Source organism: Lethenteron reissneri, chromosome 37 (genome assembly GCF_015708825.2).
Source record: "Lethenteron reissneri isolate LAM-NWPU_2019-01 chromosome 37, ASM1570882v1, whole genome shotgun sequence".
NCBI lineage: Eukaryota > Metazoa > Chordata > Hyperoartia > Petromyzontiformes > Petromyzontidae > Lethenteron > Lethenteron reissneri.
Genome location: NC_083815.1, coordinates 41,801 through 113,020, shown reverse-complemented (window position 1 = coordinate 113,020; position 71,220 = coordinate 41,801). Strand labels below are relative to the sequence as shown.

The 71,220-nt window shown below is 52.0% G+C and overlaps 4 protein-coding genes across 6 annotated transcripts; all 4 read right to left on the bottom strand.

Moving 5' to 3' along the window:
• Positions 1-22,910: 22,910 nt before the first annotated feature.
• On the bottom strand, positions 22,911-37,038 carry LOC133351344 (CCR4-NOT transcription complex subunit 4-like). Of its 2 annotated transcripts, XM_061566464.1 has the most exons (14): positions 36,846-37,038; positions 35,676-35,909; positions 34,672-34,869; positions 32,810-32,896; positions 31,818-31,919; positions 30,743-30,868; positions 29,954-30,117; positions 29,338-29,484; positions 29,168-29,231; positions 27,617-27,917; positions 26,376-26,894; positions 25,871-26,038; positions 25,534-25,599; positions 22,911-25,130 (listed from the first exon to the last, which is right to left on the bottom strand). In XM_061566464.1, exons 2-14 carry the CDS (start codon positions 35,847-35,849, stop codon positions 24,778-24,780), a joined length of 2,469 nt encoding a protein of 822 aa, XP_061422448.1. In that variant the 5' UTR covers positions 35,850-35,909; positions 36,846-37,038; the 3' UTR covers positions 22,911-24,777. The 2 variants fall into 2 exon arrangements, with proteins under 2 accessions (XP_061422448.1, XP_061422449.1); XM_061566465.1 differs by lacking the exon at positions 25,871-26,038.
• A 4,324-nt stretch (positions 37,039-41,362) lies between these two features.
• LOC133351395 (26S proteasome regulatory subunit 6A-B) lies at positions 41,363-50,370 on the bottom strand. Of its 2 annotated transcripts, none has more exons than XM_061566558.1 (13): positions 50,230-50,370; positions 49,006-49,092; positions 46,829-46,909; positions 46,206-46,331; positions 45,410-45,514; positions 45,122-45,184; positions 44,841-44,978; positions 43,915-44,058; positions 43,631-43,779; positions 43,395-43,491; positions 43,132-43,277; positions 42,480-42,561; positions 41,363-42,207 (listed from the first exon to the last, which is right to left on the bottom strand). In XM_061566558.1, the coding sequence occupies exons 1-13, from the start codon at positions 50,353-50,355 to the stop codon at positions 42,097-42,099; spliced, it is 1,455 nt and encodes a 484-aa protein (XP_061422542.1). In that variant the 5' UTR covers positions 50,356-50,370; the 3' UTR covers positions 41,363-42,096. The 2 variants fall into 2 exon arrangements, with proteins under 2 accessions (XP_061422542.1, XP_061422543.1); XM_061566559.1 differs by lacking the exon at positions 50,230-50,370 and adding an exon at positions 49,794-49,832.
• Positions 50,371-52,599: 2,229 nt separating this feature from the next.
• Positions 52,600-58,671, bottom strand: LOC133351455 (transmembrane protein 178B-like). The gene is made up of 4 exons (XM_061566681.1): positions 58,036-58,671; positions 57,223-57,336; positions 56,726-56,863; positions 52,600-56,491 (listed from the first exon to the last, which is right to left on the bottom strand). The coding sequence occupies exons 1-4, from the start codon at positions 58,409-58,411 to the stop codon at positions 56,247-56,249; spliced, it is 873 nt and encodes a 290-aa protein (XP_061422665.1). The 5' UTR covers positions 58,412-58,671; the 3' UTR covers positions 52,600-56,246.
• A 318-nt stretch (positions 58,672-58,989) lies between these two features.
• LOC133351370 (uroplakin-2-like) lies at positions 58,990-62,846 on the bottom strand. Its single transcript, XM_061566514.1, has 4 exons — positions 62,662-62,846; positions 61,675-61,818; positions 60,817-60,976; positions 58,990-59,655 (listed from the first exon to the last, which is right to left on the bottom strand). Exons 1-4 carry the CDS (start codon positions 62,723-62,725, stop codon positions 59,448-59,450), a joined length of 576 nt encoding a protein of 191 aa, XP_061422498.1. The 5' UTR covers positions 62,726-62,846; the 3' UTR covers positions 58,990-59,447.
• Positions 62,847-71,220: the final 8,374 nt, after the last annotated feature.

Sequence of the window (71,220 nt, the reverse complement as noted above, 5' to 3'; positions counted from 1 at the left end):
AAACACTCCACTATCAACAACACCAACAACCTCAATCACTCCACAAACACCATCAACCACGTCGATCACACCATCAACAACTGCAACCACCACACCCAGCACAACTCCATCAACCACTTCCAGCACAACCCCATCAACCACTCCACCATCAACCACTGCACCATCAACACCACCAACAACTTCAAGCACTCCATCAACACCACCAAGCAAAACTCCACCAACTTCAAGCACAACCCCATCAAACACTCCACCTTCAACACCACCAACCACCATACCCAGCACAACTTCATCAACAACTTCCAGCACAACACCACCAACAACTTCAATCACTCCATCAACACCACCAACATCCCCAATCATCACACCTAGCAACACTCCATCAACAACTTTAAGCACAACGCCATCAACCATTCCAACGTCAACCACTCCACCATCAACACCTCCAACAACTTCAAGCACTTCACCATCAACCACTGCACCATCAACACCACCAACAACTTCAAGCACTTCATCAACACCACCAACCACCACACCCAGCACAACTCCATCAACAACTTCCAGCTCAACCCCATCAACCCATCCACCCTCAACCACTCCACCATCAACACCACCACCAACAACTTCAATCACTTCACCAACACCACCAACATCCCCAACCACCACAACTCCATCAACCACTTCCAGCACAACCCAATCAACCACTTCACCAACAACTTCAAGCACGGCACCAACACCACCAACCACCACACCCAACAAAACTCCACCAACTTCAAGGACAACCCCATCAAACACTCCACTATCAACAACACCAACAACCTCAATCACTCCATCAACATCCCCAATCACCACACCCAGCAAAACTCCATCAACAACTTTCAGCACAACGCCATCAACCATTCCAACGTCAACCACTCCACCATCAACACCTCCAGCAACTTCAATCACTCCACCATCAACCACTGCACCATCACCATCAACACTACCGACAACTTCAAGCGCTTCATCAACACCACCAACCACCACACCCAGCAAAACTCCACCAACTTCAAGGACAACCCCATCAAACACTCCACTATCAACAACACCAACAACCTCAATCACTCCACAAACAACATCAACAACTGAAACCACCACACCCAGCACATCTCCATCAACAACTTCCAGCACAACCCCATCAACCCATCCACCCTCAACCACTCCACCATCAACACCACCACAAACAACTTCAATCACTTCACCAACACCACCAACATCCCCAACCACTACAACTCCATCAACCACTTCCAGCACAACCCAATCAACCACTTTACCATCAACCACTGCACCATCAACACCACCAACAACTTCAAGCACTTCATCAACACCACCAACCACCACACCCAGCAAAACGCCACCAACTTCAAGGACAACCCCATCAAACACTCTACTATCAACAACACCAACAACCTCAATCACTCCACAAACAACATCAACAACTGAAACCACCACACCCAGCACAACTCCATCAACAACTTCCAGCACAACCCCATTAACCACCTCACCATCAACCACTCCACCATCAACACCACCAACAACTTCAAGCACTTCACCAACACCACCAACATCCCCAACCACCACAACTCCATCAACCACTTCCAGCACAACCCCATCAACCACTCCACCATCAACCACTGCACCATCAACACCACCAACAACTTCAAGCACTTCATCAACACCACCAAGCAAAACTCCACCAACTTCAAGCACAACCCCATCAAACACTCCACCTTCAACACCACCAACCACCATACCCAGCACAACTTCATCAACAACTTCCAGCACAACACCACCAACAACTTCAATAACTCCATCAACACCACCAACATCCCCAATCACCACACCCAGCAACACTCCATCAACAACTTTAAGCACAACGCCATCAACCATTCCAACGTCAACCACTCCACCATCAACACCTCCAGCAACTTCAAGCACTTCACCATCAACCACTGCACCATCAACACCACCAACAACTTCAAGCACTTCATCAACACCACCAACCACCACACCCAGCACAACTCCATCAACAACTTCCAGCTCAACCCCATCAACCCATCCACGCTCAACCACTCCACCATCAACACCACCACCAACAACTTCAATCACTTCACCAACACCACCAACATCCCCAACCACCACAACTCCATCAACCACTTCCAGCACAACCCAATCAACCACTTCACCATCAACCACTCTACCGTCAACACCACCAACAACTTCAAGCACGGCACCAACACCACCAACCACCACACCCAACATAACTCCACCAACTTCAAGGACAACCCCATCAAACACTCCACTATCAACAACACCAACAACCTCAATCACTCCACAAACAACATCAACAACTGAAACCACCACACCCAGCACATCTCCATCAACAACTTCCAGCACAACCCCATCAACCCATCCACCCTCAACCACTCCACCATCAACACCACCACAAACAACTTCAATCACTTCACCAACACCACCAACATCCCCAACCACCACAACTCCATCAACCACTTCCAGCACAACCCAATCAACCACTTCACCATCAACCACTGCACCATCAACACCACCAACAACTTCAAGCACTTCATCAACACCACCAACCACCACACCCAGCAAAACGCCACCAACTTCAAGGACAACCCCATCAAACACTCTACTATCAACAACACCAACAACCTCAATCACTCCACAAACAACATCAACAACTGAAACCACCACACCCAGCACAACTCCATCAACAACTTCCAGCACAACCCCATCAACCACCTCACCATCAACCACTCCACCATCAACACCACCACAAACAACTTCAATCACTTCACCAACACCACCAACATCCCCAACCACCACAACTCCATCAACCACTTCCAGCACAACCCCATCAACCACTCCACCATCAACCACTGCACCATCAACACCACCAACAACTTCAAGCACTTCATCAACACCACCAAGCAAAACTCCACCAACTTCAAGCACAACCCCATCAAACACTCCACCTTCAACACCACCAACCACCATACCCAGCACAACTTCATCAACAACTTCCAGCACAACACCACCAACAACTTCAATCACTCCATCAACACCACCAACATCCCCAATCACCACACCCAGCAACACTCCATCAACAACTTTCAGCACAACGCCATCAACCATTCCAACGTCAACCACTCCACCATCAACACCTCCAGCAACTTCAAGCACTTCACCATCAACCACTGCACCATCAACACCACCAACAACTTCAAGCACTTCATCAACACCACCAACCACCACACCCAGCACAACTCCATCAACAACTTCCAGCTCAACCCCATCAACCCATCCACGCTCAACCACTCCACCATCAACACCACCACCAACAACTTCAATCACTTCACCAACACCACCAACATCCCCAACCACCACAACTCCATCAACCACTTCCAGCACAACCCAATCAACCACTTCACCATCAACCACTCTACCGTCAACACCACCAACAACTTCAAGCACGGCACCAACACCACCAACCACCACACCCAACATAACTCCACCAACTTCAAGGACAACCCCATCAAACACTCCACTATCAACAACACCAACAACCTCAATCACTCCACAAACAACATCAACAACTGAAACCACCACACCCAGCACATCTCCATCAACAACTTCCAGCACAACCCCATCAACCCATCCACCCTCAACCACTCCACCATCAACACCACCACAAACAACTTCAATCACTTCACCAACACCACCAACATCCCCAACCACCACAACTCCATCAACCACTTCCAGCACAACCCAATCAACCACTTCACCATCAACCACTGCACCATCAACACCACCAACAACTTCAAGCACTTCATCAACACCACCAACCACCACACCCAGCAAAACGCCACCAACTTCAAGGACAACCCCATCAAACACTCTACTATCAACAACACCAACAACCTCAATCACTCCACAAACAACATCAACAACTGAAACCACCACACCCAGCACAACTCCATCAACAACTTCCAGCACAACCCCATCAACCACCTCACCATCAACCACTCCACCATCAACACCACCACAAACAACTTCAATCACTTCACCAACACCACCAACATCCCCAACCACCACAACTCCATCAACCACTTCCAGCACAACCCCATCAACCACTCCACCATCAACCACTGCACCATCAACACCACCAACAACTTCAAGCACTTCATCAACACCACCAAGCAAAACTCCACCAACTTCAAGCACAACCCCATCAAACACTCCACCTTCAACACCACCAACCACCATACCCAGCACAACTTCATCAACAACTTCCAGCACAACACCACCAACAACTTCAATCACTCCATCAACACCACCAACATCCCCAATCACCACACCCAGCAACACTCCATCAACAACTTTCAGCACAACGCCATCAACCATTCCAACGTCAACCACTCCACCATCAACACCTCCAGCAACTTCAAGCACTTCACCATCAACCACTGCACCATCAACACCACCAACGACTTCAAGCACTTCATCAACACCACCAACCACCACACCCAGCACAACTCCATCAACAACTTCCAGCTCAACCCCATCAACCCATCCACCCTCAACCACTCCACCATCAACACCACCACCAACAACTTCAATCACTTCACCAACACCACCAACATCCCCAACCACCACAACTCCATCAACCACTTCCAGCACAACCCAATCAACCACTTCACCATCAACCACTCTACCGTCAACACCACCAACAACTTCAATCACGGCACCAACACCACCAACCACCACACCCAACATAACTCCACCAACTTCAAGGACAACCCCATCAAACACTCCACTATCAACAACACCAACAACCTCAATCACTCCACAAACATCATCAACCACGTCGATCACTCCATCAACATCCCCAATCACCACACCCAGCAAAACTCCATCAACAACTTCCAGCACAACCCCATCAACCACTCCACCATCAACCACTGCACCATCAACACCACCAACAACTTCAAGCACTTCATCAACACCACCAAGCAAAACTCCACCAACTTCAAGCACAACCCCATCAAACACTCCACCTTCAACACCACCAACCACCATACCCAGCACAACTTCATCAACAACTTCCAGCACAACACCACCAACAACTTCAATCACTCCATCAACACCACCAACATCCCCAATCATCACACCCAGCAACACTCCATCAACAACTTTCAGCACAACGCCATCAACCATTCCAACGTCAATCACTCCACCATCAACACCTCCATCAACTTCAAGCACTTCACCATCAACCACTGCACCATCAACACCACCAACAACTTCAAGCACTTCATCAACACCACCAACCACCACACCCAGCAAAACTCCACCAACAACTTCAAGCACTCCACCATCAACACCACCAATAACCTCAATCACTCCACCAACATCCCCAACCACCACACCCAGCAACACTCCATCAACAACTTTCAGCACAACGCCATCAAGCATTCCACCATCAACCACTCCACCATCAACACCTCCATCAACTTCAAGCACTTCACCATCAACACCACCAACAACTTCAAGCACTTCATCAACACCACCAACCACCACACCCAGCAAAACTCCACCAACTTCAAGCACAACCCCATCAAACACTCCACCTTCAACACCACCAACAACCTCACTCACTCCACCAACACCACCAACCACCACACCCAGCAAAACTCCACCAACTTCAAGCACAACCCCATCAAACACTCCACCTTCAACACCACCAACAACCTCACTCACTCCACCAACACCACCAACCACCACACCCAGCAAAACTCCACCAACTTCAAGCACAACCCCATCAAACACTCCACCTTCAACACCACCAACAACCTCACTCACTCCACCAACACCACCAACCACCACACCCAGCAAAACTCCACCAACTTCAAGCACAACCCCATCAAACACTCCACCTTCAACACCACCAACAACCTCACTCACTCCACCAACACCACCAACCACCACACGCAGCAAAACTCCACCAACTTCAAGCACAACCCCATCAAACACTCCACCTTCAACACCACCAACCACCACACCCAGCAAAACTCCACCAACCACTCCAGTATCAACACCAGCGACAACAAATGCAGCTACAACAACCGAAATGATAGAGACACCAAATACAACACCACCTACCACACATAGCACGCCTCTATCTTCCACCTGCTCGCCCCATTGCGAGTGGTCAAGATGGATCTCATCTGATAACCCAAGGGTTGATGTTGTTGGAGACAATGAGACGTTTGCTCATATCCGGGAAGTAGAAGGAGAAAATATCATCTGCTTTGAGCCCAGTGACATCGAGTGCCGAATTATTGGTTCAGAGAACAGAGAGCTTCAGCCGGGCATTATCTGTGACAAGGATGAGGGCTTGCTTTGTCTCAACAATGACCTTCACTTATGTGAAGACTACGAGATCAAGGTTCTCTGCTGTGTGATTTGTGATCGACCTGAAACAACCACCCCATACATTTCAACACCAATGACTGCAGGTATAGGGATGCCCACAACTACCCCCAGCACAACCCCATCAACCAGTCCACCATCAACACCACCACCAACAGCTTCAAGCACTCCATCAATACCACCAACACCCTCGGCCACCACACCCAGCACAACTCCGTCAACTTCAATGATTCCACCATCAACCACTCCACCAACACCCGCAACTACCACATCCAGTACAACACCATCAACAACTTCCAGCACAACCCCATCAACCGCCCCACCATCAACACCATCTACAACTTCAAGCACTCCACCAACACTACCAACAACTTCGATCACTCCACAAACAACCTCGAGCACTCCATCAACACCATCGACAGTTTCAAGCACTCCACCATCAACACCCTCAACCACCACAACTCCATCAGTAACTTCGAGCACAACACTATCAACCACTCCACCATCAACAACGTCAATCACTCCACGAACAACCTCGAGCACTCCATCAACACCATCGACAGTTTCAAGTACTCCACCATCAACAACGTCAACCAACACCACCACATCAACCATTCCACCACCAACAACACCGACAACCTCAATCACTCCACCAACAACCACTGAACCATCAACACCAACAACAATCTCAACCACTCCACCAACAACTTCAACACCTCCACCGTCAACGCCACCGAGAACGACTTCACCCCCCACCACCGCGTCGCCCACGTGGAGCTCGAGCCCTGGACCCACCACGCCGTGCGTCTGCCCCACTCCCTACGGCCACGCCGTTCCTCCAGGTGAGCGCTCTGGCATTGCTCCACTCGTACCGCTCGAGCCTCCCCTGTCGATTTCCCAACACGGCATTGAGAAAAAGAAGACATTTGCCTGTAAAACGACTGACTGTGTCTGAGCGTGCCAACCGCGAGGACACCGATAACCCCAACTTGCCCATATAGTTTCCTGCGAGTTAATTGAGCACGTGTTTCATATTAGGTCTGGGCATGCATACTCGGGAGTGTAATTTCACGATCAGAATGCTGTACACGCATCGAATGATGGTGCTCATAATTCTGTACAATTCATGCAAATACTCTGTATATATATATCATTAATCCGTTGGCTGTGTGCCGCTTTGAACAAACCTTATACGAATCCACATTGAAAGCTACATGTACAGATCTGGTATCGATCGAAAGCCCGTTGTCTGTAGGTGTGTAGTGAAAGTGCACGTCTTCCTCTACGACTTTCCCTTGCTGTTATGGATACAAAACAAACACAAATGTCCTTATTTGAACGACATTTCAAAACCCTAGAAGACTAACATGTTTATGTGCACTATACAATCAAATGTTTCCCTTCTGGCTGTGAGAACCATCAGCCTACCAACAGGCATCCCTCGCAACATCGGTGCCTGCAGGTAGACAGGGGAGAGCTGGTACTCTTCATGAAGTGTTCAGGTAGCCAGGGGAGAGCTGGTACTCTTCATGAAGTGTTCATGTAGACAGGGGAGAGCTGATACTCTTCATGAAGTGTTCAGGTAGACAGGGGAGAGCTGGTACTCTTCATGAAGTGTTCAGGTAGACAGGGGAGTTGGTACTCTTCATGAAGTGTTCAGGTAGACAGGGGAGAGTTGGTACTCATGAAGTGTTCAGGTAGACAAGGGAGAGCTGGTACTCTTCATGAAGTGTTCAGGTAGACAGGGGAGAGCTGATACTCTTCATGAAGTGTTCAGGTAGACAGGGGAGTTGGTACTCTTCATGAAGTGTTCAGGTAGACAGGGGAGAGCTGGTATCCTTCATGAAGTGTTCAGGTAGACAGGAGAGAGCTGGTACTCTTCATGACGTGTTCAGGTAGACAGGGGAGTTGGTACTCTTCATGAAGTGTTCAGGAAGAGGGGGAGTTGGTACTCTTCATGAAGTGTTCAGGTAGACAGGGGAGTTGGTACTCTTCATGAAGTGTTCAGGGAACTTGGTCGGAAATGCTGGACAGAATGAGAGATTTGAGGAATGAGAGCATTTTCCTCAAAAACTTCACAAAACAATTTCACAATTCTGCTTATGTGTCCTGTGAGAACACCTATTATCGAATGCACTCATGTGCAAGGCGAAATGAAGCGTCACTGATGAAGGGCATGGAATGGTGGAGTGGAGTAGTTTATGGTAGTTCACAGGTATAATGTTACGTGGCGTAGCAGTGTCGGGTACAGCAGTGGTGTTGTATGTACGATCGTGGTGTAGCGTGCACATGCAGCGGTGTGCTGCAGGCGTGTGGGAGTGTCGTAGTGTTGTGTACTTGTGTGTGTGGACGATGTGGCTGCTGACTGTCCAGCAAGTGAGGAGGTGTCAGGCGAAGGTCGCGCCAGATGAGCAGTGCAGGCCCCCGTGCTCAATCAAAGCCGTGGATGAGGGGCGGTGTGAGTGTCTCTGTGTGTGCTGTGTGTGTGTGAGTGCTGTGTGTGTGTGAGTGCTGTGTGTGTGTGTCCTGTGTGTGTGCTGTGTGAGTGTGCTGTGTGAGTGTGCTGTGTGAGTGGTGTGTGTGCTGTGTGTGGGGGTGCTGTGTGTGTGTGCTGTGTGTGTGTGTGCTGTGTGTGTGTGTGCTGTGTGTGTGTGTGCTGTGTGAGTGGTGTGTGTGCTTGTGTGGGGGTGCTGTGTGTGTGTGCTGTGTGTGTGCTGTGTGAGTGGTGTGTGTGCTGTGTGTGGGGGTGCTGTGTGTATGTGTGTGCTGTGTGTGGGGGTGCTGTGTGTGTGTGCTGTGTGTGTGTGTGCTGTGTGAGTGGTGTGTGTGCTGTGTGAGTGGCGTGTGTGCTGTGTGTGTGGGTGAGTTCGTGTACAACAGCACCACGGTGGTGTAGCGGTTAGCGCGCTGCGCTACGAACCTGGCGACCCGAGTTCGATTCCCGCTCTCGGCCAACATCAGTGACGTTTATCTGAACCGGTCCTGGGCCTCCCCTAGGTCGACTCGGCCTCAAATGAGTAACCGATGCGGTGTAAACATCGCCACTAGAGAGACAATGGCGATCGGGCGTGGTGCTGGCCACCCACCCCTTTGTGTAACATTCCGGCCTTCATAGGTGCTCGCTAACAGCACTTGCCCCAACAGTCTGTCAAGGTTATATGGGAGATCTTTGTCTTTGCTGCGCGATGCAGGTGAGGTCATGTACAACGGCACCATGGACGGCAACATGTGCTTCATCGCCATCTGCTTGCCCAACTGCACCGTGCAGAACCTCTTTGTGCCGTGCACCACCACGACCACCATCCTCCCCCCCACCACGCCCATCACCATCGGTGAAACAACAGCAACCAGCCCCATCACCACCAGAACATCAACAACGAGCCCCACCACCAGCGGATCAACAACCAGCCCCACCACCACCACCAGCAGCGGATCAACAACCAACCCCACGACCACCACCAGCGAATCAACAACCAGCCCCACCACCACCAGCGGATCAACAACCAGCCCCATCACCACCAGCGGATCAACAACCAGCCCCACCACCACCAGCGGATCAACAACCAGCCCCATCACCACCAGCGGATCAACAACCAGCCCCACCACCACCAGCGGATCAACAACCAGCCCCATCACCACCAGCGGCCCCACATTCATCCCCACCACCACCATGATCCCAACGACCACCCACCGGATGGGCTGCCCTGACGTGGTCCCTCCGAGGGAGGTAATCCGCGTGGCATTCACAGTTCTGATTCAACTCGCTGCATTCCTTATTCACTTGGCGTCGGAATGTCGCTGCGCATCCGTACGCTCGTGGCCTGTGTGGCCGTGGGGGTTGAACGCCCAACCCGGCGCTCGGCGACGCCGGCTTCTAACGCACGCGCCGTGCCCCACACCCCCCCACCCCAGGATAACGAGACGTGGACGGAGGGCTGCGTGGTGAAGGTGTGCGTGGGCTACAACACCGTCTACATGCGCCCCGTGGTGTGCCCGCCCAACACGGGCCCCGCCTCGTGCCCCCACAACAAGCAACCCCGCAACGTCTCCACTCACGACGGATGCTGCCATCACACCGTGTGCGACTGTAAGTGTGTGCATCCTGGGTTGCTCCTTGTTTGATTGTGTGAGGAGCTCACAGAGGCCCATCCGTGAGCTCTTACAGCAAGCGAGGACACATTGGCTTGGCCACAGAACCCACATGGCCCAAGCAGCAGTGAGCTCGAGAAGAAATGGGGTGGATGCGGCACAGAAGGACCAGGAGCTGAATGGACATGCCGATGACTAGTATTAGTGGTGTTAAAATCATCCTCTGGGGAAAAGGCTCATGAAATGTAATTAACTGAGCAGCTGCCATCAGCTGCCCTTCAGCAATATCAGAAAGCAGAGGAAAGATGCAACAACTGAGTGCAGAGGAGCTAAAGCTGGCACTGCGATTAAGGAGATTGCTGCTCGTGCCAGTGGGACAGGGCATTGAACACCAAGCCTGCGTCTATCCTACAACCTTCTGCCGGTGAGCCATTGCCGCTTAATATGGCCTGACATTCGACCTGGCGTGGCACAAGGACTATGCCACTTTGTGGTGAATATCAACCATTGGTGTTGGGGGCTGGGAGCTGCTTGCTTTCACACGTTGCTTGTGTCTCGAAGGGTGAGGGTGGGCGAGTTCGGGTGGGCGAGTTCGGGTGGGCGAGTTCGGGTGGGCGAGTTCGGGTGGGCGAGTTCGGGTGGGCGAGTTCGGGTGGGCGAGTTCGGGTGGGCGAGTTCGGGTGGGCGAGTTCGGGTGGGCGGTTGGATAACACGGAGGTGGACTCTTGAGTAATTATACGACACGTGACTTCTGCAGGTGACTGCAGCGGCATGGGTGACCCCCACCTCATGACCTTCGACGAGGTCTTCTACAGCTTCATGGGCAACTGCACGTACGTCCTGGTGGAGGAGAAGTTCACGCGGCACGACTTCTCCGTGCACCTCACCAACTACGACTGCAACGACGCCGTGACGTGCACGCGCGCCGTCATCGTGCGCTACAAGAGCGTGACCGTCAACGTCACGGCGCCCGACGACGCCAACAGAGCCTTCAAAGTGGTACGTGGTGCACGCACACACATCTCACGCACGCACAGACAGAGCTGCAAATGGCGCAAGTATGAATGCATGATCTATAATACAGGTTTCTTGGGTTCGATCGCATAAATATAAACGTGTCGCTAAACCCGCCACAACCCGGCAGAGCCAATTACTAAGGTTTGTCACGTAAACAGAAGGTGCCAATTCGTTACTCGTATAGTGTTCTTCACGGAGGCACACACTTGAACTTGGAGGTAACACGTTTATTACACGGCCCCAACAGGGCTACTACATGAACGTACACAACTGGTTAACTACACCCTAACGGGGTAACTACATCAACGTACACAACTGGTTAACTACACCCTAACGGGGTAACTACATAACCGGGTCCGTTAGTAACACTCTGACTGACCCACGGTGCGGAGCGAAGACCGAAGATCGAGGAGGCGTAGCACGCCGGGTTTATTCCAGAAGACAGACGACAAGTGCTCTCGGGACTTCCCTTTCAAGCTCCCGAGAGGCCTCGCTCCGCCTTGGGCCACGCCCCCTTCTGGATCTCACCAGAAGGTTCTCGACCGGACATCACGTGCCCCTCAAGCCCTCCCGCTACCCTGCCTGGTCTCGTGCCCTCTCGGGTTCACCCAGACTGTCACGTCCTCACCTGCCCTCCCTCTGACCGTCGCCAGAACTATGCCCCCGAGGGCCCGCTTCCATGGCAAACCCACTCCTGGGCTGAACGCCACAGTGACTCCATTTACGTCACTACACTAGTACAGCGCTCTTCTCGTGTGTGGGCTGAGAGTTGCCATGCCAAACATCTGGACAACAACTTCAACTGGAACACCGTCGTGGGGATTGTTAGCAGCACACTTGTGCGGCAGGGTGGCGGTGCAGCGGTGAAACTCGTACCCCAGATTCAGAAGGACCTGGGTTCGATTCCTGACTCGGTCGCCTTTCTGTGTGGCGTGTGTACGTTTGCTCGCTGCTCTGCATGGGCTTCCTCTGGGTTCTCTGGTTTCCTCCCAATAGCTCAAAGGTTGTTGGAGGCCTGCAGCTAATGTCCCGGTTAAGCAGGGACGGTGCCGATCCCGATCCCTGTGGTAGACAATGATGGAGTGTTTGTGCTCTACAAGCGTCACAGCAATAATAATAGAACTCAAGTAAACTCCTTCACCCTGGCCATCTATGTTATCAAACATCCCACAGCCACATCCCAGCCGATCCGTCCACGAAGTTTTACCAAATCGACTGAACCGCCACCTGAATCCTGCAAGTCATTCGAGGACACGGCCAGAGCCTCTCTACGATTGCAGTTCCTCTTCTTCTCCTAAGCAAAATAGAAACTTTCTCTCTCGTCAGTCCAATGATGCATGCGCCATCTACTCGCTCTCTGGCGCAGGTTCTGGTGAACGATGTGAGGGTGGAGCTGCCTCACTCGGAGCAGGGGGTGGACGTGCGGCGCAAAAACTCCATCTACGTGCAGATCATGGTGCCCGAGATCGGGGCGCACGTGGAGTTCAGCGGAGACCGCTTCTCCATCCACCTGCAGCACGAGTTCTTCTACAACAACACGCAGGGCCAGTGCGGTGAGCCGCCTCCGCGCGCAGCTTCCGCTCGCCGCCCCCTTCCGAGAGGAAGGAGCGGCCACGGCGTTCGCGACGGCTTTTGCTTTGTGCGTGCGGCGGAGTTGACGTCGCTCGTGCCTCCCCCCGCTCCGCCCCCACCTCTACCCCCCGCTCCCAGGCACGTGCGACGGTGACGGCGCTAACGACTGCGTGCTGCGTAACGGCACCGTGCTGGCGCCCGACCGCTGCGTGGACAGCGGCTGGGACTGGGTCACCAACTCCACGCCGTGCCACCCGCCCGACCACGGACCGACTCCGTCTCCGGGCCCACCCTGCCCACCCCCGGGCCGCCCCTGCGACCTCCTCCTAGACCCGTACGTCCGAGACTCTATCCGCACGCATTCACGCGCACGTGAATGCACGCTGCAGTGATTACGGACATCGCGCACACACTCGTGTTTGTGCGCACTCCAAACCCGGTGACCTTAATTTGATTCCCGGCCACAGCTCTATATGTATGTGTGTTGAACTTATTCTTTCGCACCATAAGTAGCCAACCGTGCTAATTGGAGGTGCAGAGGAAGGACAACAAACTTAACACAAAAAGCAGTTCCAACTAAATTAGTTTTCAATCGAGATTTAAAAGTGCATAGCTCCAGTGGATTCCTCATATCGGAAGGAAGAGCGTTCCAGGTGGCCGCAGAAGCACTTCAGAAAGAGCGCGATGAAGTGAACACCGTCTTTGTTCGATAGCTAGTTCGCCAAAAGCCACTGCGAGGATGACCGGAGTTTGCGTGATAGTTTATGCTCGTTAACGAACAGCAGTGGCGAATATCTGCACCGACTCTCCCTGAAATGAGCATCTGGTGCGGTGTGTAAAACATCGGCACTTGTGTGATAAAGGCAGCCAATATTGGATGAACTGGTCATGGGGAGAGCACGCGCACGCACACCTTCATTACCACGAGGCTCACGTTGCTGCCGTTGCTGCTGCCGCTGGCGCCATGCAGGCTGTTTAAGGAATGCTGGCCACTGGTGAACGTGGACCCGTACCTGTACGCGTGCAACTACGACGCCTGCCACTCGTCGGGCTCCATGGCCTGCAGCTCCGTGGCGTTCTACGCCGAGCTGTGCACCCAGCACGGCGTCTGCGTCGACTGGCGCCCTCTCGCCGACGGCCTGTGCAGTGAGTCCTGGCCCATCGGCACAGCTGCTGCACCGGCGAGGAGCAGTAGCGTAGTGGTTAGCACGCCGCGTTACAAACCTCGTGACCCGAGTTCCATTCCCCGCTCACGACCAACATCGGTGCGAATGAGCTGGCACAAGCGTGATGGCAATGTCACGGGCACCTCGAAGTATGTGTGATTGTGAGTGTATTTGTGTATGTGTGATTGTGAGTGTATTTGTGTATGTGTGATTGTGAGTGTATTTATGTATGTGATTGTGAGTGTATTTGTGTATGTGTGATTGTGAGTGTATTTATGTATGTGATTGTGAGTGTATTTGTGTATGTGTGATTGTGAGTGTATTTATGTACGTGTGATTGTGAGTGTATTTATGTACGTGTGATTGTGAGTGTATTTATGTATGTGTGATTGTGAGTGTATTTATGTATGTGTGATTGTATTATGTACGTGTGATTGTGAGTGTATTTATGTATGTGTGATTGTGAGTGTATTTATGTATGTGTGATTGTGAGTGTATTTATGTATGTGTGATTGTGAGTGTATTTATGTATGTGTGATTGTGAGTGTATTTATGTATGTGTGATTGTGAGTGTATTTATGTATGTGTGATTGTGAGTGTATTTATGTATGTGTGATTGTGAGTGTATTTATGTATGTGTGATTGTGAGTGTATTTATGTACGTGTGATTGTGAGTGTATTTATGTACGTGTGATTGTGAGTGTATTTATGTACGTGTGATTGTGAGTGTATTTATGTACGTGTGATTGTGAGTGTATTTATGTACGTGTGATTGTGAGTGTATTTATGTACGTGTGATTGTGAGTGTATTTATGTACGTGTGATTGTGAGTGTATTTATGTACGTGTGATTGTGAGTGTATTTATGTACGTGTGATTGTGAGTGTATTTATGTACGTGTGATTGTGAGTGTATTTATGTACGTGTGATTGTGAGTGTATTTATGTACGTGTGATTGTGAGTGTATTATGTACGTGATTGTGAGTGTATTTAAGTATGTGTGATTGTGAGTGTATTTATGTATGTGTGATTGTGAGTGTATTTATGTATGTGTGATTGTGAGTGTATTTATGTATGTGTGATTGTGAGTGTATTTATGTATGGGTGATTGTGAGTGTATTTATGTTTGTGTGATTGTGAGTGTATTTATGTATGTGTGATTGTGAGTGTATTTATGTATGTGTGATTGTGGGTGTATTTATGTATGTGTGATTGTGAGTATTTATGTATGTGTGATTGTGAGTGTATTTATGTATGTGATTGTGAGTGTATTTATGTATGTGTGATTGTGAGTGTATTTATGTATGTGTGATTGTGAGTGTATTTATGTATGTGTGATTGTGAGTGTATTTATGTATGTGTGATTGTGAGTGTATTTATGTATGTGTGATTGTGAGTGTATTTATGTATGTGATTGTGAGTGTATTTATGTATGTGTGATTGTGAGTGTATTTAAGTATGTGTGATTGTGAGTGTATTTAAGTATGTGTGATTGTGAGTGTATTTATGTATGTGTGATTGTGAGTGTATTTATGTACGTGTGATTGTGAGTGTATTTATGTACGTGTGATTGTGAGTGTATTTATGTACGTGTGATTGTGAGTGTATTTATGTACGTGTGATTGTGAGTGTATTTATGTACGTGTGATTGTGAGTGTATTTATGTATGTGTGATTGTGAGTGCATTTATGTTTGTGTGATTGTGAGTGTATTTATGTACGTGTGATTGTGAGTGTATTTATGTACGTGTGATTGTGAGTGTATTTATGTACGTGTGATTGTGAGTGTATTTATGTACGTGTGATTGTGAGTGTATTTAAGTATGTGTGATTGTGAGTGTATTTATGTATGTGTGATTGTGAGTGTATTTATGTATGTGTGATTGTGAGTGTATTTATGTATGTGTGATTGTGAGTGTATTCATGTATGTGTGATTGTGAGTGTATTTATGTATGTGTGATTGTGAGTGTATTTATGTATGTGATTGTGAGTGTATTTATGTATGTGTGATTGTGAGTGTAGTTATGTATGTGTGATTATGAGTATTTATGTATGTGTGATTGTGAGTGTATTTATGCATGTGATTGTGAGTGTATTTATGTATGTGTGATTGTGAGTGTATTTATGTATGTGTGATTGTGAGTGTATTTATGTATGTGTGATTGTGAGTGTATTTATGTATGTGTGATTGTGAGTGTATTTATGTATGTGTGATTGTGAGTGTATTTATGTATGTGTGATTGTGAGTGTATTTATGTATGTGTGATTGTAAGTGTATTTATGTATGTGTGATTGTGAGTGTATTTATGTATGTGTGATTGTGAGTGTATTTATGTACGTGTGATTGTGAGTGTATTTATGTACGTGTGATTGTGAGTGTATTTATGTACGTGTGATTGTGAGTGTATTTATGTACGTGTGATTGTGAGTGTATTTATGTACGTGTGATTGTGAGTGTATTTATGTATGTGTGATTGTGAGTGTATTTATGTATGTGTGATTGTGAGTGTATTTATGTATGTGTGATTGTGAGTGTATTTATGTATGTGTGATTGTGAGTGTATTTATGTATGTGTGATTGTGAGTGTATTTATATACGTGTGATTGTGAGTGTATTTATGTATGTGTGATTGTGAGTGTATTTATGTACGTGTGATTGTGAGTGTATTTATGTATGTGTGATTGTGAGTGTATTTATGTATGTGTGATTGTGAGTGTATTTATGTATGTGTGATTGTGAGTGTATTTATGTATGTGTGATTGTGAGTGTATTTATGTACGTGTGATTGTGAGTGTATTTATGTACGTGTGATTGTGAGTGTATTTATGTACGTGTGATTGTGAGTGTATTTATGTACGTGTGATTGTGAGTGTATTTATGTACGTGTGATTGTGAGTGTATTTATGTACGTGTGATTGTGAGTGTATTTATGTACGTGTGATTGTGAGTGTAGTTATGTACGTGTGATTGTGAGTGTATTTATGTACGTGTGATTGTGAGTGTATTTATGTATGTGTGATTGTGAGTGTATTTATGTACGTGTGATTGTGAGTGTATTTATGTACGTGTGATTGTGAGTGTATTTATGTATGTGTGATTGTGAGTGTATTTATGTACGTTTGATTGTGAGTGTATTTATGTACGTGTGATTGTGAGTGTATTTATGTATGTGTGATTGTGAGTTCAGAGGTGTACACGTCTATCTGTATCCACACGGGCAGTATATGTTTGAATATCTATCTGTGTACATTCATAGATACGTGTATATCTTTCTCTGCGTGTCCTGTGTATCTGCAAAATATCAGATTAAATTAAAGCAGCAGCAGACTTGTTTAATGCTGCTGCTGAGAGAAAAGGAAGGTGGTGCAAATTGGCCAAATGGCCATAATTTATATCTAAAACGAGAGGTTCCGATTGATGTCCAGGTGGATGATGGCGACGTGTGTGTGTGTCCGTGTGTACAGACTACACGTGCGAGCCTCCGCTCGAGTACCACGCGTGCAGCAACCAAACCTACTGCTTCCCGTCCAGGTGAGCGGCACCTCGCGGCACCTCGCGGGCACACTCGCGGGCACACTCGCGGGCACGCCCGGCTGCTCGCTCACCCCTTCAGAGAGCTCCCAGTGACTTCCTGCTGCTGCTGCTCGAGTGAGCATCGAGGCATCGGTGCTCATCTTTTGTTTACAGCCCTGCAGAGCCAGTGGTGGAAATTCTGCATTCGTATGGTGGGGACGAGTTTATCCATACCGTAACCGATGTTGACCTCCCACAAAGTGGTGCTATTTTATCGACCCCAGAGGAATGATGGGCCAGGTCAACCCCCAAATGGGATTTGAACTGTTGACCTTCCGATTGTGAGCCGCTCGCTCTGCCGCTGAGTCACGGGGCCGGTGAAGAAATGGCCTCGCGGCAGCGGTTGCCGTGTGACACGCTCGTCACTGCTGCCGCGGTTTAACGGGCGAGAGCTGCACATACAGAACTTGCGGCCACGACTCCCACGTTGCTATGGGTCCACCTCCAAGGTCGACCTCCTCCCTGTCTCTCCTTCCACTGCTGTCTGTGGAAGGCACCACTTCAGCCCCATCATCGCTCTCACTCTCCTATTCCTGTATGTTGTATGTTGAACCTCTTTCGCACCGTACGTAGCCAACTGTGCTCGTCGGAGATGCTGATGACATTCCCCTCCTCGCTGCACACCACGTGGTCGCCCCACCTCCGTCTCGTTTCACTTTTATTTTGGTGATCGTTCTTTGATTACGGTGATTGTTATTTGAATATGGTGATTGTTATTTCATGCATATTTTGTCGCCAGCAAGCAACACATTTATACTAGATAGGAAGATATCTGGACCTAACATTGCACGACACATTGTAGCCAATGCTATATGTAACTCCCGTGTTGACGTTTCCGCAGAATCGCCAAACTTGATGCGCCGTACCTCACTCCCCATGGCGCTGAGGGCTGCTACTGCCCCCAGGGCACCCATCAGCAGAGCCCCGTCACTGTCAAGTGCATCAAGGACTGCCTGTGTACGTGAGCACACGCGCCGTGCTGCCCAACGCTGCACAGCTCTGATAGAGAAACACCTCTGGGTTTGGTCTGTGGGAAAGTGGCACCCCGCGTCTCTGAGCGGTATTGCAGCTCTGTTCTGTATTTGTGTGTCCCATGTCAACTTTGCGTGTTCCTGTTGCTTGACGCTCGCGCCCTTCGTGTGCCATGCAGTCTGCAAGACCTGGAACGGCACGTTGATTCCGGTGAGACTTGATGAGGGCTCCTCAACGCACCGACGTACATGATGTGATCCCGTTGATGATAACAACAATTCTCAGTCATCTTGGCTGTATAAATACACAGCACTACTAAAGTATTGCTACCTTAGGTGGTACCGACTTATGCTCTCTCGTGCAATGCCTCTGCTCCAGACGGGCACGTCGTGGAAAGAAAACTGCACGTCGTACAGCTGTGAGGAGTTGAATGGGGATGCCCTGCTGGTGGTGACCAAAGTGTTTTGTCCAGAATTCAGTAAGGAAGACTGTGCGCTGGAGGTAAGTGTGTGCACCCTTTCAAATGCATTGACGCACGCAGACTGCCGAACACGCGCACACGCGCGCTGACGCGGGGGTGACTAACCGCACCCGCGGACTAATGTGTAGTAAGACCGGCAGTGTGCTGTGAACAACTGCGGCCTCTGTGGGCCACTTCCCATCGCCTTGTGGACCACAGGTTGGGAACCGCCACCGCCGCGGTGGTAATGCATGCACACCGACATCTCGCTTCGGTAACCCCCCGTGCCTAATTCTCTTTCCTGGCCAGTGGCGTAGCTACCGAGTAGTGTGCAGGCGGTGCCACTACACTGGGCCCCACGGCCCAGAGGGGCCCAGGCACTGGGCAACAAAGAGGGGTGAGGGAAATTAGAGGGGAAGGCCCCATTTCACCCCCTGTGCCAGGGCCCCGTGCCAACCACGATACGCCACTAGTCTGGACACCAGCGCCGAGCACTGCCAACTCCCGCTTGAGAAGGCGAGCGTTTCATGGCTTCTCTTTGTTCTGCCCCAAACAGAATGGCACCGTCGTGGTGAAGGATTGCTGCGAACAATGTGAGTTTTGGGCATCAGTACGCGCCGGCTCTGTAGCCCACGTGCTCGCAGAGCACACCGAGCACACTTTACACACGAACGAACATTCACCCGCGAACATTCACCCACGAACATTCACCCATGCTTCGTGGGACATCATAAAACACAAAGCACCCATGAGCTGTGACTGCACTTCCCAAAGCACCGCCAGCCCCGTGTCGATGCGTGCCAAGCCGCATGTCAACTACCGTGTCTGAATTCTCTGTGTGCGTGGGTTCCACATCACCCACACAGGTAAACTGCCACAAGACAATTCAAGCCAGGGACCCTGCAAGATGTTTTCCGAAGAGCAGACCCTGATGGTGGATGGATGCCAGTCAATCTACCCAGTCAACGTGACGCACTGTGAAGGATTGTGTACATCGCTCAGCTGGTAAGGGCCTGCTCCCCACGCTCCCTGACCTGCCACTTACTGGCCAACACAACAGCACCCTGGGCGCGGCTGTACCTGCCTGTCACTGCAACAATTAAATAACTTTCCCCATCTGCTGCTGCCCTTCCCCAACTTGAATAACGGAATTGTTGGATAGCGAGCCCTTCCCAGCAGTGTCCATTCATGCCAAGACCAGATCACCTTTGCGCTCGGCCTCAAAGCCTCTGATTGGACACCGGCAGTCTCCATCAGGCTCAAGACTCGCTAATTTGTACCACCACCACCACGCACGCACGCAGGTACACGTCCGAGGGCATCTCCAGCCACAACTGCTCGTGCTGCCGCGAGGTTCGCTTCGAGAAGCAGGCGGTGCCCCTGCGCTGCGCCGACGGCTTCAAGGAGTACGACTACCACCGCGCCCTCGAGTGCCACTGCGAGCCCAGCGCCTGCACGCCCGCGGCAAGCATGGCCGCGCTGGCGACGCACGGCCGCAGCGCCCGCCACTCGCCCGCCAGGGACCGCGGACGTCGCTAGCGCTCCCGACGACAACGACAAACGACGACGACGGCTGGGAAGCACGCGCACGTGTGCGTGCTCGTATGTGTGTAAAGTGCGGCGGATGTTGCGAGTGGTTTTGTGCGTGCGTGTGTGTGTGTCAATGTCCTTGTACAGCGTTGCCAGCTGCACTGCCTTCACGTCGAGCCACTGTGGGCAAAGCTGCCACAGTCGATCACATTTCTCTGGCTACGTCCCGTCGTTTGCCTTCCCCACCCTGGGAAAGCGGCGGGTTGCTGTGACGACACCAGGGCAGGCCGTGCACCCTGCAAGGCGACGAGTCCGGCCGCAAGGCCTCGGCACAAAGCAAACGTCACAGAGCATTGGAAGGGCACCGAGGCTGTGCCTTCCCCACGTGGCACCTCTTCTCATTTGAGACATGGAAAAAAGTTAAACATTTTTTTAAGTTTGGAAACAAGAAAATGAGAACTGTTCGTGTGACAGTCGAGGTGTTCATTCAATTGAGATGTAGTGGCTGGGCGGCTGTGTCGCTCGTGAGCGATTGTGCCGAGTGTGAGACGACAGCAGAGTAGGTTCGAGTTGTTGATTCTGCTACTTTGCTTTGCATGGATTATGTTCCTGCTGTTGCTTGTGATTTCAGGAACCCCAAGTCACGCCACTTCATGTATGACTTCGCGTGGTCCGTGTTTACCATTCGCACCTCCAACATGCACCTCGGAAGATTTCGGATTGAAATAGCACTCTCGGGTCATTGTACATCGTGATGTCAAAGCAGGATTCTTTAAGTTTTAATAAAATTTGTATTGCATATGACATTGTTGTCTGGCTGTTATCATTGTGTGCCATTTAGAGGGGGATGAATTGGGCATGGCATGGGTTAGAGAAGATCAGACTTGTCGGGAGCTGGTCCCAACAGTATCAAGATTGACCTACGTGGAGGCTCATCACGGATGTTATTGGGCAGTGACAGGCTAGGTGCACTTTGAGGCTCCAGGGTGGTTGAAGGCAATCGCCCTCCAAAAGCGGAGGTCAGAGGAGTGACGCTCATAATGAGCGGAGCGCTGGGCAGCTAAAACACAGCAAGTTGGCACAGTGGGGCGCACAAGTGAGGCATGCCAGTCATCTCAGTCAATCCATCTCCTGTCGGAGCCTCCGACACTTCGTGGCCTCAAGGTGCACCTAACCTGGCACAAGCACCATATCACTGCCACTTGGTAGTGGATGACAGTTATTGTGTATGGCGAGAGGTGGCACAGTGATTAGCGTAGTGCAACAAACCCCACATGACCACAAAGTGGCGTGTACATGAACCAGTCCTGGGCCTCACTTTAAATCAGTACCTGGTTGTGTGTGTAATTAGCATTTGGGAGGCTAAGGCGGCCGTGTGGGACTTCAGGCGGCTCGTGCAATGTCTGGGTGCATTGGGAGTTGTGGGTTGGCCAGGACCTTGTATTCTGGAAGTTTATTGTCATCTCACGTCACGTCTGATGGAAGGACGTGTGGAGAGAACCTGCATCTGCTGTCGTGACGTGAAGATGTGCCGCCAGTTCGTTCTCACTGCAGTGTCGATTTGTCCATCAACGAGATTTGCGCGAACCAGGTGAGGAGCATTCTTGTCAAGGCCCAGCGCTTGTATTGGACAGTCCCTGGGAGCGTCTCTACGATGTTTCACCTAGGACTGTCTTATTGCTGGTGGTTGCAACATGTTGGTGGTCGCAGAGCAGCTGATCTGACTTCAAAGACAATTTGGTATGAAGTTACGTAGACGAGGAACAATGCAGAATCTCGTAGAGATTGTGGCGTCAATTGCCGAGATGGAATGCAGAGCATCGTCTTGGCTCTATTGGAATGTGCCAATTCCTGATGTATCTTTCCAACATTCGGGCATCTCAGTCGAGCAACCGCTTTGCCACTAAAGGACGATTGGGTTGTAAGCACAACATAATCTAGAGAATGCGCTCGGAAAAAAAGGTATTGATGTCGCTGCTGCAATTGGTTCTCATTTACAGAACGTGCTGGATTCGAATAAAAAGAGATCGCACACACTCTCAAGTCAATGCAGTGTTTTATTGCATGAACATAAATTATAAGAATGAGATGTAAGGGGGGGGGGGCGTCAAGTTGGCGTTGAGGAGGCAGACCAAGTGTACCGAGCAGCGCGTGGTAACAGACCGAGGGGGTCCCTGGTCACACAGCACTCCCCCAGCTACTGCTCTAACGATTTTGTAGCAACGAGGCCAGCGTGGAGCTTGGCACGAGCGGCCAGCTGCGGGGGCACCCCCTGTAGGGGGCACAAGCGAGGCTCTAGGAAGGCGAGGCGTAGCAAGGGGGTTCTAGGAGCAGAAGCAAAGAGACCACACGAGGACGCGGTGGGAAGTCTCATCCATGATCGTGCAAAGGGCGACTCCAGCAGCCAGAGCCCACCGACGTCCTCGGCGCCTTCGACGCAGCTCCGACCGCTCGCACGCGACTCCAGGGAGCGGGAGGGAGGGGGCGGGCAGCAAGGGAAGCTCGTGGACAAGGGAGCCAGAATGGTGAGGAGGGAAGTGTCTTAATGCAATGCCAAAGGCCACCTCGGAAACCTGTCTTCCAAAAACTCATTATGCACGAAAATTATATCACAAAAATGGGCTGCGCACGATGCCAACCTGCACGTGTTCCCCCTTACCCAGCGTCACTCATTTATTCCAACTTTAAAAAGGAATCCTACTCTGGCATTCAGCTCAGGTTCCAACTGCTCCTCTTGCCACAAGCCTCCACACCTCACAGAAACAACCACCCTACGTTAACTAAACTTCCACTTAAGAAACACCACCTCGACATACCCAAGAACACTTTTTTCCATAAAAGGCACCAGCTGTTTAAGCACAATCATGTGCACACCTCGCCAACGACTGCCCCTTTCCCTTGCCGCTTCCCAACGCTACTCCCTCTCGCTCCTACTCGAGATACTAATCCAATGGTTGTCATAATTTTCAAATGCAAAAATGTAGGTGGCACAAATAAAATCTGGACATCTCATCGCTGCCACCTCGAGTCAGATACCAAGTTAAGAGCCCTTGACTAAAGTAATCTGGCAGTTCACAAGCATTGTTAAGCAAGCCTTACTCTGCCGATGCGACAGTGAATGTTGAAACCAGTCCAGAACCTGCATGTATTAAATGCTGTTGATAAATCACTCCTAGAACCCGTGTGCCTGATGGGATGTGTAAAACACTTTGGGAAGGCGAATCATCTGCTAATTCATTTTGGTACAAGTAGTCCACAGGCCAGAGCAGAAATTACTGCAGTTGCTCATCGTAAACGTGTCACCTGTGACAGCTGCCAGCAAAAGTTGTCCAAGCTCATCATAGACTTTTGCACCCTGGCATTGCTCTGACGTTGGCATACAATACATCTACTACAAACAATGATTGTGCGTGGCCAGGTTCTTTGAGCACTCCCTGGGATTGCATTAAAACGGAGCCAAGCGGGACGGCGAGAAGCGGGGTGAGCGAGACTGGGGAAAGGAGGGAGGGAGGGAGGGAAGGTGGGCCCCGTGCTGAAACCACAAACCAGGTGAGTTTGTCGCACCCATTCAGTGCCGGTTGCAGGCACCGCGCAAGCCTCCTCGTCGCATGCGACGCCACCGCCCCCACTTGTGGACTTTGATCTTAGGGGTTTTTCCTTTGGGAAATTCTTCATGTTAAGCATCTCCTGCTGCATTTCCCCTCCCCCATTATACATCTTGTTGCAATGATCCGAGAGACAGGGGAGGGGCGGGGGGTGAATGAGAGACAGATATCGATCCAACAACTTCAAGGATGGAGACAAAGGGCTCGAGAGTGACAAAACGAGTGAAGAGGTTGGCGAGAATAGGGGAGGGTACGGGAGGCCAGAGACGCACACCGGGATGGGCGGTGGAGAGGGGCGGTGCTAATGCTGGTTGGTTGCCAGGCTCTGTAGGAAGTCTGCAGGAGGTTTGTTTGTGGGGCCGAGTGCCGGCTGGAAGCCGGGCGGTGGCGTGCGTCTGCTGAGAGGGCCCAGCCCTGCGAAGGGGGCCATGTTGGCATGGGGATGCACGGCCCCCCAGCCGGGCCGCAGCATTCCGGCGTGCGCCGCGGGGTTTGTGTGCGTCAGATAGTGGGGCGGAGGGGCGCCGGTGGTGCGCGGAGCCGGCGGTGGGGACAGGGGGCAGTCCTGCTCGGTGAGCGCCTGCAGGGACTTGAGCCAGTGTGGGGGGCTCTCGTCCAGGCACTCCGGCACCAGCCCCCCGCACGCAGGGATGCCTGCATGGCACACGCGCCCAACAAACTGCATTGCTACCATTGCCAACATGGCCATAACCACCATCACCACAATAACCAACATTACCATGACCATTACCATCACTAGTAAAGCCACCACCAACAACTACCACTCCCATAGCCACCACAACCACCGTTATCATAGCAACGACCACCATTATCACATGAAGGGGCAGAAATTATGTGGGCCATGTGAATTTAAGTCACAGGCCAGGCAGCCATAGGAGCTGCAACCCTGCTGTGATGCATTCTCACTTGCTACAGTCCCACGTAGACTTCCCGACAAGAGGCCCTGAGAAATGCAGGCTCCATCACAACCCTCTTTCCCCCCCCCGCCACACCATAGTGCCGAGGGGAGGCTGTGGTCATCATGCCAGTGCGGTACCTGTGATGATGGCAGGGTCCATCCAGCCGTTGTCCCCTGGCCACATGGGCTCCACCTTGGCTGCACCTGCCCCAACACACCGTGGGAAGAGCCTCTCGGTCAGCCGAGCTCGCCCACACCGGCAGCGGTGCATTAAAGGAAAAGGCGGTCTACCTAATACATGCTTGGGCTATCATAGCAAATACGCTGTTGAAAAGGACCATTGCCAAAAAGGTCACCTATTATGCTATCCTCTCAGGGGCAATGTTAGCGACGCATGCATGGAGTTGTATTATTTGTGCTCATGCACCTCCACTATCAACGCAGAATCACAAAACACTTGTGAGCAGCGTCTCACCGGGTCCGCTCGCTGTGCCGGCAGTGTGGGGGCCGGGGGGCTGGGGTAGGTTGGAGCCATGGGGTAAACCGGGGGGCAGCCCCCCAAAACTGATGTTGACGTTGGGGAGCAGTGCACGGAGGCTGTCCTGCCACTCCTTGTGAGAGTCGCTCGAGGCGCCGTCAGTGTCTGCACGCGCGCACGGACGGCGGTCAGTGCAGAGGCGGAGCTCACCGAGCGGGATCCGTGCAAGCGTGGCCACACACACACACGACGCTCGCACACGGGCACAGTTCGCCCCTTGCATTCGCCAAAGCTGCGAATCCAACTCAGGTTGTTGGCTTGGTAGCGCAGGGCACCAACCACTACGCTATCGCTCATTAACACACAACCGCCATTGGCCACGAAGTGGCGGAGACGTCACCACGGTGCTCGTGCAAGGCTACATTTCTAAATCTCCACACCCCCCCAATGCCACGGCCATACCCCGCCTCCAAGTCGCTCCGACGTCGTTCCGGCCACCCACCTGTGCCAGGGCCGTGCCGTGCGGCGAGCGAGGGTTCCACGCCGTATGCGGGCGCAGAGGCTGCGGGCGAGGTCGGCGGTTGCGACGACGCGGTTGGCGACGGTGGCTGCCTTCCGGGCGCGCCGTGCGGGTGATGAGCTAACCGCGCCGGGTGCCATAGCGGGAAGCCGAGGGGCAGCGCCGCGCTGGGCCGCGCCGCGTAGCCCCGCGCCGGCACGAACGCCACGCCGTTAGCCGCCGGGAGGAGGCCGTTGGCGTGACCGCCCAGCAGGCCGTTGGCGTGAGCGTAGGCGTGGCGGTTGTGGAGGTGGTGGTTGTGGAACCCCGGGGGCCCGTGCGCGGTTACACTCGACACCGTGAGCGGAGGGCAGGACAAAGAGAGCTCCTTCTCCATGAGGTCGGCGAGCGCCTTGCTGGTGACGTCAAACGGGTCGAAGCCCAGATCGTCGTCCTGCGTCTTCGAGGAGCCAAACCCAAAAGCAGCTTGCCAGTCCGTCGCAGAGGACACAGGGATGGTTTCTACACAGGAACGGAATAGCCAAGCATCGCATGGTTAGCCTCACTGGGAGGGTGCACTGGCAAAGGCTGCTCGTGAGGAACTTAAGGGGCGGCACAATGAATAGGGGGCACGGATAGCACCACACTCAGGCACTTATGTCTCAAATTCAGTCCCGACGTTTACGACCGGCAACCGAGAGGAGGTCCAGCAGAGATTTAGATAAAACTCCTGCCAATGATGATGCTCAAGGCCTAGACCCAAGCACAGGTCGCTGGGAACATAGGGCAGTGTGTGACCCACTGCACCACACACACACACACACTGGGCAATAAACTCCCCAAACATATGCAAATACATGCATGTAAACATCCACAACTGCCATTCTCCACTAAGTGAAGATCACATCATCATGGTGCTTGTGCTAGGCTCGGTGCATTTTGAGGCCATGTGCACATTGAGGCAACGTGATGCAATGAGTTCTCACTGGCAGATCATGGGACAGACCCAGGTACTGTATTGTGGGTCAACTGAAATGACTGACAGTTGCACAGCCTGCACTCACCACTCTATCAACCTGCTGTGTTTAGCTGCCCGGCACCCTGCTCATTGTTGCAAGCGTCGCTACTCCACCCACCATCGCTGGAGGGCGACTGCAGCCCAGTAGCAACTTATTACAAATCTACATACAACCAACAGCCATTCCTCAAAATCCGCTTGGCTCCCCGACATCGCCACTTCTCACCGGATGTGAAAGGCGCCTCCGGCATTGGCTCGGACAGGCTGGGCGCTCCGAGCCAGTCTGGCGTGTGCGGCACCAGGTCTGGCAAGGGAAGCCCCATGCCCACGAGCCGGTGCCGGAATGGGTTGGAGCTGGACGAGAAGAGGGACTGCGAGCTCTCGGGGCCACCCAGCCCCAGGCCGATGCCAGCGCTTACCCCGCCCGGCACGGGGTCAAATGCAGGCCGAGGGCTCGGGAGGCCGGGAGGTGGTGATGGGGTCAGGCTGATTCCCCCGTCCAGGTCAGCACTGTTCCCACTGCCGCTCTGTGACACCACAAAGACAAATATTTCCTATATGGTCATCCTTTAAACACGTTGTTGGGGCAAGTGCTATTAGAGAGCACCTATTAAGAGCAGCACAAGGGAGTGGTGTTGGACAAAACCATGCCTGGCCGCCTTTACCCCCCCAATTTACATATTGCACAAGGTACTCGTTTAAAGCAGCGTAAACCTTGGGTAGGCCTAGGACTGGGTCAGATATTCTTCACCAATGTTGGCTGTGAGCGGGATTCCAAGTCAAGTCACCAGGTTAATAGTGCAGTGCACTAAACACTACACTACCGCTGATCACTGGGACACCACACATACAGACGGGTGACGAACGGACTCTTAAGAACCTGCCCGCAGACGGGTTGGCTCGGGGGTTACAGCGCTAAACCAGCACCACTGAGATCCTGAAACCCAATCAGAGTCAGCCGGCTCTATGATTGAACCGGGTTCTCAAGTGTGGCAAGTTCATGGTCTCATGTCATCAATAACTGCAGAAAACCACTTATTTTTCAACGGTTTAATTTAACTTCACGTGTGTCTGTCGTAGTCAAATCTTGTAATCAAAAGTTAGTCTACTTCCTGTTGTCCAATCAATTCCAAACTTTGCACACGTACTCAGATCCGGTGACAATGCATGGCTGTATGAAAATCGGCATCAATTCATCAATTAATTGCCTCCTTTCAACCAATTACAATGTTTGTATGGACGGCTGATTAATGATATATTTGTGTGGAGGTCAAAAACGCCACCGTCCCTAAACTGTGGAATCGGCTCGCACAGAAAGCAGGCGCCGCGTGTCTCAGGCGCCATTGACGGACTTCTCGACTGTGAGTTAAACAAAGTTGTTAACAAAACCGTTTTTTCTTGTTTTAAGGAGTTTATTACCAGATAAGGCCCACTCAGCTATATAGCTCTTTTTCAAAAGTGACCTGGCCACAAATGATAGGTCAAACGAAGTGGCTTATTACATGGAAATTTAAATCTAAAAATAACATTACGTTTGGCAAGATTTCAGCTCAGAATTAAAACATTTGAAGCTCATGCAACAGACCTCAATTAAATATAGTGGGTGGGAAAGTGCTGCCCTCTCCTGTGCGACCTGCAAACGACTCAATTGGGATTACAAAACATCAAACACTACTGCATAAACGTAAGAGGACCTTCCTCAGCGAGGCTCTCAGGTAAATAATCATAATACTAGAGGAACACAATTGTGAACAAGCCAAGCAAAGGCATATCTCACCTGTGTGGGGCTGCTACTGGACTGGTGATTACTCTGTGCATCTGTAGTGCGATTGTCTGGAGGTCTGAAACAAAACACAACAGACTTAGGCAGGAGATCAGGGTTGGCCAACACACGCAACATGGCCATGTGTGTCTCCGTATACACGTGTACGTGTGCACAAAACTCACCTGTGTTCTGTAGTTGTGTGCATCTCTGGGCTGAGGTCTGGACTGGGTGTTGAGCTCGGGCTGCCTTCACCCCCTATTCCATTCTCCGACGCCAAACTTCCCGGGTTTGCTAACGACGGCCAGTTCTCCTTATTGCTGCTGCCCGGCCTTCGTGCACATACACACACACACGAGGGGAGACCGCATTGAAAGAAGACGTGTTATTAACACTGGCACAAGGTGTTAAGACACACGAGGCTTTCAAGTGTGGTATTGACGTGTGCAATGCGTGGTGTACTACCACCATGGTGTGTTACGATGGCACAGCGTGGTGTGGTACAGCCATGATGTGGTTGTAGCGTGGTGTGGTAAAGCCATTGTTCATGGTGTGGCAGGACATATTGTAGCACTGTTGTAATGTACGGTGTGCCACTGGCACGGTGTGGTAGAGTGAGGGGCGGTATGCTTATTGTGGTGTGGCACAGAATGGTAAAGCATGGGTGAGGTGTATCCCAGCACGGTGCGTAACGTTAGAGAAAATCATGCCACCGGTTGGAGTGCTCATTGTGAACATGTGGTACTGCCTAACAAGGGGAGCGGTGTGAAACAGGCCAGTGTGGCACACGCCAGTGGTCACCTGAAGGTGCCCGTTTGTCGGCCCCGCCCATTCTTGTCACAACTGGGAGGGGGGGCAGCGTTGGGAGGCAGAAGGCTCGAGTTGGTGGTGGCCGGGGGTGCAGCTGGACCGGATTTTGCGAGGTCTGACAAGAGCTTCTGTTCATAGTCCTGGTGTTTGCCAGCCTGAAAGCACCCACAGCGGAGAGCCAGAACATGACGTTGTTCACCACTTTAAGTAAAGATCAACCTCTGTAACCAATCATGTACTGCACAAGACCAAGGTCAATATAAATCAGAGAGGTGGCAATAAAAGGATACATCACATATACATTATACTTGTTTCCCATGAAAGCCTCACAGAGTCTCAATACTTTTTTTCACAAAGGTCGTGCTAAGTTGCAATGTCATTTGTGGTATACTCTTTCAAATTGGGAAAACTTGGACCATGATACGAGACACAATGGGCTATTCTTCTCCGAATTAAGTCATCGGGATATTTAACATCCACTGTGAAGCTGGTGGCGTAGATTACTTGATGGTCAACACACACCGCAGTATAAACCAGGGCAGCCGCTGTGATGATGCAGTGGGTGATGATGACCGTGATGGCAACACCTGCAGTAACCGTAGGAGATCTGCCCAATTTGAACATCGAACCTCTGCAACGAGCGGCACTACCGCTGGGCCACATCCTTTCAAGACGATTGTAAAAAAAACAGCCAGGTCCATGGGCAGATTCTGCTCAGATTCAAGTTTACGGAGAGACCGCCCCCCCTTCAACAATGCCTGTGGCTGGGTCCCAAGGCACCTGCATGTCCTCCTTGGTGAAGCTGGCAGCCTCGTCGCCCAGTTCGTGTAGGTACATGCAGTCCGGCTTGGGACACTGAGCGCTCTTCAGGAAGTAGCTGCAGTACTTGGTGGTTCCCAGCGATGCCTGCATGATTGTGTGCGCATGTGAGCATATGTGTGTGCACGCGTATTCGCATGTACATTTAACAAAAATCTAATTTTGACTGGTGGAATTATGAAAATTATTTTATCAACCCCAAAATTCACGCATTTTTCGCGAATGATTGTCGTAGCACGGCGTTTTGGGGAGTGGCTCTTCTTCAGAACAGCTTGGGTGTCTCTCCGAAACACAAGCCGATTACAAATATTTATATATTTAAGGAAGAGTTCATGATGACGGAGAAGTTTGTTTTTTGTGAGCGTTTATACATGCTTGTACTTAAACTTCGACAAGCGCACGTGGCTTTATATTTCACACATGGTAGAACAACAACCTTGGCACACCTTTTCAGGTAATAAGCGAACACCACGTCGCACTGCACAAGCTGCAGGCTAGGACTACACAAGACTACACCTAAATGGTGCGTGTGTAAGTGACTGAGTGTATATGATGTGCCAATCTAAACAAGTAAAGGCGTATTCAGGGTGTGCTACCCGACATGACATGTTCATGAACGAAACAGTTTGAACTACAAAAGAAAGCATGGAGATATCCTTGCTTGGAATTACACAGAGATATAAAGAGGAACACATGGATTAGAGAACATACATCGGTTAATCACATCGTACAAACTATTTAGAAAAGTGGGCTTGGGCAGGCAACGTTCTGGCTTGAAGGGATAGACAATGGTCCAGATTAATGACAGCATCGCAGCCAAGGAATGGGAGGCACCCCAGAGGTTGCCCCACCTCGGAAATGGAGCAATTCAACCAGTATGCGTGCAGGTGCTTGATGGATCGTTGCAACGCAGGATCATGAGAGATGGTGGCAGCATTGGGAAGAGGCCTTCATCCAGCAGTGGATTGACCGTGGCCGATGTGTATTGTGGTGGTAAGAGATGGGGTATTGATCTGCAGGGGGGCCAGGTGTTCACCTTGAGCGTGCGCCCATCGGCCTGCACGTTGTTGACGGCCTGGATGGCACGCAGGGCGTCCTCCCACCGCACGTACGTGATGTACGCACTCGCGCTCGGGCCCTGCAAGCACAAAAACACTCGGTGAGTACCCATGCGAGCACCACACTTTTTCAGTATATTTCGCCAATGTTATCTCGATTGTGCTATCAGTGTTATATCATGAGATCAAGTATCCACTCTGAACTCTGAGCTGTGCAACCCTTTGTTATAGAATGGCCCCCAGAAACAGATACCAGAGCAACCTCCGAAATCCCTTCGAATGGCCTGTTCAACACAAATGGGGGTAGCACTTTTCCACTTGCTGCCAATGAGAGTAATGTTCGTCACCTGAAAGTCAAACCGATATTTTCATTCACAGAAGTGTAATTTGGCCAAAGCAGAAGTAAATTTGATGTTAGGGTTTTTTGTGGAACAGTCATTTGTGACTTAGCCGATACCATAATCACCCTACACTTGAGAATCCAATTGGAATCCCAGAGAGCTAAAAAAGCGACTCGAAACCAAGATTTGATCAGGGCTGGCTCAGCGCTCTGACAGCTGAGCCACCAGGCCACTCACATCGAGGCAGCAGCCTACCACTGTTGCTCTGCAAGTGACTAACCATGTGAATGCATCCAGCATAATCACACACATGGCAACACTCAAACGCTCATATATTATAACATGCTTAGATGTGGCTGCCGTGACTAAAACGAGAAAGTTGGAACTGGCGGCGCCAACAATGTTAGGCACTGGACATTGAGTATTTAGAGAAACACTGGGTGTGATCAGCAGAAACTCAATCCTGTTCACTCCTCCCATGAGCCAGGATTAAAGCCACCGCTTACATATAATCAGAGGCGCATTCTCCCCACCACTGCCACAGCCAGAATCCAACAAACACTCCCTGCTGTGTCATCAGCAGTGCACCATAGCTCCACCTTCTTGGAACACCCACAAAAGGCTGATACCTGGGAGCCGGCGTAGGACGTGCTGTTGTTGACGACCACCTTGTGGATTTTTCCAAACTTCCCAAAGTATTCGGGCCGCTTCAACACCTGAGCATGACACGACACAACGCCGCCATGCACAATGACATCCAGCAATCAGAGACGACAACCCAACGTAACAACAGTAAAGCACGCCCAACAACCCAACAACGGTCCACCACTGCAACATCTGCTCATGTCACCGCATCCACTTCTGCTGGCAAAATGGGAGCTGTCTCTGCCCAGACTATGGAATGAATAATGTCTCAAAGAAATCATGAAATGGGTTTCTTAAAAACATAGCCAAAGCTTAAAATAAAACCAATCAGACATGGGGCCACTAAATAATAAAAGCACAACATGTTGAAATCCATATCCTGGAAAATGTGTCCAAAACTTACAATTAACGCTCAATTGGTCCGTAGTTGGTATAATCTAGGTTGCATAGCTGGGTTGTAGCTTGCAGAAAAATAAACATGTTTACATGTGTGCACTGCTTTAATTATTAGCTAAATTACATGGCGATACTGCTACCGTTGGCAGTATTGCACAAGCACAAATTACAATAACTCCGTCAATAGCACTGCCTTCAAAGGAAACAAGATGGGCAATGGCCCTTCTTCATCGCAAAGAGAGGCCATTGGGAGTGCTTAAGAGCTGGAGTGTGCACTGTACTCAATAGGGCATGAGAAATGTTTTAAATGTCTGATTAAATCTTTAATTGGCATATGCACGAAATGGTTTAATTATTTGCTAACTTTTTATAAATATCAAGTAGCAGACAAACCCCTCAATCAAAAAAGTATTGCTCCATACTCATTTGTATCTAACTTAATTAATGTTGTTGGCACAATGCATTATGGGTAACCATGTTAGTGTGGTCTCTTAGTATCCACCTAAAAAATGATCAACACCGTTATCCACATCGCGACTCATTCTTGGGCTCAATTATTCGATATATTAATATGTAACAGCTCACATGTTGTATAGTGCAGTCTCCATCTCTCTGGCTCCTCTATTTATGTGCAGTTAAGAGCCATTGCCCGAAACATCAGCTATTTCCTTTGAAGGCCAGTGTTGTTGATGACGGAGTTGAGTTTGTAACATTAGCCGTTACTCTCCAATCTAGGAACAGTCACTTATTGCTCACATGACCGCAACCACGCAAGTCAACAAAGCACTTTAAGAAGCAATAAAACCGAATGACTAAGTCTATATCTCCTCCACCAGTCTACATGGGTAGACAATAAATGTGTTCTCTATAACCTCATTCAAATATGTTGTGCAATATCCTTGTTTTGTATTATCTGCGGTTACCCCTCCTATCCGTTTCCCTAGTAGTTAATAAAGAGTTGACTCCTGTGAAATGAAACAGCACTTAAGCTTCATATTGTAACTTGGTGACAAGTGTTACTTTTTATACAAGAACTGGTTGCCTGGTGAGTGGCAACACCAGGGTATTTTCTGGTGTGCATATGCACGCCCATGTTTTCATGGGTGTGCATGTATGGGCACATTTGTGTACATGTGTGTGCAAGCCAGTGTGGATGTGCACACGTAGTGGCCGAGTGGTAGTGCAGTGGTTATTTCAACTGCGCAACAAACCCGCCACCACGAGTTCAATTCCCACTAACGGCCAACATCATCGATTCATATCTGAACCTTTCCTGGGCTTCCCCTAGGTGCGGTGTGTACACATTGGCAGGGAGGAAACAGAATGTGGCCAGTCAGTTCTGTCCTGGCCTTCAAATGTCCTCACTAACAGCACCTGGCCCAACACTGTGTGTGGCTATACAGGGGGAATTTGTCTGTGTGCCTGTGTGGCACGTGCATGTGTGTGTGACCTCATGGTCAGCCAGCCTCTGCGACAGTCCGACAACAAAGACGAGGTTCCTCTGCACCACACGCACGCTGCCCAGGTGTTTACGGTTCTCGGACAGCTTGTGTTTGCGCTCATTCTGCTTCTGCTTCTTCTCGCTCTTTATTCTCTGCAGCTCCTCCGTCGACAGCGGTTTGTACACAGCCGGATTCTCTGAATAGGGCTGCGGACATACACGAGTGCACATTAACGCACACACACACGTGTACATATACAGAGGCCATCAGTCAAACTATTGCAGGGTTTTGGGAATTATTTGACCGTGCCAATTAGTGTGGATTGGTTATGGAGGAGAGCAAAGGTGTGGGAGCATAAAAGCACAGCACAGCAATGGAGTTTGGTGCACTGCCCTCTATTTCCCACGACATAGCACAGCCCCACAGATGTCTCTAAGACCTGCTTGTGCATGAAGGCAGCCCATCAAAGCACTTTCCAGGATTGAACCAGCTTAGCTTCAGAGATCAAAAGAGATCCGGAACATTCTGGGTGATTTGTTCATGGGTATAAACGCATAAGCACGTACATATTAAAATATGTGCCTGTCTATCTATGTGAGTGTGCCTATGATGGCTTTGAGGTGCAGTGTGTTTTTTCATGGTGGAGGGTGGGTGCAGATTTTGGATGAAGTCTCGAGGTTGCTGATAGATTCTGCGCTGTTGGGTGAAGTGTATGCAGTAGATGGAGGTACATGTGTGGAGTGAGATTCAGTCTTTCAGGTGAGGCTGGGAAGAGGGCGGAGGTGTAGGTATGTAGTGAAGATACAGATATAGGCTGGGGTTTTACTCAAACCTCAGTGTGTGGGCTGTAGAGTTTGGTTAGAGGCTGGAGTGTGGGTATTCGATGCTGTGTGAGTAGATACTGTTTAGTGTAGAGTGTGGGTAGATACTTAATTGTGGGTTGTGAGACTACAGCGTGGATGTCTTAGAAGCGTGCCTGTGATGTGTGTGTATAGAAAGGGGGGTTCCGTGCCTTGCGACAGGCTGGGCACAGGCCGTTCTCGTCAGTGCGGATCCGGTGCCAGCAGAAGCGGCAGATCTGGTATCCGCATGTGCAGGGGAAGAAGTGCACATCGTCAATTTCGAGCGGCTCCATGCACAGGGGGCACTCGCTGGGCTCCTCGCCGCTCACGGGACTCGCAGACATTCTGATTTTCAGGCTTCTCCAACAGAGACGGCGGTGGTGGTGATGGCTGCTTGTGCGAAGCTAAACGGATGAGAGTCACAACAGGAACCCATTGAGAGGATGAGAAAGGTCACTTGCGGTTTCTACACGAGAAGTGGAGATGAACCACTCCTTCCGACAGACGCGAGCGGTCTGAACAAAAGACAACACCTGACGCAATCGGTTGGTCGTCGCTACAAAGAGCTCCGTGCCATATTGAGGACAGTACTGCCCGCAATCGAGGCTCACAGCAAGAAGCTGATCAGTGCAATGCCCGGGACTGCAATTTGATTTACGAAAGTAGATTTGGGGGCGACTCGCACATATGTTGAAACAGGGCCGGAGCGAAGTCGAGACAATGCAAGCTAGACATATCGGGTTTCATGGGCAGAGGAATCATTCGAACAACGCGGTTATACACAATACAATATCAACAACAGCACAACCCACGATGAAGGACGGCACGACAGGCGCAACCCCGCGCACGAACCCGGGTGACCGGGCCGTGCCACCCGCATGCCACAGCCGGCAGAGAGAGAGGACGGCGAGGTGATCGAGAGGCAATAGGGGTCCGGAAGTGAGACGAGGGAAAATGAGACCAAGACTCGTTGCCTCGGGAGCAGCAGCGGGTTGTTCCGGGCGGGAAGGCCCCGCGTCTGGATTCCGCAGTAATGGCATCACGACCCGACATCCCCCCCCACACCCCCACCGTGTTTACAATGCCGCCCGGCCGTTGCGATGTCTCGGGCGTGCGTTCATCGCCACACGTCCGCATGCGTTCACGGCGGCGGCGGCGGTAGCGCGACACCCGCAGATAAACACGGCGACGGGGGCAGAGGGGACGGAGGAATCTCGCCCTCGCATTCCCCTGCCGCGGCGACGGAGCGCGGCCCCCGCGGGAGGCCTACGCGCAGGCTTCCTGCGGAGAATCAGGGCAATGGCTAGGCCTTGGCTGCGAGGCCAGAGCTAAAAACTCACCAACAAATCGCGTCCGCTTCTTGCTATTGACGCTCGAAGTGACGGCGGGAAAATTTCGTCGGTGCCGTGAGGTGTCGTTCGCTGTCACCGAGAGCCAACACTGGGCCACGCGAGGGCGATGCTGAACTTTGCGCGCTCCGCTCGGGATCTCTCACTGCTCGGTCGCCATGTCTTATGGGCGCGTCACGTGCGGCACTTCCGGGGGCCACGCGGTGACGTCACGCACACCCCGCCCCCCTCGGACACGTGCGCACAGCTGATGGAAAGGTCACCGCAATGAGATGATGATGGAAAGGTCACCGCAATGAGATGATGATGGTGATCATCGTCATCGTGATTGTTGTTATAACGCTTACTTATCCAGCAAAGCGTTGCTGAGTCTCAAGACGAGGGCCCTGCCAAGTGTCAACAGTTGGGGGTGATGTTGCTATGTGCAATTAGTAAGATGGTGGTTAGGTCACCGTGTGATCACATTAAGTACATTGCGGGTAATTGTTCAGTCCTGGGATATTTTGGCTGTCATATATCGGAGAATCCGGAGGATATGTATGCAGAACGGGGGGAGAACATACAAACTCCACACAAAAAGGCTCCCGAGTCCGGAAACGAACCCAGCTGCTCTTTCTGTGATGTACTGCGCTACCCTGCTGGCCCTGGTGGTGATGGTGAGGTTACGGCGAGATGATGGTGACGATGAAAATGCCCTGCGATGCAGACTTTTTATGGCCGCAGAAATAGTGCTGGATGATGAAGGCCTCTCCACATCGCCTCCATCCCTCAGGGCATTGTGATGCCCTTACTCCACCTCCCTCCTGCACACGACTAAATCGTTTTGTTTAATCTAAACTGGAAACTCGATTCTTTAGAACTGCTCTTCGCGTTTGATTTGTTGTTCTTCCTCCGCACCTCAGATTAGCATGGTTGGCTATGTACGGTGCGAAATAAGTGCAACATACATGCATGACACATTATCGCTACATACCTTCCTTGGCCTTGTCTCTTGGGCATGTTCACTCCTTTGTCTGCTATTGTCACCAATGTCGTCCATCAGCTATCATCTAGCAATGTCCTACCCAAGCCCGCGTACTACATTTTCCTCGGTCAATATGATGCGCAGGAAAATGTGTTTCCTGATCGCACCAATTGAAATCATTCCTCAGTCGACATTTGAATTCTGAATTGTCCAACAATTACTCCAAGCTGCTCTAAGTCACATATACAGTATTTCACCATTATATTCTGTTCTGCCTTCAATCATTTCCCATAAATAGACAGTATATACTTTGTTGTCCCTCCCAGACATGATTTTGTTCAGTGAACGTAATGGTATCTTTACCCAACCTTTACAATAATTTACGGCAGTTTGTTTACATTGGTAATTATAGTGGACTAGCCCTTTGCCCATCCAAGGACGGGTGTATTGCAGTAAATCTGAAACTTAAAAGCGATAAGCAGACCGCGACGTGATATTCATTGCATAAATGCGTGTGCAATTTGTAAGGGCGCGGTGACACAGACTTATTTCATTTTAAGGTTATAATCCCTTGTTCATCACGACGTCCTTTTTACTTTGATGTCTCAACAGCGTTACGGAGATCGCGTGATGACGTGAGGGTTCTGCCCTTGTAGTGAGGGTTGTAAGTTGACGCCGAGGAGAGGGGAGGAGGCGCCTCGGTCCCCCATGTGGAGTGACGTCAGCCGCTAATTATTATGAATGGGGGGGGGGTCCATTTGGAGGACGTCAACCTATGATTATCAATGGGGGGGGCTTTTCGATGTGGAGTGACGTTGCCTGCTCATGATTATTAATGAGGGGTGGGGGTGTCCATTTGGATGACGTCACATGCTCATGAATATGAATGCGTAGGTATTACAGTATAACCCTGATGTGAATAACGTTGGTGAAATTGTTTCCAATTGTTCAACTCCTTAACTGCGTTGTGTTAATTTCAACAATCTCAGTGCTTGCTGTTACATCTCTATACATGGCTGTGATCATTTGTATTAATTTAACTGTGTGCGATACAGGCCCATTGAGACAAAAGAAACATTGTCGAATTGGCAAGGGCAACCTGGGTTACACCAAATACCCTCGGACAAAAAGCAGCCATGTGCAATTGTATTTGATATGTTTGCCTTTGTTCATCAGAAAAAAACACTAAGTTCTGACCATGTGCGGCAGTAGTCTAGTGAAATCACTGCGCCATTCCATGTCTATATATCAATGCTGTGATGTTACGAAGACATACAATATCTCGCAGCGATGTTAAAGTATTCCTGTTATAAATAAAGCTTCAGTCCCGTGTTGGACACAGACTGTAATAATCACGTCTTCAGTGAGACAAACGGGCCTGCCTTATGAGGCTAGCTCTGCTCTGCAGCAGGGCCCAAATGAGCATTGACTTCAGAGTGCTGGTGAATGCACGCGTTCTCTCAGCGACATGTGCAGCCGGAGGCTGAGCACACACCCACACGCAGCGCACACACGGAGTGTCCTGGCAGGAGATTGCCTGGCACATTGGGTTTTAATCCGAACGGTCCCTAGAGGGAAAGTCCCACAGTTTCCCGGTGCCAGCCGCAATGATTCATGCACGACATCGGAAGGGGCTGGGGTGAAATATTAAGCGAGCAGAGCAGACAATGAGGTCGTGGGATCGCGGCGCCACGACCCCGTCGACCAAGCACACACGAGCAGAGTGTGCATTCGCCAGCCGGACGCCCGTCCAGATTAAACAGATTGAGTCAGACATTAATGAGTACAGCTGCGTTAGACAATAGCTCGAGAAGTAACCGGTACAACGCTCCATATAAGGCAAGAAAAACGAAGCACAGGTAGGCGCACAATTGTAATTGGCCACGCGGGATCACGTAATCCTGGCATAAAAATGGGAGCCAATAACCGTTCATACTTTTTTTTCTATCTACGTTACTTTACCGAAAGACCCAGAGTAAGAAATCCTGCAGTCACGAAAGCTTCAAGTCAAGATAAAAACTGTTCAGGTAGATCTCATCTTCAACAGCTTGGCCGCCAAGACCCCCCCCCCCCCCCTGCCGTCCTGCCTCCTCGAGCCGCTCGCAGTGTCCATGTGATCCCAGCGAGTGCTGCTACGAGGCAGTGATAGTCGAGTTTTTTCGTCATCCTCCCTCCTACACTCACAGCGTCCGTGCGGCGCCATGAGTACAGCTGCGAGGTACGTGATAGGCGTGTGAGTGTTTGGGGACTTGGATAGCAGTCGGCTAGGCTCTGCTCGCAGAATATTCCCTTCGGGCAGTGCAGGGTTTGCGCCGTGAATAAACGATAGCACAGAGCATCGGTGCGGTGTCTGTGATTTGTGTGGAGCGGCTGCGTGGGCGGACGCGCGGCGAGAGGGCAGAGCCGCAGCACGAGCGCTCGTTGATATAATCGCCTGCAGGGGCGCGCGCATTAGTGGTGTGTACGCGGGCGCGTGTGGAATAACCCCGGGCGGCGGTGAGCCAGCAGTTTAGCTATGTCCCTCAGAGAGGGCGAGAGGGCGTTAGTGCGGGGGGCCCGATGACCCGGTCGGCGGGGGCCTGGCGGGGGCCTGGCGGGAGCCGATCGACGCGGTGGAGTGAAGGGGGCGGACGTCGCGCCACACCTGCCCAGCGAGGGCGGTGGGGTGGAGGCCGGCCCCCACAGAACACAGAATGCTCGTCAAAACCTATATTATGAACAGAAGGATCGTGCGTGCCCCGCTAAAGGTGACGGTATGCAGCTCCATGGCGAGCGAGTGTGCAAGGCGATGGAACCACACCCGGGCTCAACGTTTCATTCCATGCTCCTCTACCGATGCCATGGTTAGCCAGCCGTTACTCTACAAGCTGTCGATGTCTATTGGTGTCCACTGCATGGCGCTGCTGTACACATCACAATGTGGGTTTAATAAGCAGAACCGCATTGAGCCGGCTGTAGCGACATGCGTTGTTATGGATAGTTAAACACATTTTGGACAGAGAAAGGCATAAGCGTACGGGCTTGTGGGGGGGGGGGGGGGGGGGGGGGGAGAACTTCGGCACTATTGACGTGGAAATAAAAGCACATATGTCCAGGTCACAATTTATTACTTCCAGAAAGCACTTTTTTGTGCAATTACCCCTTTCCATATGATTAGTTTATCATCAGTACAGAAGTGTTATAGCTGTTTTATTGTCACCTTTGGGCAGTGCCAAACTGTCCCTCCGTGATCAGGGAGGGATTGTCCACAAATTCCCCCAATGTATAAGGCAGCAGTAGGCAATGGTGGCTATTGTGTACTGATTCCTGTCAATAATGAAACCGCTATGCAGCTGTAGATAAAGCCAATGTAACAAGTTTTAAAAAGTCACGTGGTGTAAACACAAACAATGGTTTTCCCTACAAACTTGCACCTGTGAAACATGGTCAATAGAAATAAACATCTGAATTACAGTGCAAGAAAAAAAACATGACAAACCCAGATTCGAAGTGGACTACTTTGTTGTTGGACAAATATTTCTTTCGAAACGCAAATTCAGAAGCATTTCAGCAGAGAACATCTTTCATTTTATTACAAAAATGAAACGTCACCACAATTGCTCAAATCAGTCACTATTACATCTCTCCCAACGAAAGAGCACTTTGACTAAGTCTACCCATAACTCTTGACCCGACTGCCGCATGGATGCTCACTCACTCAGCCAGTGTCAGCCAGTTTTGCTTGGGCTGTGCGATTCACACCAAGGGCGGGGGTGGTTTGCTACCTAAACCCAGAACTCTACCCATCCATATTTCCAGCTTTGCCACTGTTGTGAATACACACCTACCCCCACCCTCCTCACTCACCTAATGGCACAGTGTCAGCACACCCAACACAGCCCACGTGGCTGATCTACTCAACGGAGGCCAGTTCTCCCCCCACTACCCCACTACCCAGAGAAATGTTTAATGTGCGCAAGGAACGTAATCCGCATGCGGCGACAAAACAAACTTGTACACAACATAAAAAAAATGCCTTAAAAAAATGCCTTAATATCACCAGTCAACTACAGGCGGGGACATGCAATATGTTTATTGTGGCATTCGCAATTTGGGTGGGAGTTGCACACATGAGCTAGTGGTCTCGATTGGAGGGTGGGGCGTCCATACTGAAAAGATTAAGAGCCACTGAATTAAGTCTTAAGGCTGAGAAAGGAACATCAATAAACACCGATTCATACCACGGACAAACACACGTGCGACCGGCCAGCCTGCGTGTGCCACAGAGGGGCCACGGGTCTAGGCGTAGTACTGCAGGTTGGCCTTCTTCTTGGCCTGCACCTCCAAGATTCCGTCCATGTAGTCCTCATGTGTGAGCTCCGTGGCTCCACGGCGGAGCGCAATCATGCCCTGCCACACGATATGGCCGATGTGAGAATCCCACAAAGCACATAATACACATGCCAAATACACACAATGCATAACATTGTTGGTTCGCAAAGTCATGGGAAGTAATCTGCGGACCTTGCAGATGTAAAGGTTTTCACAAAACACCATATTTTTTTGTACATTTTAGTCTGCCAAGATGTTTGAGGGTTGACAGCGGTCCTCAAGTCCAGAACGGTTTCAAACCACTGATGTATGGCATAACAGAGCCTCTGTAGTGTGGGTGAGGAACTCACTGCCTCCACACACACGGCCTTGCACTGTGCTCCATTGAAGTCGTCTGTGCACCGTGCCAGCTCCTCAAAGTTCACATCGGGGCTACAGAACAGGAACACAAGCATTAGGAACCACGGACTTGACCTTCCAGCAGGGCAATGCTGGGGTGTGTCATGATACCCGACCACTAAATCATGATCAATATAATCACTTGTACATTTGGCATTTGCCATTCTTATAGTGCAACACTATCACAAAGACAGGTGCTATGTTTGACGCACTTAGCAGTAGCTTCGCAGGAGGGACAATATTACGATATGTAATCCCAATTGAGAACTTTACGGGTACATTACCAAATTAAAAAAGTCTGGACTGCGATTCCGACAAAATGGCCGACTATTTAAATGATGTCACGGGATCTTTGATATCCACACTAAAGCAGACGGTGTGCAATATTTTATGGTTAACACAGCTGGAGAATTACCCATGGTGGCCAGTGTGTAGGATGATGCTGAATATAAAGATGCTGTGGGTGATGAAGATGACACCCACAGTATTCACAGTATTAACAAGGTGGGCCTGCTGGATTCGAATTCCGAACCTATGCAACAAGTGGTGAATGCGCTCCCCGCTTGGCAGCATTACCGTCCCAGAGAGCCGTGCCTCCTCTACCTGACATTCATCTTGCGGGAGTGGATCTGCATGATGCGGGCCCGCGCCTCCTCGTTGGGCATCGGGAACTCGATCTTGCGGTCGAGCCGCCCTGATCGGAGCAGAGCAGGGTCCAGAATGTCCACGCGGTTCGTCGCCGCAATCACCTTGAAGGCACAAGCACCGAGACATCACGTGCAAAAATATACAAGGATCCTCCTATAGCTGTACAGGTAGCGAGTGTCTCTGTACGAGGATCCCGTGTTGCCTGTAAGACTGCGCACCTTGACTTGCGTGTTTGGCTGGAAGCCATCCAGCTGATTGAGCAGTTCCAGCATCGTGCGCTGGACCTCACGGTCCCCAGCCTTCTCGCTGTCAAACCTGCGATGCACGCACACCACAGCAGCACAATGGCAGCCCGGCCTTCCACTGTCACTCAAGAGCAGTCGCCAACGCAGCAGTTTAAGAAAACAGCTCGAAGCTCCACCGCTGCTGGGATGGGAGGGATGGGGCAGGGCACCTCTTTGTTCCAATGGCATCAAGCTCGTCGATGAAGATGATGGTTGGAGCCTTCTCCTTGGCCAGCGCAAAGGCATCCCGCACCAGCTTGGCACCATCACCAATGAACATCTGCACCAGCTGTGGGCCGGCCAGCTTCAGGAATGTGGCCTGAGACATGCACATGTACGGAGTTTAGGAAACTCACACTCGCAAGTGTGGACTCCCACTGCGGCCAGCATGGCCCGTGAAGACCACGCGTATGCGCGCCGTGTGTGCGTATCAGCACGTGTTGGGTGCTTGTACCTTAGTCTGAGCCGCACAGGCGCGGGCCAAAAGAGTCTTGCCAGTGCCGGGGGGCCCGTACATGAGCACTCCCTTGGGGGGTTGGATGCCCAGGTTCTCAAACCGCTCCTTGTGCGTCATGGGCAGCACAATGGCCTCCACCAACTGACAGAAACATCACAGCAAGAACTTCACTCTTCAGTATCGTGACTGACCAATCGCACTTCCCCCCTTCACCTGGTGCTTCCCAGGGTTGAACTGTAAGAGATCAATGCTCTATACCCGGAAGCAAACAACACATTTATAACAATTCAAGTGATTGTATGCTCAAATTGATGCGGTGCACACCTTCAGTTTAGTCCCAAACTATTGGTGAACATTCCATGTTCTTATGGTAGGGATGAGTCTATCGTTGTGACAGCCACCTTTTAAGTTCCCCACAAAGTGGTACTTATTTTATTTAAACGGAGGGATTAGGACTCACAACCTTTCAACTACAAACCAATCACTCTTCCATTGAGCAACATGGCCTAATAATTATACCTAAGAAAATTATAAATAAATGTAAAAAACTGGGCTGGTCGTAGGCAAAAACAGTTGTAGTAGTTCTATTATCAGGGTGGTGGGCAGTATTGCTAACTCATCACAAGACGTCGCTAGATAGACCTTCTAAAGTAATTTATACATCACCAGACAATCTACCAAGTGTTTCACACAGTAAACTGTTATTAGCTCTTTAAATCATGCCAAACATTTCTCTCAAATCTGTCTTTAACCCAGAGTAAGAAGATACCTTGCTAGTCCTTTTTACAAAATATTATCACGAGAAAAATCTAAACAGATGCTAGATCTAGTAAAGAAATTTCTCATTTGGCAACACTGGTGGTGGTGGGGGGGGAATCAGTGTAAAAGCAGGAGCACTGTGCGATCCACCATTCACCCCACACCTCTTGAATCTGCTTGTCCAGACCGCCGACATCGCTGTACTGCTCCGTCGGTCGCTCGTCCACCTCCATGGCCTTGACGCGAGAGTCGTACTCTGTGGGGAGGGTCTCCAGGATCAGGTAGGAGTCCTTGTTCACTCCCTGCGAGGGGGACATAGTAGAGGTGGCTGTGAGCGTGCGGGCTCACGACTCAAAGGTCTTACGCTGCCCCACTAGCAGGGTGCTCTGAACGCGAGGCCACCCAACATGACCCAAGGAGCATGAGCGCATCACCGCTAACTTACCACAAGGTCTCCAGGCTTCAACTTCTCGGCATCAACCAGTCCGATGACAGGCAGAAAGTACGTCTGTGGTCACACACAATCAACACACATTAGCACCATCATCAACATGACATGAGGGCTGATGGAACACGACGTGGAAGAGGCTGTACATCATTATAATGATTATCATCACCAAAACATATTGGCTGCATACTTGACCCTGAGGATGTCAACAATGAAGCAATTAGAAGAGGTCATTGGGGAAAGGGCCACCCCACGACCACCTTTGTATCCCTGTGCGTCTGGTACCTGGCGAGTGGAAGTCTTGATGACGGCGCACTTGCCCTTGCGTTGAGAGTCCAAGTCCACATTGGCACCATCCTCCTCCTGCTCTGTGGGGTCTACATCCAGCAGCTGCTCACCACACACACACAAACATCATAAATGTAACGTAAACATAAAGTGACTGTGATGGCACTGTCAAAATATTGCAGGCGGCAAAGCATTTGCCCAGATAATTCTCTAGGCTCTGGTATGACCTGCCATAGTCTGTTGACGTTTTTATTGTAAGCTTAAAACATATCTTGTGATCTCCCATTCACACACCGATATATTATGACTTGCTTTTACACCTTTTAAGTACAGGCAGTCCCCGGGTTACGGAAGACCCGACTTACAGCATTTTATAAGCACAATCCACATTTTTTTTTTACCAAAAACCCCTGTACACCCTCATCAGACTGTTGAGGTAAGTGCTGGAGCAAACACCTATGAAGACCGGCACAGCCCACAAGCGTGGGGTGTGGGCTGGCACCACACCTGGCCACAATTTGTTTCCGCAGTGCTGATGTTGTACACATCGCACCAGGTACTCATTTATAGCAGTGCCAAGATCAGTTGAGATATCACTCACCACTGATTTTAGCCGTGGCCGGGAATCAAACTCAGGTCGCTGGGTTTTTTGCAGTGTACTAACCACTACACAACGACAATCATAAAAACACACACATGCGACTGTACACCCACATCGCTATCAGATGCTGCTTGTGTTGGGGTCATATCAGTGGCAAGGTTTGCGTAGCAGCAAAGATGAGCAGTGACTTACCTCAATAACATTGGAGACCAGGTACGGCAGCGTCTTGTTCACCTTGATCTTCTCTGTATTCTCCTTGATCTTCTCCTTCATGGCTGTGAGCTCGTGGTTAATTCTCATCGTCTCACTCTTCATTATCTGTCACATGGCCAGAGTTGGGGATGAATTAAAAAGCAATTTCACAACCACAATTACAGGACCAATTTCAGGATAAGTGGTCAGTTGTGAAGATATCAGAAATCAGAGAGTGCAGTTTATATTTCAAGCCACAGAATCCCACCCAGTAGCTCTGCTATTGAGTGTGTAGTCATTGAAACTGCACTGGGACCAATGGGCTGGAGTGGCCCAGACACCGCTACAAAGAGTCAATTAAATTGGAAAGTGGGCCACATTGTATTCCTTGCAAAAGGGCCCACGATAACCATGCTATGCCACTGATCATACCCATGGAATGTGATGCTTTGTATTTACAATAAAATTCTAAGATAATTTGCCGAATGTTTACTTTGTGGAAGGTAGGAGTTTGTTTTCTGAAGCACGTCTGTCAATTCAATGTCATTAAGTGAAGCCTGACCCAGAGAAGGGTTAGACTGGAGGGTTAATATTATTTGGGGTTTTCTGTGTGCGATGAAAACCTTTATCTCATTGTCCAGGAGACGTGTGCGCTGTATGATTTCCTCCGTGCCCATCTTGAGAATCTCCTCAGCAATGCCATCCTGCAACACAAATCTCTGATTAACACTGTTGGCTACATATGGTGCGAAAGAAGTTCAATATACATACATACAAACCATAACCACATCCCTTTACCATTACTATATCACTCAACTACCACCGAATGACTATGATCGCAATTAACATATCAAAACCAGGAGCATTAAACCATCATAAAAACTCCGGTCACACGAAGCAGCATTTGGCTAACCCTCGAAGATGATCACTTATTCTTGGTTCTTTCAGTAAAGTCACGTAGATAGAAAAATAATATAAAATAAAGTGAATAAAAAATAAAAATAAACGACTAATGTAGACTGTAGCCTGGTTCTTAATCTGAGTGAGTGTACTGGCAGTCTATAATGTAGACTGTAGCCTTGTTTTTAAGCTGGTGAGCATATTTCCAGTCTATAATGTAGACTGAGCAATGGTTATTAAACTGAGTGAGTGTACTGGCAGTTCTATAATGTAGACTGTCGCCTGGTTCTTAACCTGAGTGAGCACACTGGCAGTCTATAATGTAGACGTATTCTGGTTCTTTCAGTAATAAAAATATAAATTAAAATAAAACTACATATAAAACTAAAAACACGGCGTTTCGATTGCAACACAAGCGGTCGTCATCAGGGAAAGGGGAGTTAGCCTTTAAAGGCAAACTGTTTATAAAGGTTTAGAGATGGACGTCGCCTAAGTGTGTCAACAGCATGGACGGGGCAGCTAATGTTAATGTCGGAGAAAACCCCGACACTGGCAGTAGATCCACACCAATTAAAGCATTGCACCTCGCTCCACACACCCACACTACTGACGGTGGAGGTTGACAAGAAAACACAAATCAAGTCATGACCCAAAGTGGTTGATGACATCTTTCCAATGATTGCGGAGCTTATCACCATCCTCTCGGTTGAAATTGTGGCTGTGTCTGTATATATGGATGGCTTCATGAACGAATCTTTGTTGATAGCCAGTAGGCTTGCAAAGTACCATCGTCTTAGAGACATCAATTTCGTGTAAGCCACGTGCATTAAAATAATGATCAGCCACGGCAGAAGTATTGGTCCTACCGTGTTTCAAATATGCCTTATTATTTTTATTTTATTACTGAAAGAACCAGAATAAGTCTACATTATAGATTGCCAGTGCACTCACTCAGGTTAAGAACCAGGCTAGTCTGCATTCTAGACTGCCAGTACGCTCACCAGCTTAAAACCCAGGTTGCAGTCTACATTATAGACTGCCAGTACACACATCAAGGTTCAGAACCCGGTCTACAGTCTGCATTATAGACTGCCAGTACGCTCACCGAGGTTAATAACAATTGCTACAGTCTACATTATAGATTGCCAGTACACTCACCAAACGTAATAACCAGGCTACAGTATAGACTGCACATTCAATATGTCGGAAAGACAGCCCTATTTTTTCCCTTCTACGTGACTTTACCGAAAGAACCAAGAATATGAAGCCAAACATAGTTAAACTTCCGTTGTTACAGGACTTGGATGGGAAACTGCCCGAAACCACTGGGCGTGACTTGCCCAGGAGATAACACGACAGCACTGGATTATTGAATCAACCTGTACGGCGTTTTGCGTGTATTACCCCCTTCCAACACTCGGAACGACTCTCTGGGTTATCCGGCTTCCTCACACACGCCACTCATTCATCAAATTCATGGCCAGCCATGTAGCAGCAGCAGCAGCACGCTCCTGGGAGGCTGCCACGAGACTCGGCGAGGCTTTCCCGGGTGCATGACTCGGACGAGCCTGGGTCGCCCAGACTCCGCAACAGCAGAGAATCTGGGACTCGGGCTCCGTTGAACGCCTCACGCTCGCAACGCGTAGCTTGGATAACTACTTACTAACTAGCGAGTGATTCGTTAATTAGTGATCAACCATTTACGGCAATCCGCGACTCTCGTCTAGACGATGCCTCGTCACGCCAGGCCGCAGCAGTCGCGTCGCTCGCCTCCCGCGAGGCCCCTTGACCTGCGGGGCCGGGAGGGCGGCAGGAGAGGGGCAGGGAAGGAGGAGCAGGGCCAGGGGCGAGGGGCAGGGGGCGAGGGGGCAGCGGGGCGAGGGGAGACGTCGCCGCTCACCTCCGCCTCGTCCCACACGGCTCCACTCTCCGGCGCCGACATCTTCACTCTACGCCGGAACGTGGACGCTAGTGCCCGCTTCACAGACTGCACATTCAATGGACGTTCCAAGAATAAAAATTAAAGCTCGTAAATTACAGGCATTTCTATCTCGTAACAAGCGCGACTTTACCAAAGAGAGGACATGTGTAATGCTACGCGCGCTGCTATTATTTTATTTTAACATGTTTCTAGCAACCAAACGTCAGAACATTCCTGCGCAGCAGATTCAACAGCTATTGTATTTCATAGTATGCATGGAAATCACGCGGCGTCTTCCCACGCAAATCAAAGGGACCGAGGTTATTCAATCCCATACAACGGATAGGTGCACCTGCTGCAAAAGAGAAAAAACATGGACAGATTGAGTCTTTCATCCAGCAGTGGATTGATCATGGCTCATGATGATGAGTCGCGTTTAACTATGTGTGCTTGTGTTTAACTACTCAAGGGATACTTCACCTCTCGATGTCATTGTAACAGTTGGACACGGTGCTGAGGTCTATGCCATCGCCTCTGGAAGGCGAACTTCTAAAACTTCCAGAAAGGATCCTGGGCAAACCTCCTCCAATGACCATCATCTTTACCACCATTACCATCGTTGCTATGGTGACTATTACCACTATCAATACCATGGCCTCTATCATAACCACCACTGTCCTACACCCAATGGTAATGATTGTAAACATCACCATCACCTCCATGACCACTATCATCTTCAATTTAATAACATGCCGATGAATCATCACCACCATCATGCAGATCACCACCATGGTGACTATCACCACGTCGCTTGTGCCAGGCTACGTGCACGTTGAGGCCACGTGAAGTGTCAAACGCCCGCCGGCAGGAGGTCACACACCCAGGTGCCACGGGTCGACTGACTGAGACGACTGGCCGATGCACCACCTGTGCCCCCTACTGTGCCAACTCTCTGAGCTTTAGCCACCCGGCGCTCCGCTCGTTGTTGTGAGCGTCACTCCTCCGCCCTCCGTTGTTGTTGGAGGGCGACTGCCTCCAACTGCCCAGCAGCGTCCCTCACGAGCCTCCTCCACTGAGGCCGATCTTGACACCGCTGGTACCAGTCATCGGCAAGTCCACTCCGCTCCACGTCCTCCTGTACCACATCACTCCATCTCTTCTCTAGCCCGTGTCACTCACTCACCCACTCATTCACTCACTCACCCACTCACTCAGCTCCACGTCCTCCTGTACCACATCACTCCATCTCTTCTCCAGCCCGTGCCGCGCCCGTTTAGCCCCCTCGATCCGGCCGAACAAAAGCTGTTGAGGCATGCGGTGGCTGGGCATGCGGGCTACATGACCCAGCCAACGCAGCCTTGCCTGCCGGAGGAGCTCACCGATGGGACTTTGACCAGATCTTTCAAGGATTTGTGAGCTCCTCACACAATCCAGCCTGGTTAAACCCAGGATGGATCGTAGGCAGGCCAGCCTAAATGTTTCTAACTGGCGAAGATGTTCCATTAGGGGGGGGGGGTCCACGGACACGCGCATCTGGTGCCACCCAGTGGCTAAATCTGAAAAATAAAACTGTGCCACTCCCACCTTCACCCACATCACTAACACCAAAGACATTTGTCCGAGCCGACTTTTGTTGTGGAGCTTTAAATGAAGGAACATTTGCGTATGGTTGTGCAGTATTTTAGATTTCATGTGGCCCAGTGGTATCAACACCATCATCTTTACCGCCTTCATAAACACCACGACCATCATAACCACCTTCACTATCATCCACACGAATCGTGGCGGCTCCTGCAAAATCTCTCAGGGGAGGCAAATGTCTGGATGATTGATAAGGATAAGGTCCACCCATGCAATGGATAAATTAACAGCTTAAGCATGTAAAGGCAACTTCACTTCTTTAATATTAATGAAAAATAAAGTGACTCTTACAATACATCTTGTTTGTTTCTATACTCACTATTAAAACAAACCACTCAAGTTTCTTTTATTAAAGATTCCACTAGGTGGCGACAAATTATATTGTTGGATGAAACGTGCTTACGTATGATGACGTAAGCACGTATGATGACGTAAGCACGTATGATGACGTAAGCACGTTAGGGCGAGCCCTCCCGGAAGCCATAGAGAATGCATTGCAGCGCCCCCGTTCGAAAAAAAACATCTTTGAATGTAAGTCTATGGGGCCACTCGGGGCGATTCTCAGCTGGAGGGAAATCGCCCAAAAAGAGGCGGTACTCCACAGAACGTAGCATGACGCTGATTGGACTATATCCAGAGGCACAGTGACGGCTAGCGTGACTCTGTGGTTGAATGACATTGGTGGTGCGTCGCCCAATCGCCCTAATGAAGAAACCGCCCCTGCACACGATCACCTTCAAGACCACCACCATTACCATCATTACCTCCTATACTCACCAAGAAATGTCTGTCCGTCCCGCGCGTGACGTCACTCCACATGAGGCCTACCCCCTCTGCGTGACGTCACTCCACATGAGACCCACCCCCCTCATTAATATTCATGAGTCGGTGGATTTTTAGACGAACGCAGAGGAAGGTCGAGCTAAATTAAATAATTTATTACGCAAAGTCGCTTCAAATATGACGTTTCTTTACAGAAAGTGACGCAAAAAAATCTATCTACGCAGCACAGTGCTACATCCGTGCGTGACGTCACTGCTAGCCCCCCCCCCCTTCATTAATATTCATGCCCGGGTGGAAATTTACACTAACGCACAAGAAGGTCGCGCACCCCTCCCCAATAACCACGAGGGGGTGACGTCACTCCACATGCCGCACCCCTCCACAATAACCACGAGAGGGTGACGTCACTCCACATGCCGCACCCCTCCCCAATAACCACGAGGGGGTGACGTCAATCCACATGCCGCACCCCTCCCCAATAACCACGAGGGGGTGACGTCAATCCACATGCCGCACCCCTCCCCAATAACCATTAGCGGGTGACGTCACTCCACATGGGGCAACCCCCCCCCCTCATTAATAATCATGAGCTGAAAAATGTTTCTATTGAATATTTCAGATTTACTGCAATATACCCCCGTCCTTGGACAGGCAAAAAAGCTCGTCAACAATAACCGCCGTTCTCCACTACGTGACGGTGACGTCACCACAGTACTTGTGCCAGGCTAGGTGCACTTGAGGCCACGTGAAGTGTGGAAGGCCAGCTGCTGTCAAGAAGTCAGAACAGAATCCAGGTGTTATGGGTTAACTGACACGACTGGCAGATTCACCACCTGTGCTCCCCACTGAGCCAATTTTCTGTATTTTACCCACACGGCGCTCCGCTCATTGTTGTGAGCGTCGCTCCTCCGCCCTCCGTAGTTGTTGGAAGGCGACTGCCTCCAACTGCCCAGTAGCAGCGTCCTTCAGGAGCCTCCTCCTCAGAGGCAGATATCGACACCACTGGTGCCGGCCATTATCACCACCATCTTCACCACCATCGCTACCACCCTGATCTCAACCACCAGCCCTTGTTGGCTTGCGCCTGCTGTCCGCTTCTCCTCCGAGTCGCGTTCCCGTGATGAGACCACACGACCGCACACCGCTTCATACAAGTCGAGATCGCATTTATTGCAATGTACAAACGAGATGGCGAGACGCGGTCACGATGATGGCTCGGCCAGGGGCTGGCGACGAGGAGCGGTGATCTAAACCACGACGGTGATGGTGTCACGATGATGGTGATCATAACGTCGCGATGATGATGATGATGGCAATCATGATCAGGGCCACTCTGAGGTTTCTGGAGACCCGAGGCTGAATGCGACGTGGAGCTCCATCATTGTCGACATCGACACAGGCGGCGGTGGGGCCCTCTGCTGCATGTCGGCGGGATACACGTCCCCTCTTGCTGACCCCCCCCCCCACCAACTCTGGGTGGTCCTGATGATGACACCATGCTGACATCATGAATCAAGCTCTCATGATGATGACACCATGCTGACATCATGAATCAAGCTCTCATGATTATGACGCTTCCATGATAATGGTGGTATTATAGACGACGTGAGCACGGTAATCGTGACGTGCATGACAGCGGCAGTCGTGAATGATACTCGCCACACAATGTATGGTCACGTGTGCCGACGTCACAGTACAGAGTTGTCAAATTGACAAACTAAAAACATCGCAAATTACTTGGGAAAACCGCAAAGCAACATCGCCGAACCGACTGACAGCCTACCCATTCGCAGGTCGGTGCTGCGTACACCAGCCGCGTAGGGGTGGCTGCCACTGCAGGTCCCCTGTTAGAATGCCGCAGGGCAATGAACTGTTTGATGAGGGATGCGGAGGATGTGAAGCGAACCCTCGTGACGGGGATGAAAACACGGGGTTGTGACCCAAAGTGTGTCTCGTGGCAGCACCAAGCAGACCGCGCGTATGGGTTTGTGTCGGGGACAGGGCGAATGAATGGGTCCCGATGTCCTCCCTTCACCGGACTCATTTGGCAAGCGACGCGAAGCAGGCAGAGCGCGCAGGGACGCAGACACACGCCTCGCCGCCGCGCCTCCTACTCCAGTCGTGGTCACAGAGAGCGACACAGCGTTAGTAGCTAGCTCGCAGTGCATAAGTACACGGGAACATGCGCCACACACATAGGCAGTACTTGCTCCAGAAACACACACAGCACACACTCCGCACACCGGATAGTCCGCATACATACACAGACACGCTCTATAGACAACATCGACATACACAGGCACGCACACACACAATCCACACACACGCCATACACATACACAGGACGCTCACTAAAAAAAGGCACACGCTCCACACACAAAGACACACACGTTGCACACACGATGAAGACCTAAGATTCCCCCGAAATCCCGAACAGACTGCTGGGGCAAGTTCCGTTAACGGGCACCTATTAAGGCCGGCATGGCAAACATGGTGGTGAGCACCCAACACCACGCCCGGTCGCCTTTGTCTCCCCAGTACTGATATTTACATACCGCACCAGGTACTCATTTAAGGCTGAGCCGACCTAATGGAGAACCAGGACCGGTTCAGATATTCGTAACTGATGTTGGCTGAGTGGGAATCGAACTCGGATCGTCGGGTTCGTAGTGCAGTGTGCTAACCACTGCACCACCGATGCCTACTTGCACTCATAGACGCGCACTCGATACGCACAAGACACACACACACACGTACCGCACACACAAGCGAAATCAGCAGCCCGGGCACGCAACTTGACAGTGCATCCACAATACTGATGTCGTGAAGCTAGTGATTAATATCATGGCAGTGGAAATCCATTCTGAATGCGCCCTTCCTCACACGATCCACCAACCTCGGCTCTCCACGTTCACACCACACAGGCTACATGAACCATATCTTAGCGAGCAAACCGAGCACTCTACATTGGTCAACACAATGAATAAATTAACAAAACTATTAAATATTGTCCTTGAAAGGAAATACTGTACAGGATTCAACTTTTCGAACCCGTGCCTTCTGGCGTGGCGTTGTGAAGACGGGAGGCTTCGCGGCGCAGCGGATACCGTGGTCTGTGCAGTGGAAAAGCATCAACTTCAATCACAAAATCTCCCCGTCGAGCAGGAGCAAAACCGCCGAAGAGGGGCTCCAAGCGACGCCCCCTGGTGGCGGGTGCAGCAGTGATGGCTGTGGACACGCGAGCCCGGGCAGACAAAACCAGTCTCGGGCTCGCCCCAACCACAATCTCTACCTAGCTGCTCGTGCTAGACCTACCCTTGACCACAGCTAGCCAACCAGCCACGAACACGAGCCCGAATGCTAACCTCTAACCAACCAACCGGGCTCTGGCATTAGCCCTCTCACTCACCCCGACCTTACTCCTAACAACTACTGCTTCAGTAGCGTAGCTATCGACTGTGCAGGGAATTCAGCTGCGCTGGGGTCCACAGACCAGAGGAGCGCAGGCGCTGTGCTAGGAAGAGAGGGTCATTAGTAATGGAGCCAAATTTAACATCTTGCACTAGGGCTCATGTCAACCAGCAGACACGACCCATATCCCTATCTAACCACGCGACGTCACTCGGGCTGGCAGCTGAACCAACGACGAGACCACAGGGAACCCCGGCTTTGCGCGGGGCCCATTTCTTTATACTCAGAAATGAAGCTTCGATTAAACATTGAAACAATGAGCCATTGTATTTGCAGTGGACCCACAAGCAGAAATATCTCACCACGTTGGCCATAACTGTCCCTTACAGCATAGACATATCTAATACGCTAACGTTTCGGAAAATGGCCCTTCTTCAGGACATTGCTGATTTCGAATGCGGCGATTTATTTTTGCAAATGTGGCACTCCATGCCATAGGGGCACGGCCACTGGTACGAGGTGACGGCTGCTTCAAGGTGAAGAGTCGCGATCCGTGTACTCTACACGCAGCAGGGATTCTAAACTCAGAGCGACGCTTTCCAAGTCCCAGGCCCCTGCTAATCGGACCCTCGACTCCACATCCCAAATTCCAGACGCCCTGAGCCGCAGACTCGGAACACTTGAGCTGGGATCCCCAAATCCCAAACGAGGCTGCGCCGGGCACACAGCACGAGTGTCACCCCGCGTCTCGGTGACCCCGACACGAATTCGTATGTACAAAGAATAATCATAACAGCGATGATCGTAAAAACCCCCAACACACACAGACAAATATCCCCATCACAATTTGCATTTCTCATCTATAGTGTTCAGTAAACGCGATTCTAACACTGAGGACACCAACCCGGACGCGTCGCGGCGCCAGTGGGTGTCACGTGGTGAGGGGGCGCCGCCCCGTCTCGAGTTCACAACACGCCCGGCACCCGACGGATTAACACCTGGAGAGATACACCCGGTGAGATGCACCTGGCAGATTGACACCTGGTGGGTTAACACCTGGCAGATTAACACCTTCTGAAACTCACCCGGCAGACTCATCACACCTGGCGGATTCACACCGAAGAAGCTCACGACTGGCCCCTCATCCAATCGCGGGGTGCACAGGTGGCCAGGTGCCGCGAGGAGGTGGAGAGGAACGAGGGGGTAGGGGGAGTGGTTTATGGAAGAGGGGGGTAGGTGGGTGGATGAGGGAGGGCCCCCCCCCCCTCGGTGCATCTCTCCGCCCCCCGCAATGGTAAGGAAGGTTTCGGGGAGGGAGGGGGGCATATGACCACGTACGCGGCCCCGTGGGTTTCCTCCCCCGCCGAGGACAGGGCGGGCGAGGATCACACCATCCCGTTCTCGGAGAGGGGCTTGGGTGTGGCAGTCCGTGGCCCGGCTAAGGAGGGGGCGAGGGTGCAGAGAAAGCCGGCGAGCAGCGCCAGCCCCAGACCCCCCCACGCGCAGAACATGGACCAGCCGTAGCCGTGGGCGATGTCACCGGGGAGGCTGAAGACACTCTTGGGGAAGCGAGACAGCTCGAAGTTGATCTCGGCCACGAAGGTGCAGAGCGAGATGATGCAGAAAGTTCCTGGGAGGGTAGGGAGTGGGGGGGGGCACTCAGTTGTGAAATTTGTTTAGTGAGCATATTTATTGTGCGTTAGATGGGGCCCCATACTGCTGTTGCCAATATATTTTCAATTACCGGATAGCATTGGCTATGAATTATAATTGCAACATTGTTGTGCTTGGGTTTGATGCTGTGCTACTCTGCACGGTGTGCTGCCGTGCTCGGTGTGCTGCTGTGCAGGGTGTGCTGCCTCACCGCCCATGAGGAAGAGCAGCCCCGCCACGTACTGCATGAGTCCGCGCCCTCGGCACCCGCCCAGGGCCCCCACGACCCAGCCGAAGGCCACAACGGCCACCGCCATCCCCAGAAACCCCACGGTCATGCGCCGCAGGTCTGAGCGAACACAGACAGCAGTGCGGGAGCGTGTGTTCATGGGTTACTCCGTGAGTATTGCTAAGTGCTGCTCTTATCATCAGCAGCCATTGTATATCCACTGCTGGATGAAGCCTCCCCACCCAGCCGCCATCCCTCACGGTCCTGTGCTGCTACCATCCGCCTCGCTCACTCCGACTCGTGACCTGCTCGGTGGGCCGTGCTGGGTGTGCTGCTGCGCTGGGTGGGGGCACCTGCTCGTGGACGGTGCATTCACGTACTGACCAGGTGTCCCGCAGTGTACTTGCCCGTGAACGCTGCTCAAGTGTCGTGAGTACCACTTGGGTGCCGCCCGTGAGTGCTGCCCGCGCCGTACTCACGCAGAGAGTGCCACTCGTCCTGGCGCAGCGCGAGCGTCACGTTGTGCGCGAGGTTGCGCGGCAGCGCGGCGGACGAGAAGTGGTAGCGCACGGCAGCGCAGCGCGGCACGGCGCCTGCACGCAGCACCCAGCAGGGGCAGCAGCAGCAGGGGCAGCAGCAGCAGCAGAAACCGCCGCGTGTAAACAACACGCCCCCTCCAAACCATACCCCACCCCGTGAGCGCGACACGCGGGGGCAGCGACCCGCACACAGGGGGGTTCGGGGTTTAGGGAACGCGACGGGAGACCGCCGTGACCCGCGCGAGGGGGACAGCTTCGGCATGCGGGGGGGGGGGGGGGTAGATACCAGGGGCAAGGAGCGCCCAGGGACCCAACGAGCACGCGTTCCGCCTCGGTAGAGTCTGCCCCGTGTGAAAGAATGGCGGCGTTCCCCCCGTTGTTTATTAGGCGCCGCCATGGCCAAGCCGTTGAGGAAGAACTCGCGAACCCGATTCGCGGAGGTCTCTTGTCCCCCGAACAGGAGCGGGCGGCGCTTGGGGAAGAAAAACAATCCCCCCCCCCCCCCCACTTGCACCTCGCACACTCACACGGCGCAGGTTACACTAAGAGAGCTTTTGCATTGTCCTCGTCGACTGCCCAGACCACGGTCCTGATCCAACAACAACACCGGCGGCGGCGGCGTCAGACACACGAACCCGACTGCCCCAGTCGCGTTGAAGTCCGCGGCCGCCGTCAGCACCACGGACAGCGCCCGCTGCCCGCGGTGCCGACGAGCACCGCCCAGCCGACCACCACTCGGCCACCGCCGTGTACCTTTGGCGATGAGGTCGTCGATCTCGTCGTCGAAGCCCAGGCGAAAGCACCTGGTCCAGAGGCCCGTGTGCGTGGAGTTGTAGTGCCGAAAGCAGGCCGCGTCGGGCGTGGCGGAGCCCCAGAATTCTCGCCGATGCCGGGCGAATCTTCCGCCCCGCTGCCCGCGCGGCCTTTGTCTGAGCGGAAGGTTGCTGTTGTAGTTGTAAATGTACCCCGGGTCGTTACGGCGACTGAGCGAGATGCGGCAGCGCTCTTTGTGCTGCCGCGTGTCCGTCTCGTACCAGTGGTCGGAGCACGCGGCCACGGCGAGCAGCCCCAGCGCGCACAGCGCCAGGGCGAGCCCCGCGCACAGCAGCACCCGGGCAGCAGCAGCCATGTTAGCAGCGGTAGCAGCAGAAGGAACAGCAGCGGTAGCAGCAGCAGGAACAGCAGCGGTAGCAGCAGCAGGAGGGGGGGGAGTGGAGGGGGCGGGGCGGCGTGCCGGAGGATGGGGGCGCTAGTATGACCGGGCCGTCGCCGTGAGAGTCTCTGCGCCGCGACGTCTGGGCAGCATCGCCAAGAGAATTCGCGTGGCCGCGGGAGGCTGAGCGGTGGCGCCCGGGATTATTGTTGCTCAGAGCGGCGATTTACCCGAGCCCGGCGCTCCGAGACGGACGGGGATCGCCTGCAGAGGGCGCCACTCACCCGTGTCCAGAGACGAGAGGGGCGGGAGGAGAGGGGACGCGGTGAGAGAGACGCAAAGAGAGGAGGAGGAGCGCGGAGGAGACGGCATACGCGAGAACGGACGAGAAGGAAGGAGGGACAAGAGAGAGAAGCTAAGAGGTGGAACAAGATTAAGAGAGAGAAAAGAGGGTAAGCTAGAGCGAGGGGATGAGGGTAGAGGAGATGGTTAAGGTAGGAAATGGGGAGGAGAGGGTCGTAGAGGGGTCGACGTCGGGACTCGGAGACAGGGTCGGCAGTTTCAGATTTATTAATTCACGGACGCGGTGATCGCTGCCGCGCGGTCACAGGAGCGGAGCAGCGATGTCTTCAAACGAACGCGGAGTAGAGCCAGGCGACATTTAAAACGCGATACAGCATTCACGCAGTCAAAATTTAAACACCACACTGCCTTAAACTCAACTACACGGACCCTAGGCAGGAAACGTACAAGACAAACGCCAAGAAAATACAGGGGTCCTTCACATTTGACGAGGGGACGAGTACAAGGGGGGTCCCTCATCTGGCAAGCGAGATGCCACGGACCCGAGTGAGTGTGTCTGATGACCTGAGCGTGAGTCTCAGGATCTTAGGAGTTTGGGGTTTCAAAGTATTGGGGGTCTCGGGGAGGGGGTCTCGGGGAGGGGGTTTCGGGGAGGGGGTTTCGGGGAGGGGGTCTCGGGGAGGGGGTCTCGGGGAGGGGTCAATCCCTTTCAATTTTTGTTTCCGAGCAGCAAGGCGGCGACGAGGATGGCAATGAGCAGGAAGATCAGGACGGAGAGGATGACCGTGATCACCACCATTCCTCCCGAGCGCGAGAACGCCTCCGCGTCCACCGCGCTGCGGGGGGTGCGCGCATTCGCCGTGCTGAGGATCCCGGGCACGGACTGCACCCCCGATGTTGGATGGCGGAGAACCACCCTGTGGGGGAAAGGAGGGTGGGGTTATTGTTTAAGAATAGTTCCATCCCTATCCAGGATAGCCTCACGGAGTCTCAAACTTCTTTCAAGGAGGGTCCTGCCACCTTTTTGTGGCAGAGGGAAATCCCAAGTGAGTGATTTGTAGATATTTTTAGCACTGCGATGCGGTATTTGTCCAATTCTGGTTACATTGTGTGGGGGGTTTTAGCCATGGGAGAAAACCAACGAACCCACGTTGCATCCTGCACGCACACAGCGAACACTCGGACCATGCGTACACGTGTGTACCTTGCATCTTATTATTATTAGTATTACCCTTGTTTTCCCAGGAAAGCTCCTAGCGGAGTCTCAACTGTTTTTTCAGGATGGTCCTACCAAGTCTTGACAGTAGGGGGGGGGGGGCAATGTTGCTATGCGAAATCCCAATCAAGTAATTTGCATTGGGTAATTTTCTGAATTGGGATGTTTGGCCAATACCGGTTACATTGTAGGATTTGTTTCGGCCCATGCGGAACAGGGGGAGAACATGCAAACTCGACGCAGAAAGGTGCCTCGGTTGGAATCGACCCCATGAGCTCGCTGCGAGGCGCGAGTGTGCTCACTGCGCTCTCAGCCTGCCGTACACGTGGGATGATTGGTGCGCGGGGGTGGAGGAGTGAGGCCGGGGACAGGGCTGAGGCGTCGCCTCCGTAGTTCCTGCGCGGAGGGAGGCGCTGTAGCCGAGGGGACGGGACGCGCGCCGCGCGGTGTTCTGCACGGACCACCCCGTCGCCTTCAGTGTCTCTTCAACGTCTATGTTTTAAAACTTTTCTTTTTTATACATTAGAGCGATCGGCTCGTAATCTAAAAATTGAGAGTTCAATTCTGGTTGAGGGGGTTGACTCGGTTCACGGCTCGATTCCAGTGGCCGCCCTGATTAATACTGCGGGCGTATTAACGGTAGAAAAAAGTCTGCTTTGCAGTGGACGTGAATGAGCCCTTGCAAATTATTCAATTAGGATGATATACAGCAGCAGCCATCGCTCTCTCCTGCGAAAACTTGGCAGGACCCTCCTGAAACAAAGTCATGGGTAAACAAGCGGAACGATAATAAACAGATTCCGGCTGCTTGCCGTGTTCCCCAATCGGGCCCCATGGCCCCATGACCACGTGCGCAACTCACGAGTAACTGGTGCTGGGGGTGAGCCCCGTGACCCGATAGGCCACTCCGCTGGGCACGGGGATGCCCGGGCCCTTCCCGTCGTTCCCAGACACCACCTGCCCCGACACGGCCCGCGCCACGCGACACCCCGGCACCGCCACCTGCCCAACGATCACCTCGACTGCAGGAGAACACACGGTGAGCACGTCACACTCCGCCCCGGGGGCACCGGGCATCACACTCCGCCCTGGGGGCACCGGGCATCACACTCCGCCCTGGGGGCACCGGGCATCACACTCCGCCCTGGGGGCACCGGGCATCACACTCCGCCCTGGGGGCACCGGGCATCACACTCCGCCCTGGGGGCACCGGGCATCACACTCTGCCCTGGGGGCACCGGGCATCACACTCTGCCCTGGGGGCACCGGGCATCACACTCCGCCCTGGGGGCACCGGGCATCACACTCCGCCCTGGGGGCACCGGGCATCACACTCTGCCCTGGGGGCACCGGGCATCACACTCTGCCCTGGGGGCACCGGGCATCACACTACGCCCTGGGGATACTGCCCCGCCCCCTGGGGGCGTGGATTGGGGCGGTGGCAATGGTTGCTTGCTCTGTGATGACAGCACACATTGAGATTGTAACCCGATGTAAGAAGGTAGAGGGGAGGTGAGGGTAATAAGGACATCTGGGCAGGTGAGTGGAGGGAGGCGATGGGGGGTAGAGGGAGGTGGAGGAAGGGTATGGGCTGGAGACAGGTGAGGGCAAGCGGAGAAGAGGTTGGTGGAGGGAGGTGAGGAGTGATTATGAGGGTGGTCGTGATGGGGTCTGGAGGTGGAGGGAGGGGCAGGTGCCCGATGCGTCGCGCGAGACTCGCCTCCGGTCGTGTTGGGCGTCACGAAGATGTTGAGCATGGTGCCCGCGATCGTGGAGATCTCGCACGAGGGCACTGCGAAGGCCACGGACTGAGGTGTCTGCGCCGCACGAACGACGCTGGTGTTCAGCAGTTTCACCTGATAATCTGCAGGACACGATCATCCACCCATCATCAAGACCGACACCTCGCTCGCTACCGAAGCGTCCTACGGGGATGTCCGGGCCCCGCGCCCCGCTGCCCCGCGCCCCGCTGCCCCGCGCCCCGCTGCCCCGCGCCCTGCTGCCCCGCGCCCCGCTGGGCAGGGGGGCAGCACCCGTGCACCGCCACCGGGCAGCGACCACCGCGGCTGCTGTGCAGCAGATTCACAACCTCCGAGATCTGCCCTCTATCATCGCACCCACCGACTGAAGTCATCAACATCCTCGTTAGCGTGCCACCAGCTGCCCGCGTTACTCAGGGCAATGATAATGCCGAGTCGACAACCTGGGTTTGATTCCCGGTTTAAAGCGTGATTTTTGACCGGTGTATCGGAATGAGCGAGCTGATGGTCTCAGCCTGGTTATGTTGATGTGGGTCTGATAATAATAAAATATATATCGCGTCAACTGCCATGCCACGAACTTGCGGAAGCACGTGTGCATTGCCCCATAGCGTGCGGATAAAAGATGACCTCTCGTGATGTCACTTTCCGAGGACCGTTCTCTAACACCGACCGGGTAATTCGATGTTGAACGCGAGAATTTATCATGGAAAGATGACCACCAAACGATCGGGCCGATTAAACCAGCGCTCCAATTGGGAGAGAGAGAGAGACGCGAATAGAATCCACCAAGACGCAGTGCGAACTTCACAGCGGCGACAGACAGGCGCACAATGGGCGACTCTGTGTGCAGGAGAAATATGCGTGAGACCCCCAGTGGGAGTCCAAGTCAGAGGCTCGCTCGCCACAACTCCCGAGGGTCCAGGCTCCCCCTCGCCACCGCTCACCTGTCAGCAGGTGGTTGGCTCCGCACCGCAGCGCCAGCGCGAGTAGAAACGCGAACCTCAGCATCGTGGCGGCGGCGGTGGGAGTTGGTTCTATTCACTCGTTGGTAGCTGGTTGTAGTTGGTAAGCTGGCTGTGGCGACACCTCGACTCCTCAAGGTGGCACTGATGGAGGCGAGGTGGGGGGAGTCGGCTTAAGAGAGCGGAGGCCGCGCCCAGGAATGCACCGTGGAAATCCTCGACTCGCGCATTCCCGCACCTCATCGCTTGCATGCGGGCGGGGTTGGGGGGCAGGGGTGGGGTAGGGGTGGGGTAGGGGTGGGGGTAGGGGGTGGGGGTAGGGGTGGGGGAGTGCTCGAGTAGCGATTAGCGCGCTCCACTACGAACCCGCCCACCCGAGTTCGATTCTCGCTTACGGCCAACACCAAAGACAATTATCTGGGCCTCCCCTAGGTCGATTCAGCCTCAAATGAGTACCTGGTGCAGTGTGTTAACATCGCCACTCGGGAGACAAAGGCGGACTGGCCTGGTGTTGGCCTTCAGAGGTGCTCGCTAACAACACCTGCCGTAACCCGAACCGTTACACTGTGAGCGCCCCACCGCCCTCGCTGGGCAGGTGGGGCGCTAAGTTCGCCCCCTCCACTCCCCCCTCCACCGCCTCGCTCAGCTCGTGCCGGGCCCCCGCCGATCGGGTGATCGGCCCTCCCGCGCCCTCTCGGAGAGACATGGCTGGCTGACCGCCGTACACGGTCAGTCCTCACTCACGTGCACTCACCACCACCGCTAATGCTCACGCGGCGGCGAGCACGCGCCCGCACTGCAGCTGACGCGAAGGCGGCTGCGGGAACACGCGCGCCTGCAGGCGGTTATATTCTAAAACGCGCACGCCACTCAGTCAACGCGACAGCGGCGGCGGGAACACGGGCGCGCCGACGGGGATTGTTCTATTCTACCCCGCGCCCCCACGAAGACTCACGCTCAGCGGCGGCACGAACGCGCGCGCACCAGCGGGCAGTCGCTCCACACACACTCAAATCACAAACACTGCACCGAGGCTCTGTGCTAACTTTTATTCACGGCACAAGCCCTGCACTGCCTGGAGGGAATATTCTGCGAGCAGAGTCGAGTCTACTGCTATCCAAGTCCCCAAACACTCACACGCCTATCACGTACCTCGCAGCTGTACTCATGGCGCCGCACGGACGCTGTGAGAGTCGGAGGGAGGATGACGAAAAAACCTCGACTATCACTGCCTCGTAGCAGCAGTCGCTGGCACGGATGCTGCGAGCGGCTCGAGGAGGCAGGACGGTAGGAGGGGGGGGGGTCTTGGTGGCCAAGCTGTTGAACCGTTTTTTCGCTCCCCTTTTTATGCCACTTGACTTTGAAAATCCAGGGTTACATCATCCTGGGCAGCCAAACGTGGGCCTACCTGTGAACCTTTGTGTGTCCATACAATTTGAAGCCAATCGTTAGGGGCACCGCAATGTGATTGGCCCTGGGAGGATCGGCCAATCTCCTGGCACCGGGAAACCGCGGGACTTCCCACCTCGGGGCCCTTCGGATGAAAACCCGTGGTGCCAGGCGATCCCCCGCCGGGACACTACGTGTGTGTGCTGCGTGTGTGCGTGTGCTGCGTGTGTGTGTGCTGCGTGTGTGTGTTGCATGTGTGCGTGTGCTGCGTGTGTGTGCTGCGTGTGTGCTACGTGTGTGTGTGCTGCGTGTGTGCGTGTGCTGTGTGTGTGCTGCGTGTGTGCGTGTGCTGTGTGCGTGTGCTGCGTGTGTGCGTGTGCTGTGTGCGTGTGTGTGCTGCGTGTGTGTGCTGCGTGTGTGTGTGCTGCGTGTGCTGTGTGTGTGCTGCGTGTGTGCGTGTGCTGTGTACGTGTGCTGCGTGTGTGCGTGTGCTGCGTGTGTGTGTGTTCAGGGTGGGGGGCAGGGGGGAGTCGCGGCGCTTGCGGAGTTGCTCCACGGCCGTGGCACCACAACACGACCGCTCCCCACTCCACCACCACCACTCCACCACCACCACCACGCAGTCCTCCACCTACAGGCGCAGGAAACTCACTCCGCGAAGATCGTGCGCGTTCACCCTGTGGCAACTCCTTCGCCCGTCGTCATCATCATGGTCACCCCCCTCATTCTAAACTTTGCGATGTCTGATCTGTTTGTTCGTGATACATCCGGTGTGTCGCCATAAATGAATACAAATGTATTCAGCACAGAAGTAGAACCCATACCCAACACAGAGCGAGGATCTTTATAAACATCTGGCACTTGACCAATATTAGTTCAAGCAAGCCTGACTCTACTGATGGTACACCGAATATCGAAGCTGGTCTAACATTTGCTTGTGTTGAACCAATCTTGCTGAAATTATGCACTCCCGAAAGAGGGTTCTGTGGTGATGAAATGTAAAAAAAATCGTAGAGGGAGAGATATCGTGGCGAAACGGGGCATCAGATGTTGATCTCGCGTGTGAAGCTGCGGACGAGACTGTCGCCTTAGCCCCTCTCTTCGACTGGGCTCGGATTAAGTCATTTCTGGCCGTTCGTCAGGAAATCTGCCAGACTGGTTAAACCAGATGCTCCTGGCACCAATACAAACTAAATGCTTCAATTGTCTTATCGGATCCCTGTGGGCACGGAGACAATGTTATGGAGACGGGGGGAGGGCGGTGGTAGCTGCTGCTGCTGCATACCTGCATTTAAATGGGCGTGCTTGAGTGGGAGGGCGAAGGGCCCCTGTGAGTTTAGGGTTTCTCTTTGTGAACTCAAGCGATGGATGTAAGAAGTCGTTAAACTTGCGCGGGGAGGGCGGTGGTGATGCAGATGTATAAACATCGACCTGCATTCCATACAAGCACCTGGGCTCATCCGACTAATCAAACCCTGATTAACAAGAGCCACTCGCTCATACACAGAAACCACACAACGGCCGTCATTCACCACAATTATATTTTTGCGTTTGGCTGCATGATGTTCAGGAACCTAAAGGCCAATGTCGAGGTCTGATAGCCACGACGAAAGGGCTTCAGGAGAGGCTTCCTGTCGTTTTTCGGTTCTAACGTTGAAGGAGCAAAGACGACGGTCCATAGTTTGGGTTCAAAGTGAACCAAGCGCTTCACCACGTGACAGCCACGCGCACTTTGGGTTTTGGATTGACGACCGACTGGAAGAGGGCACCACCTGTCCTCACCACCGTCCCAGACTGTTTGTTGTATCGCCCCTCCACCCTGCGTTACCGGAGGGCCATTCTCTTCAACTGCCCGGCACAGTCCTTCACAAGCCGCCTCCAGAGACTGATCTGTTTCGCAGCCGATGAACACTCGGTTGTTTTTTCAGGGGCGAAATACACGATAGTTACACATCAACACAACCATACACGAACACACTCCTACGCATACATCACACACACCACAACCAACTAGTGCGTCAGTCAAACTACAACACAACCACACATTTTAACGCACACCACCCCCCATATAGCCTTGAACACATTGTTGGAATAAGTGCTGTTAGCGAGCATCTACTAAGGACGGCATGGCACACAAGGGGTTGGGTGGCCAGCACCACGCCCTGCCGCCTTGGTCTTTCCAATGCTTATGGTTAACCAACCCACACCAGGTACTCATTAACCCTGGGTCGACCTAAAGGAGGACAATAACCAGTTCAGATATTAGTCACGGATGTTACCCATGAGAGGGAATCGAACTCGGGTAGCCGCTCCCCATCGTTCAACAGAACCACGGAGACCGCCACGTGGAGATTCGGTCAGACGCCTTCCTCCACCCTCCACTGAATCGACTCCATATTGCACAGATGATCACGACGGGATTCATCACAACACTCACCACCGAGATGTCAACAACTCGGTGCGTAGTGGGCCCAGGACGTAAACATCCCTAGCGTGTTTCATCTCTCATGGGTCGGACGCATGACTGCAAGGCAAGCACGCCCAGACCCGCAGGTGTTCGCCTGCATTCCTGAGCGCATACCTGCCGGATGGGTTTCGTAATGGCACGCCAGGTATGCATTCAACCAGACCCCTCTCGATAATAAACACAGCGAGGTGCCTCTGGCTAACACAGCGACACGCGCCTCGATGAGCAGCAGCTTACACGTCAATGTCCAGAATAAGCTTAGCAGGAAAGAACTTCAGTTGATGTGCCGTGGATTTGCTTCGGTGACTCGTTATATTGTCAGTTACAGCCATCCACTGCTCTGTCGTGTGCGAGTATGTATGCTATGAAGGGCCAGTGTCCGAAACGTCACTATTTTTTTTTTAAGGCCACTGTTATGAACAAATATCTCAAGTTTCGTATCATTGCTGTGAAGGCTCACAGAGATCCAGAGCCATAAAGACCCATAAACTCAGACACCCACAGGCTCACATCAACCGATATATGAACTCAAAATCCTATAGGCCTTACACCTTAAGCCGCAGACTCGCACAGATCCATAGTCTCAGAGACAGACTTGGTGGTTCACGACCATATGGTTTCACATCGTGACCCCCAAACTCCCCCAGTTTACAGCTGCTCACTGCTGTACAGCCGATGGTCTGGATGGTGTTTCTATCATCACAAGCCAGGCCACAAGATGCGCAGATTGTTTTAAACGCCAAAGTGTTGACAGATTAAATATCGCAGGCACGTTTACGTCATTATTTCAACTCAACGTATGCAAGTCCAGTTATTACTATTCATAATTTTCACATTTCAACTTTATTTGGATGATTGCGTGCATGACTTTGTCACCAGTTGTCTCAAGTTCACCCCTTCAAAGTCCATAAGGCAAACCAGTGGTAATGTAACATGGGGGTACGTATCTTACTTAACTTTATATTTTACCAAATAAGGCACACAAAGCTATATAGCTATTTTTCACAAGTTACCTGGCCACAACTTATGCCTAAACGAAGAGGATCATCATGTGGGAACGTCTTTCAGCCAAATACACTAAACGAATGTTTCTAAATGTGGAGGGAAAAACTGGAGGGAAAACTGGAGGTCCAGGAGAAAAATCGACGCGACTACGGGGAAAACATGCAAACCCCAAATATACAGCAGCAGCAGGCAGCGTCAGGGTCGGGATTGAACCTATGGCCCCCTGCACACCAGGTGAGGTAGTTAACATCCCACCACCACAGAGATAACATCACCCACGCAGCCACATCTAAATAAAGCTGAAATGTGAATGTTATCAAGAATGTGGATACCTCAAATGTTTATATTTGTGTTAGGGCGGAGTGTGATGTTCATTGTATGAATTCAAACTGTACAAGTCAAAGATTTAAAAAGCATGTGCGCATGTTCCGTATTTGATATGTGTTCATTAACATGCAGGGCACCCTTGCACGCGAGTTGCTGCATCCCAAGTGACTGTCCAGTTGATGTGTTGTGATGATCCAGTGCCCTGTATACAACTATGAGCCTGCACCACGCTTACAAGTCAATGCAATTGTCTTTATTTAAAAACATACAACGGTCAAACAAAAACATGTTTTGGCTCTTACACGGAGGTCTGACAGACATCTAAGGAATACGAGAAATATTTACCCAGCGCAAAACTTGGTCTCGTAAAACAAATGTGCACGAGTCCCATGACCCACATGCCATCGCCACAGGGTGACACGAAGCCCCATTGCCCTATTGCCCCATAGGTCAACTCCAATCGCATAGCGTCCGGCTCGCTGCCCAGACCCACGACGGTTCGTTAACCCCCCCCCCACCTAAACCCACCAGTGTCGGCACACGGTCGTAAAAATGAATAAACCCAATTCAAGTTTCGCAAGGTTGCCCCCCCCGGGTTGTGCCATTTCCTCTGTCCCCGCGGCGCCCAATCACCCCCCCAAGCCGGTGGCTAGCGCGGGTTCATCTTCCGGCGCTTGAGCCGCTCGCGCCAGTCCTCAGGCAGCGCCTCAAAGTTGGCATTCCTCTCCGATTTGCCCCTGTGTGCGTAACACATCGACGAATCTGGTTAGCGGTGGTGAAAGATGGACGTGGTGTGTGGGCAGGTGTGGGACGTGTTGCGGGGGGGTGTTCGTTTTTTAAACATGGTTGCCGAGCACAGGCCCAAAGGTGCAAAATGCTATGCAGCCAGCAACCAACAGCACGATCAAAGATATTATAGATCAGTGTGAATCCCTTTCTTGAATTGAGCAAGGTTATTATTATAAGAGCTTGGGGAATAAAGACGATGCGGGGAATTATAAAGTGGAGCAGTGCAAGGCAGAAACAGCAAGAGAAGCGAGGTGAACTGCAGTGTGGTGGTGCCGCGGGGGCAGGGTGAGTGGGCAGGGTGTGGGGGCAGGGTGTGGGGGCAGGGTGAGGGGGCAGGGTGAGTGGGCAGGGTGAGGGGGCAGGGCGAGTGGGCAGGGTGAGGGGGCAGGGTGAGTGAGCAGGGTGAGTGGGCAGGATGAGGGCAGGTGAGGGGGCAGGGTGAGGGGGCAGGGTGAGGGGGCAGGGTGAGGGGGCAGGGTGAGGGGGCAGGGTGAGTGGGCAGGGTGCAGGGTGAGGGCAGGGTGTGGGGGCAGGGTGAGTGGGCAGGGTGAGGGGGCAGGGCGAGTGGGCAGGGTGAGTGGGCAGGGTGAGGGGGCAGGGTGAGTGAGCAGGGCGGTGGGGGCAGGGTGAGTGGGCAGGGTGAGGGGGCAGGGTGAGTGGGCAGGGTGAGGGGGCAGGGTGAGTGAGCAGGGGGGTGGGCAGGGTGAGTGGGCAGGGCGAGTGAGTGAGGTGAGCGAGTTGGATGATTGAGCAGCTGCGCAGGATGAGCTTGTGATGTCTGGACGTACGTGAGCATCTGCTCGTGGCGCCAGTTGATGATGCGCGTGGTGGGGTCCTGTGGCTCCCCGTCGTCGCTGGAGCTGCCGCGTTCTTCCTCCTCCAGCTCGCGCTGGATGCTCTTCCACTTCTGTACCAGCGGTGGCATCTTCCCCTTCACCTTCCCGGACACCTTCTTCAGCTGCACACGCACGCACATTTAACATAGATGAACCTTGGTTCTCAAGTGGAGTGAGATGATGGTCTCGTTCACCATCGCTTGTGGTTTCATCAGCATGAGGCAGCACACGCAGGGCCGGGGACTCGACGACATGTGAGACCATGGCGTGTGCGTGTAACGTGTGCAATATTTCTTCAGTGCGACTGGAAATCACCTCTAAATAAGCAGACAATTTGCCTCCTCCCATATTTGCCGCTCCACATGAAACATCAAAGGACACATTTGCATGGCTGTGGTTGGTAGTCACGTGCCCACTCCAGCCGACAATCATTGACTAAATCCAGCCCGGCATGTGGGGGTACCGACACACAAGCCCCCCACTCACACCTTCTTAGTTTTCTGCTTTGTCCGCCACTGCATTGGTGGACTGAGGGTGGGACCGCTGGGCAGAGCGGAGTGCGTCGGCATTGTGATAGAGGGTGGCTGGATGGTCGTCACGATGCTGGACAGGGGCTCCCCTGGACCCCCATGCTCCTGGTACCATGGCAACCAATGGGTCACTTGGGCCCACTACTGCTGGTGCAAACATACAAACAAAAGACAAGAGCGGTGGAAGGATGCGACTGTGAGGAGCAACTGAGGAGGAGCAAGTGAGAAGGAGCAAGTCAACATCAGCTGCCCGCCAATGCTGCTGACTCACTTGGGCTACGCCCATCTCTAAACCTTTATAAACAGTTTGCCTTTAGAGGCTAACCCCCCTTTTCCTGATGACGACCGCTTGTGTTGCCATCGAAACGTCGTGGTTTTTTCTTTTAATTTTATTTCTGAAAGAACCAAGAATAAGTCTACATTATATAATGCCAGTACGCTCACTCAGGTTAAGAACCAGGTCACAGTCTACATTATAGACTGCCAGTACACTCACCCAGCTTAATAACCAGGCTACAATCTACATTATAGACTGCCAGTACGCTCACCGAGGTTAAGAACCAGGCTACAGTCTACCTTATAGACTGCCAGTACACTCACTCCGATTAAAAACCAGGCTACAGTCTTATAGAGTGCTTTATTTATTTATTTGTATATATTTTCACATTTAATTATTATAATTTTCTATCTACGTGATTTTATCGAAAGAATCAAAGAATATGAATTCCTGCAGTCACGAAAGTTTTAAGTCAAAATTTAAGTTAGGAGTGAGCAAGGAGGAGCGACGAAGGAGTGCGTTGATACCACTGACCGGAGGGGGGGTACAGCATGGCCTTGCTGCCGATCGTGGTGGGGGGTTTGCAAATCTGCGGTGGAGCCGAGATCACCGCTGGCACTTTCCGCTTCACAGTGCGAACCACCCGGACAGCCTCGTCCTGCACACACACACACAGTCATTATGTGTGCACACGCACGGTCACACGCACAAAGACAGACAGCCGTGTAGCCCACACAGGCTGATAGGGCAAGGGCTGTTCGCGACCACATATGAAGGCCGACAAGGCGTAAAGGAGGTTGGGGCGGTCCGGGCCATGCCCGGCCACCTTTGTCTCCCCAGTGCTGATGTTTAGACACCACACAAAGGTACCGTTGAGCTGGGGAGGTCCCACGATCGGTGAGTGGGGAATCATAGCGCAGT

Bases quoted from the DNA above. Each gene is read 5' to 3' on its own strand.
- LOC133351344 (XM_061566464.1), bottom strand. From the start codon at position 35,849: ATGTCTGCGAGTCCCGTGAGCGGCGAGGAGCCCAGCGAGTGCCCCCTG. The intron at 27,918-29,167 runs GTGAGATATGCC...GTGGTGTCACAG, and splicing joins CCAGTAGCAGCCCCACACAG to AGCGGCAGTGGGAACAGTGC. The intron at 25,600-25,870 runs GTGAGACGCTGC...GTGTTGGGGCAG, and splicing joins CGGCACAGCGAGCGGACCCG to GTGCAGCCAAGGTGGAGCCC.
- LOC133351370 (XM_061566514.1), bottom strand. From the start codon at position 62,725: ATGCTGAGGTTCGCGTTTCTACTCGCGCTGGCGCTGCGGTGCGGAGCC. The intron at 61,819-62,661 runs GTGAGCGGTGGC...CGTGTCCTGCAG, and splicing joins AGCCAACCACCTGCTGACAG to ATTATCAGGTGAAACTGCTG. The intron at 59,656-60,816 runs GTGAGTTGCGCA...TTTCCCCCACAG, and splicing joins ACCCCCAGCACCAGTTACTC to GGTGGTTCTCCGCCATCCAA.
- LOC133351395 (XM_061566558.1), bottom strand. From the start codon at position 50,355: ATGCCCAGCCACCGCATGCCTCAACAGCTTTTGTTCGGCCGGATCGAG. The intron at 44,059-44,840 runs GTGTGGGGTGAA...TGTTTCTGTCAG, and splicing joins TGGACAAGCAGATTCAAGAG to TTGGTGGAGGCCATTGTGCT. The intron at 43,780-43,914 runs GTACAAGCACCC...TGCATGTCTCAG, and splicing joins CCTGTGCGGCTCAGACTAAG to GCCACATTCCTGAAGCTGGC.
- LOC133351455 (XM_061566681.1), bottom strand. From the start codon at position 58,411: ATGGCTGCTGCTGCCCGGGTGCTGCTGTGCGCGGGGCTCGCCCTGGCG. The intron at 57,337-58,035 runs GTACACGGCGGT...TGCTGCGTGCAG, and splicing joins CGACGACCTCATCGCCAAAG to GCGCCGTGCCGCGCTGCGCT. The intron at 56,492-56,725 runs GTGAGGCAGCAC...CTACCCTCCCAG, and splicing joins GCTGCTCTTCCTCATGGGCG to GAACTTTCTGCATCATCTCG.